This window comes from Lissotriton vulgaris, chromosome 2_1, assembly GCF_964263255.1.
Source record: "Lissotriton vulgaris chromosome 2_1, aLisVul1.2, whole genome shotgun sequence".
Classification (NCBI taxonomy): Eukaryota; Metazoa; Chordata; class Amphibia; order Caudata; family Salamandridae; genus Lissotriton; species Lissotriton vulgaris.
The window spans coordinates 1625339040-1625411128 of record NC_141687.1 but is presented as its reverse complement, the minus strand read 5'-3'; positions in this window follow the sequence as shown (position 1 = coordinate 1625411128).

Below are 72089 nucleotides of genomic sequence, written 5' to 3'. Positions count from 1 at the left end.
GTAGGAATGACGAGTAGCTCTAAAGGAAGATTTGCCTTGGTCACTGAATTCGACCACAGTAGTACATTTGCTATGACCTAAGTGTACTGAACCCTTCTTACTGACACATAATTCACCAGTGACTGGTAATACTGACATAGCAGGGAGAACTGGTGCAGCTTCGGATTCGACAGTAAGAATCATAAGGTTAATTGTATAATTACCTAATCCATATACTTCATTTTCTAGATCAGTTCCTATTCTAATGGGAAGTCCCTTCTTGTCAGGATAGCAGGCATTAAGCAGAACTAAGTTCAAGTTTCCCCAAACCCAGCTCCCTTTAAAAACAGCAATATCAGGATCTACGGAATTAATTATTCTAAACCAGGCACCACAGGAGCCATTGTGTGTGAACGGGTACGGAAAGAGGGGCAGAACTCCCTTGTATTTCTGGTAGGGAGGGAGTCGGCCACATATCCAGCAGTTTGTAGCGTTGTTAGTCTGATGGGAGTGATGTAACATACTAATGAATGTGTTGTTGCGCAGCGCAAGTCTGTAAGAAAGTTCATGGGGAGGTAATTCACTAAAGGAATGTTCGGCAGTGTCATTATAAGCAGATTGTTCACGCTTGAAAATAGGATAGTATATAGAAAGCAATATACTAGCAACAATAATCAGAAGGCTTAGAAAAAACATAATCAATAATGTCACTATACAGTGACTACGGAGTGATTTACAATATGTACGTTTCTTGAGTTGTCTCTCTCTCTCTCTATCTCGATCTAGGAGATACATGTCAGAAACTATTTAACCGATTCACCTAGGGGAGGACTTAAACAATTAAACTGTCTGACTTGCTAGATCGGAGTTTCAGTCTGTACTCCTCTTGGGGAGTTTTCTCTTGTTTCGGAACTTTAAAGTCACTAGGTTCGATACAGTCTTTGGAAGGGGTGAACGAGTCTTTTCCTGGCATTAGTTCATTGCATTTTTTTATATGGCTTGTATGGATCCACCCCTTTCTGCCTTCAATTTTGATAGCGGTCCTCGTTGTGAGAAGGACGGTCTTCGGCTCTTTCCAGCGGGGCTCCAGCGGGCTTTTCCTGTCGAAGTTCCTAATTAGGACCAGATCTCCGGGACGGACATCATGCGGCTTTACATCTGTGTTGTCAGGAAAGGCTGCGGCAACCTGTGAACGACATGATTGGAGTGCAGACATCAAGGAGGCAAGGTAATCTGTCAGCATATTACAATCAACATCGGTAATTTTCTTCGGTATGGGCGTCCCCCACATATTCGGTGGTCGTCCGAAGACCACTTCATACGGGGATAGCCCTGATCTCGAGTGGGCGACCATCCTCATGTAGAACAATGCAACTGGCAGGGCGACTATCCAGTCGACCCCTTTCTCTTTACAAACTTTAGCGAGACGGGTCTTTAATGTCTGGTTATGCCTCTCTACAAGGCCTGCGGCTTCGGGATGTCGGACGCAATGGAATCTCCACTGATATCCTAGCAGCAAGGAAACCTGTTTCATCAATTCGGATGAGAATGGCTGTCCGTTATCTGAGTACACGACACGAGGCAAGCCGTATCGTGGGAAGAATTCACGAACCAGCTGCCTGGCAGTGGTCGGAGCAGTGTAATCTGGGACTGGATATGCTTCGGTCCAACGGGAAAGTGCACAAACAATTACGAGGACGTATTTGAATCCTCGACAACGGTCCATCTGGATATAATCCATCTGGAGGACTTCAAAAGGGTGATCGGGAGGATGAAATCCACCTTGCTCTACGGGGACACTTTTACCTGGATTGAACTGACAACAGATCATGCAAGTACGCACTTTCTGTTTTGCTGCTGCTCGTAAGTGTTTGTTATACCAGAGATTCTGTAAACTGTCTAACATCGCTTTCTCTCCTAGATGTGCTGGACTATGTGCTGTATTGATTATAACTTGAACCATAGAGTCGGGGAGAAACCATGTAGATTTTCCCTTCGTCATCCATCCTTGATCTGTCTGGATCCCTCCTAGTTCGGTCCATTTCTTTATTTCATCTGCAGTAGCATGTGTCTGAATATCGATTACGTCTAGGGCGGGATCCCTAACTGTCATACAATGTGTCGGTACTATTGTCTTTGTCACGTTAGTTGTCTGAGTGTGAGTCAGTGCTGTATGTTTTGCTGTCTGGTCTGCCAGGTCGTTACCCTGGGAAACGGAATCTGTAACTTTGGTATGTGCTTTACACTTCATGACGGATATGCCTGAAGGCAGATGTATTGCTTCTAACAGTGCTTGAATGAGGGGACCGTGTTGGATCTTGGCACCGTGAGAGGTCAAGAAACCTCGTTCTTGCCACAACATTCCGAAGTCATGTACGACTCCGAACGCATAACGGGAATCCGTGTATATGTTAACATTTCTGTTTTTGGCTAGTATACAGGCTCGGGTCAGAGCAATAAGCTCTGCCGCTTGAGCAGACAGTGTATCAATACGATATGTTTCTTTAACTTCAGTTTCAGTGGTCACTGCATATGCGGCCACTAATTCTCCTGTACTTGTTCTCATACATGAACCATCCACATAAAGTGTCAGGTCTGGATTTGTCAATGGAACATCTGTTAAGTCCCGTCGGGGCTTTGTTACTGCATTAATGATCTCTATACAATCATGCGGAGCTGGATCTGTCATTATTGAAGGTAATAATGTAGCGGGGTTCAGAATGCTGCAGCGTCTGATTTCTATGTGTGGCTGGAATAGTGTTAATTCATAACCTGTCAGTCGTGCTATAGTCAAGTGTTGAGTCTGAGTTCTGTTTAAAAGAACCTCTACGGAATGTGGAACTTGTACTGTTAATTGATGTCCTAAAACAATTGAGTCGCTCTGTCTGATTGCTAGTGCTGTTGCTGCTACTGACTTTAAGCACGCAGGGAGCGCCTGGGCTACTGAATCCAATGTACTTGAAAAATAAGCGCAAGGCTTATGTGAACCTGCTTGATCTTGAGTGAGGACAGACAACGCTGTACCATCACGTTCTGTAACAAAAAGTGTAAAAGGTTTGCTGTAACATGGTGTCGCTAAAACTGGTGCTTGACATAAAGCTTTCTTTAATTCTTCAAAGGCTTGTGTATGTTCCTGAGTCCACGGAAGGGCAGTCGAAGTTGCTGCCTCCTGTGTTGTCAACTGAATGAGTGGTTTAGCTAGAAATGCATACTGAGGAATCCATTGTCTACAGTACGAGGTGAGGCCTATAAAGGCCCGCACTTCCTTTTGTGTCTGGGGTTGTGGCATATTTACGATTAACTGGATGCGATCAGGAGTGAGCTGTCTCCCCACTTTGGACAGCAAGTGACCCAAGTACACAACTTGCTGAACACAGAATTGTAGCTTCGAAGGAGACACCTTGTGTCCCTTGTCGGCCAGAAAGTGTAAAACTGTCAGTGATGCTTGTTCACATTCGGGTTCACTTCGTGCGGTGATCAACAGATCATCGACGTATTGCAGTAAGGCGGTGTTAACTGGCATTTGAATACAATCTAGTTGTCTTTTCAGTGCTTGACTATAGATGCTGGGGCTTTCTGTGAATCCTTGAGGTGCGCGTGAAAATTTGAAACTTCGTCCATTTAAACTGAATCCGAAAAGATATTGGCTCTCTGGATCAATAGGCACACTAAAGAAGGCGTTCTTGAGGTCAATTACAGTAAAGAACCTTGCTTCTGAATCAATAGCAGTCAATAGGGAAGAGATGTCGGGAACCACAGGGTACTGTGGAACGATGCATTTATTCAGTTCTCGTAAATCAATCACCAGCCGATATACTGGCGGTGCATTGGGATCAGTACGTTTAAGAATCGGAATGATAGGGGAATTACAGATATTGGAGTCGGTCTCTACGACCACTCCTTGGGCAATGAGCTCTTCAATGATTTCCAGTAAAGCCACTACAGCATCGGGCGGTAACTTGTATTGTCTGATTCTTGGTAAAACAACACCTGGTTTCAATGTAACACGGTATGGGGTAATGTGCATGCAGCCTACATCGGTTGGGCCTTGTGCCCACAAGTGATCTGGTACATTTTTCAATCTGATATCAAACTCTCGTAATACATAGTGACCCTTGAAATCTCGCAAAAAGAGTCTAACTCCTTCCGGAGAACAACATATCACTGCTCCTAGAGCCTTCAATGTCTTTATTCCTAACAGATTTTCTGGACATGATTTTGTAAGTAATAGGTCTGTAACACGTGATAATGGACCCACAGCCAGGGGGACTGGTTCTGATACCTCATTTACAATAGGTTGTCCTGAAAAACCAAGGGAAACATTCTGTGAGCCTGAGAGGGGTGCCCCTGGAACTTCATCATGGCTGATTGTGGTGCGGCTTGCCCCTGTGTCAATTAAAAACTTTCTGTCTTTTCCCAATACTTGACTGTGTACATAAGGACCCTCTTGATCTACAGGAATCTCAATAAGAGGCAAGCCAACCTCCCTCTCCAGGCTGCTTCATGTGTATCGTGGATAATCGGGGTAAGCAGATTGGGCATACTGGTACATCTGTTGTGAAACTTGCTGAGTCGCGGCAATGGGCTGTGGCTGTGGTACCGCTACCGTCTGTGCTGTATGAGATGAAACATGCGTAGGCTGTGTATTCTGTGAAGTCTGTTGCTGGACCTGGTCTTGTCTAGGTGGATGCGGTCTTTCCTTAGTTTTACCTGTTGCTATATTATGTTTCAGGACTGGGCATTCATGTACGTAGTGACCTGGCTGCTTGCAATAGTTGCATGTCCCTTTAACGGGAGCTGCGGCGTGACCTGTCTGGGTCGTACCCTTTCTCTGGCTGTCGGCTGGAACTGATTGGGCTACTAACATTTTCATTTTCGTGTCTTTCATGCGTTTCTGTTCATGATCCTGTTCTTCTCTGATTCTGTTCTGATGGTATTGTAACATTTGTAACATCTGTGATGGCGTATTTGCTTGCCATGTACTCTCAACCTTGTATACACGGTTTTTAACTGCTAACAGGGAATTCTCGACTAACTTTGATACAAAAAGATGCGGGTACGACTCGCTACTTGGTTTAAGACCACTATTAATAATGAAACATTTCTCGAATCTTGAATAAAAGTCACTAGTATCTTCATCTTGCTTCTGTTTACAGGCCGAAATTGCGTCCCAATCTTCCTTTCTAGTTGTCAGTAATCTTGGCAGAACCTGTACTATTAAACCTGGTAATGCTTTAGTTTTCTCCCCAAGGCCTAGCCCTGGGGTACGTTTTTCCTCCTCGTCTTCTATTTCTGCCCATACAATCTTTTTGTCTCCTACCTCCCATTCTTTTTCCTTGAGTTTCTCGTAGATGCCTGTGGGCAGCAGTACCTTTAACATTTTCATGATATCTTCATATGTGTAATCTCCCATCAGCAACATATCTTTAAGTTCTCTGTGAAAACCTGCAGGGTCTTTGTCATGACAGGGTACTAGTTTCTTCATTTCCAATAGTTCTAACTTGGTCAGAGGCGTGTGTACATACACACGTTTCAGGTTATTATCGGTACCCATAACTGGATGCACTTCTCGTAAGGGGTTCTGACTTTCAATTCCATGCAGACGCTCCATATGATACATTTTTCTTTCTGGGGGCGGAGCGGGAACATATTCCGTACTTAAGTAAGTGTTGTATCTATGTCGTTGTTCTAGAATTATTTGTATTAACTTGGTACTTAGACCTCTCCATCTGTCCATGAGTAATGCTTCTAATGTATCGTGTAAGGGACCTGGATCAGAATGTTGGTTTCTGTATAACGTGAGGAGGTGCTGAATCATGTATACACCTGCTAATTTCTGTTCGTCTGGGGAGAGGTTCAGAAATGTCTGCGCTACTGTGTCATCATTGTATATGCTCGGATTGTCAGCCCATAGTACTGCTGACCGGGCTAGTTCTTGTTCATCCATAGAATTGAGTACATGGTACCCCATTCGTTCTCGAAGCCTTTTATCAGTCTCTTGGAACTGATGTTCCGGAGAATTCGGTTTTGTTATGCCAGAGAGAAAAACTCTCTTGCTTTCCGGACGAATGCCTTTCCTAAGGTAAGTTCCCTTACCTACATACGCTATCGTGTCTGTAGTCTTTTCTTGTTCTTCAGGTTCTTCCTCCTCCTCGGAGGAAGCTTTTTCTTTCTCTTTTTCGTGTATTTCTATCACTGCTTTTCTTATTCTCTTGTACATACTGGCTATGCAACCCCCTTTATCATGTTTTCCTTCGGATATATTTTGACCCCACTTGTTGAGTGCCTCTATTTCATCTTGTTCTGTCTCGGGCCTGTCTCGTTCTCTTATTAGACAATTTATGAAAAAACGTAATATATATGCTTGAGTGTCAACTTTCTGATGTGCCATGGCCTCTTTAATACTTTCAGGGTCTTCCCCAGTCTGGACACAATGGTATATTCTATCTAAGTGCTCTTTCATTCCTGAGAATAATATTAGGTAATCTGTAGCTTGTCGCAATCGTAGTGATGCTATCAACATCCTATCGTCTTTACCGGGTACTGGATCGTATCTGCAAACTGGAAGCGGTTCTTTGAGCATGTCGAGACGGGGTGATTGGAACGTGAAAGGGTTCTGTATGTCCCTAAGGTGTAATCTGTGTGTTGCTGGTGGGGTCCGGTAACCCCCGGTCGCACCTCCTGAGGCGGAAGCTTGGACATTATCTCTCTGTGGAGTCTGTATGTGTACTTGAACTTGTCTTTTAGTAAGATCAGGTAGAAGCGGTTTTGATATATCAATCTTAGGTGCGGGAAGTGGTGGAGGTGCAGGAACGGAGGACTGTCGAACGGGGAAACCTGATTGCGGTATTGGTGGGATAGGGTCTGGAGGCGGGTTGCCACCTCCGTCACCGTCAGTAGGCGGGACGCGGACAGGCAGATTGGTGTAAGCGGGTACTCCATCCTCTAGATAGGAATTCAGGAATATGTCTTTAGTAGTCTTGTGATTTACTTTAGTTGGAACCAGTGGTGGCGGCAGATTTTTCGGTATTCCTGAAGTGGCCTCAGGCGAACCCTCGGCCACTAGATACATGCTATTTACGAGATTATTTCGTGCACGGTCTATTTGCTCGGATTTTACTCGGATCCCTTTAGTAACTAATTCGTTTTCTTGGGCCTTATCTGATTCTTTAAGTCTGTCTTCTCTACGGAGTGCTTTTTCAGCACGCTTATGTGATTCTTTACGCCAAAATTCTATGGCGTCCTTCTGAGATTGTCTGGCTTTCTTTTTCCATAGTGCTTCTTCTACTTTCATGATGCACTCGGCATCCCATGTTCCGGTAACAGGCCATCTATGTCTTTCGTCTAGATGCTTAGTATAATCGGCCCATAAATCTAGATACAATATGGCATCTAAGCCATGCTTGTGGTACATAAAATTTCCAGGAGTGTCCCTAGGGGGGATAGGAATTTCTTCCTCTAGTATCCCTTTCCTAGTTCCTATCTGCTTTAACTTGTTGAAAAACGGCATCTTGTTTACTTAATACTGAATGCTCAATCCTTGCTACTTAATACTGAATACAGCTAGTTACACAAGAACACAATAATGCACATTAAAAACAGTCACACTCATACCACGACATTAATCACATGGAAGACATTTGAGACATATATGACTACCCCCTCTATCGGATGTACTGCTAAACAGCACAGATACACTGCTAAGAACAGTGCAAAAACTTGAAATAACTGATATACTGCTAAACAGTACAGATACACTGTCTAAAACAGTGCAGACCGCGTTTGTGTACCCAAACCCGTCTTGATACGTCCCAGCAATGGTACTCACCGGGAAGCACGGAAACAGAAGGCCTCGGAAAACTCGACTGGACCGGACTGGACTCGACTCGACTCGACTCGACACGTGGATACTTCGGGAACTGGTGGGCCTCTTGACACCTCGGACCTTGCTTCTTTCGGCTAGGCTCTGGTCGGGATCCTCTGCACTCCTCACCGCCTCGTCTGGGTGCTGATCGCAGTCTTCGTCACCTCCGTGGGCCAGAGGGAGATACAGGAAATCCTGCCAGTACGCGTAGTTTCCGTCTAACTGATGGCAGGGGACAGAGCTTGCAACGCACCAACCGGCGCGTGGGGTGGGGGAGGGGTCCCTGTTCGGGCGCCAAAATAATGTGGTAAATATTTGATTTACCGTCCTAATTTCTATGCAGGTAAGTACTTAATCAATAATAACTCAATCGGAAAGAAAGAGGCAGAGTCCGTGGTGTTAGAGTTCTTAGGGGTTTTATTCCTTAAAAAGGAATGGTCAAGACCTGGGTATCATGTTCCTGCAACCACAGGGGTTCAGGAAGGGATAGAGCAATATTTTATTGACAATACATAGCTTATATACTTAAGTTGCATTATAGAAACCAATACAGTAGGCGTAACAGCTGAGAGAAACAAGATAACAGCATTCACGTGGTAGTGATACGTAATTAGAAGGTGTGTACTAGAAACGTCACAGATAGGTGTCACAGTGGGTGGCAACAAAGCAGAATTTTGTAATGTCAGCAGAAATCTGAGGCATGGATGCGCGCGCAGCTGCATGACGTATGATTGACGTGAAACAGACGGGTGCAGGGGACTTGACATTTATACTGGCGGAAAGAGACAGAAGTCTGGCATGTCAGATCAACTCGTACTTCTATCATATCTGATATCTGATGTTTGGGAACCATACTATCTAGAGGGAAAGGTCTCTGGGGCAGAAGCTATTCTATACTGACTGTGAGTGCGTGTATAAGCGCCTAAGTGTCTGCATGAGAATACGAGGGGCATGGGCCCTCCATGGTAACAGAGGCTATGGATTACTTGCACGGAGACAGTGAGGCCGGGCCCTTTGCTCTGCAGCTGAGGGGATGTTTACTTAAACTAGTAGGCAGGAATGCAGTTTCGAGGAGTTGAACAGATAATTCGAAGGTTGAATACAGTCTTGGCAGGCAGCAGGCTGAGCTAAGCGCCATGAGCCGCACAGGGAGTAAGACAGAGGTCACGAGTACAGAGACAGCCTGGGCTGAGGCTTTTCAGAGTCAGAAAGCAGAGGAAAAAAGGCTCGATGGCAGAATTCAGGGCCTAGTTTGCCAGAGCTGAAAAACGTGTAGAGTACACCATAAAAAGACGTTGGCAAGGCATACTTGGAAACGGAATATTCAACCCATTCAGGGTGGGTCTGAAAGAGGACATGTTAACGTTGGACGCAAATGTATTTGCGTCTTCATAGCTGGCACAGGAGGGAAGTTACATGCACTTTAAGCTGGTACATGGAGACGGTGGGGACACGCTAGGGAACATTACTTGACCATAAAATTTATATTTCCTCAATGTAACCCCGGATAAAAGAGAGAAGTTCTTTTGTCTTCTGGCCATTGTGTTTCAGTGAGGAGTCTATTAAAGGTAGTAACATATGTTAATAGGGGGCACATGTACCAAGATTCCGTTTTGCGAATTCTAAATAGCGATTTTTTTTGCGAATCGCTATTTAGAATTCGCAAAATGGAATGTATGTACAAAATCGCTATTTTTTAGCAATTCCTTATTATTCTTTATTTGCGAATTCGCATTTTGTGAATTCGCAAATAAAGAATAATTTCCAATGCATTCCTATCGGCCAGGAGGCCCATAGGAATGAGAATTATTTCAAGGGTGCAGGGGTGTCTCAAAGACACCCTGCTGCACCCCTGAAATTTACATGTGTGTGCAGGTGGCACACATACATGCCCTATGGGCATGTATGTGTGTCACATGCCACCCTCACAAATGCAAAATAGGGCATTTTTAAAAGAAATCGCAAATTACCACCAACTACAAGTTGGTGGTAATTTGCGATTTCTTAACACAAATTCGCAATTTCAAAATGTTACATACATATCATTTAAGGAATCGCAAAAATTGCGATTCCTTAAATGCTATGGCAAAATAAGGAATCGCAATTTTTTGCGATTCCTTAAATTGCGATTTTTTAATACATACCAAAAAATGCTAAAAGGCCGTTTGCGAGTCGCAAAGGCCAAAATTCTGCAAATTTCAGCCTTTGCGAGTCACAAAAGCCTTGATACATCTGGCCCTAAATCTTTATTTCCCTGTTTGTGATTTAATAATTTATTATCGCTAGCTTGCATAAAAACATGCTTAGCAAATAAACTGGTGATAGTGGTCTTGAAGGCTGGCAGGTTATAAAGGATTGAGTAATTTTTGGCTATGAGGGGTATAGACAAGTTTCCCGCCATTCCACTTAGGTATTATAGTACAAACGCAACCTTTGCCGAATCTGTGGGAAAAGACTGTGGTTTGCACATAAAGTGCAACCGGCATTGGCTAAGGAATATAGCAAACTTAGATCTATCCCCCAGGAAACGTTCAAGCTTGGCTAGGGGTACTGAAGTGGGCATAGTTACTGTTACCTGTACTGGTTTGGTAGGATCACCACTACCTCAAATAGGAAACATGTTTGCACAAGTGCTAAAATCAAAGGAGTCTTCCTCAATTTTAGGAAGCAGTCACCTAATGATTAACCATGGTAACATAAAGCATTACTAATACATTTTTAGAATAATTAGTACATGCCTAATATAATTTGTGTCTTCTTGAAGGTATGGATAGGCAATTGGAGAACCATGTTTCTCTGTTCAATATTTTGGTGAGCAATTTCTGCTGCTGGAAAACAAGAAGAGGTATTACACTCCACATGTATGCAAAAATACATGTGGCAGTTAGTTCATTGACAGTTTGCTCTTGTTTATGCTGACTCATGGCTAACACAAGTAACAGGAGAATCCATGAGAGTCAACGTGTGTCTTGGGAGCTGTTTATTCACTTGTAAAACGCATGTTCAGAGTTGACAGTTTCTGCACAATACAAGAGGTTAATATTGGATAAAAAAAAAGCAAAAAATTAAAGTTTACAAAAACAAAGTGTTCTTTTCCTCTTATATGTCTTATGATATATTCCAATCCACTCTGAATGTCAATTACTCAGGGCTGGGAGTACTGGAGAGCATAACACTGAGGGAGCATTGAGGCACTCTTGGCCCTTTTTCTAGGTGGTCCTCTTGCCTGCAACCGGGATGGATCAAACCAAGGTCAATAGGAGTTACACACAAGTGGGGCAGCATTTTTAGAGGGAATTATGGGGTGATACTGGGTGGTAGGACTTTTGTAGATTCCTCATGATGCCGAAAGTTTCAATCTCAGAAGTTTAATAAAAATGCCTGATTTTCTGCAAAGTTTGAGGGTTGCAGGGAATTGTGGGTAAAATATGCTTTGTGGGAACCACTCAAGACATTCCACCCAGAAATCTTCCAGATGTCTACTTATCAAAAATGCTTGTGGTTAACAGGTTTGATTGGATGGCAGCCGAGCCCGACCCAAAATTCCGCAGCTACCCATATCGCTAATCTCTCCATGTATAATTTTAGGTCATTTTCTGTTGCAATCTCTTGGGCCATGCACAAAAGTGGGTATTGTTGTTATCAGGAGATATGCGGGAATGCTCGGTGATAGCAAATTTGTTGTGGATCACCGTAGATTCTGGAATTCTCTGTCACAAAAATGTGGCGGAAATTTGAATTTTTAGACAGGGTGTGAGGTTTGCAGGGGCTCCTGGGTAGAAGAACTTGCTAAGACCTATGCACATCATGAAACCTTGGATCCCCCAGGTATCAAGTTTTCAAATGTGCATCTGTGGGAGGCTTCTCTAGATACCGTCTGATCTAGGGCCCAAAAATCACAGCTACCCAAATTACAAAAAAAATGTTGTTTTTCTGTGGACAAATTTGATGTGTCCATGTTGCATTTTGGGCCCTTTTCTGTTGCAGGTATTACACCCATCCACCAACACAAGTGAGGTGTAATTTTTATCGGGAGATATATGGGATAGCTGAGTAGTGGGAAAATTGGGGATCCCCTCAGATTCCAGAAAATTCCCTTACAGAAATGTGAGGAAAATGTGTGTTCTTACCAAAATGTTAAGGTTTGCACGGGCTTCTGAGTACAATGCCTTGCTTGACCCACACATATCACACCACCCTGATACTCCCTGGTGTCTAGTTTTCATAGAAGTCTGGATATGGTTGATTTCCCTGGGAGGCGGGTGAGCAATGGCTCAAAATCCCCAGCTAGCCTGCATTGCAAAAAAGTATGAATTCTGTTGGGTGAAATATGATGTTTCCAGGTCACGCTTTGGGGGGTTTATTGTCACAGGCACTAGGCTCAGTCACACAAGTGGTGTACCATTTGTATCAGGGAATATGTTGGAACACATAATACTTTTATTACCAATTTGATTTCCCTGCATTTGTGCCTTCCAAATGTAAGCCAGTGTGCAAGAAAGATGATATATTGCAAAAAGCTCTCTGAATCACAAACTAGTATGGGTACCCACAAAGTTACAGATGTACAAATAATTGCTGCTTGCGAACTCAGTACCTGGTGTACTATTCAGAAATACATAGGCTTCCTTCATTCTTATTTTTCAGTCTTTATATTTTATCATATGAATTGCGCTATACTCAATACAGAATGAAATACCACTGTTAGGTGCATAGCTAATGAACTCTCTAACCCAGATAGGGTCACGCCGAAGTTAGCCCCGTCACTCTCTTAATTTATATTTCACAGAGAAAATTGCAGCCATCAAAGCCAGCATCCCTTCTTCGACTCCTCCTACATCCGGTTCAAATACTTGCTAGAACCTAGCCCGGATGGATCAATTCCCCCGATCTCAAAGGAGTCCTACTGTAAAAGGTTGGCTCCGGCTCTCCCACTTATTGTTGTCCCCCTCATGTACTTCAAGAAGCTTTTTCTATCTGTCCTGGCCCCCTCTCTCATTTCTTAACAACTCACTCTACCTAGGCATTGTTCCTGATATATTCAAGAGTGCAGAAATTGTTCCTATCTTGAAGAAACTGAGTGCGGATCCGTCAGTCCTTAGTAATTATCGCCCCATCTCCCTGCTCCCCTACTTGGGCAAAGTCCTCGAGGCCTATATGGCCAACTGTTTGAGTTCATTTGTTGAACATTCCCAAGTCTTAGATTCCCACCAGGCAGGTTTTACACCTGCCCATTCTACAGAATCTGTCATTCTGACAGTCTTGGATGAACTTAGGAATGGAGCAGAATATTGTGATCCCAGGCCCTGGTCCCAGCTGCATTTGACATGGTCGATCATACTCTTCTGATCAACCGTGTCAGTAATGCAGGTTCCAGGGTCTGGCGCTGAAGTGGCTCTCTTCTTTTCTAAGCAATCGGTTTCAAGCAGTGCAGCTTGGTAACTTCTCTTCCAAAAAGAAGGAACTGACATGTGGGGTTCCCCAGGGCTCCTCTATCTCCCCCCTCCTTTTTAAATGTATATCTCTGTCCCCTAATTCGCTCCCTGAGGGAAAGAAAGATAGGAATGTATAACTATGCTGATGATCTGCAATTAGTGTTTGACATTAACTCCTCAGCATCCTCAGTATCTAACTTTCAAGCCACCATGATGACTTTCTTAAGTGACTGGATGAATAACAACCAACTTAAGTTACCCAGATGAAACTGAGCTAATTCTCACGGGTGGCGCTTCCAACCTGTGGCACTCCAACTTTTGGCCATCCTCTTTGGGTACCTCCCCTGCGCCAGGTAGTTCCGCCAAAATTTTGGGAATAGTGATTTCCAAAGACTTGTCCCTGAATGCCCAGATCGGCACAGTGGTTTCCGCTAGTTTCTTTCAACTGCGAAGAATGAGAAAGATCAGCAGATTCTTGTCCAGGGAAGCTTTGACCCTGGTTATCTTAGCCTTGGCTATTTCCCGATTGGACTATGCTAATTCATTGTGTGTTGGCATCCCAGCTTATCAACTGAGACACCTGCAGCTGGTTCAAAATCAAGCTGCAAGACTTATTTTTCATCTACCTAAGTGGCAGCATAAATTCTCATGAAGAATCTACATTGGCTACCTGTGGCCAAGAGGTGTGCTTTTAAGCTGGGATGCACTATCTTTAAAGGCCTTTATGGCAATAGTCCAACCTTCATTTCTTCCAAGATCCAACGCTACATCCCCTCTCAAGATTTGCGATCCTCCCACTTGAACCTGCTGCCACGGCCCTCTTTTAAAATCAAGAAGCACAGTGGCTCTAGATCCTCCATCTTGGCCCCTCAATTTTGGAACTCCATCCCTGTGGAGTTAAGATCAGTGACTTCCTATGCCCAGTTTAGAAAACTGCTTAAGACCTGGCTATTTATTCAAGCATTTTGTGATCTAATCTAGTTCCCTGCTGCGCTTCTCTCCTCTCCACTCTTAGCACCATGACACCATCTGGTGAACGTGTGCTTTATAAGTGTTTTTACCATAACATAACATAACAGCTCAGTAGTTTGGTTTAGGAGGGTACCACGTGCTCCTAGAGAACCTGCAAACCCTATATATCCCCACAACCCCTAGCGTCCAGCGGATGTAAATTCATATTTCTTTAGTAAAACAACCATTGTGACAAGAAGTTACAGATGAAAGCATTGTCACAAATGGCTGTTTCTTTACTTCTCATTTTCAATATTATTTTAATCCAACAGTTAGAGTGTTTGGGAAATCTTTGTGGGTTCTACACAAAGGAGTCTTTCTGAACTTGGAATTTGACATATTTTTTCATAAATTCATAGCTTTCTGGGATCACCCATGGGCTTCACTGCTGTTTTCATCAAAAACTGGAAGTAGATTGAAAACACAAAAATTTCAAGAAATGTGCTACCTCTTAGAAAAATGACAAAACAGTGGTAAAAAAATGTTTTTGCTGCAGCGGTGTTTGTTTCTGAAAGATGAGAAGTTGGCAATTTTAGTGCACCACACCATTTTTAATACAATTTTTAGAGAAAAAAGACCCTTTCTTGCACATTACCAAGAGCCTGAAGAACAAAGGACTTTTCTGGTCGCAAATGTACCAATTCGCAAAATTGGGCTGTTTGTGAGCAGAAAAGTGCTCTTTTGAATGTACAAAATGCAAAATGTGATTCGGTAACTTGTTCCTGAATCACAATTTATCTTTGCAATTCCGTATTTGGAAGGGGCTTGTTTAGGGTGCCCCTACTAAATACCGCATTGGTATGGTATGCATTACTGTTTTGCAATTAAATTCTGTCCACAAAATAGTAATACTTTACCATCATTTAAAAAATGGTGGTAACCCGTCCACAAAGGGGAAAAGGTTCCAAAAGATCCCTTACCCTTTAAAAATTTAAATACAAATATTTAAAGAGCAGGCAGTGCCGGCTCTTAAAAAATGTAACAGCAAAGTCAAATTTTTTCCTGTTTCAATGCAGCTGCGTTTTAAAAAGTAGATTGCTTAAACAAAAAGCAAGAACAGACATGGTGGTCTGCAGTGCTGACCTCCGCAAGTCACCATCCCAGTGACGGCTGCGATTCCTAATGTGTCGCAAATTGCAACCTACCCATTAATATGAGTAAGCTAACTAGGAATCGCTAATAAAACTGAAAAGAGTTTCATACATTAGGAATACTGATTTCCTAATTGAGAATTGGAGAGAATCGCAATTAGGACAGCAGTATTCTTAATTTTTTGTTTTTTTGTAAACAAATTTTATTCAGTAGCATCCAAGCATTCAGGATCAATACAATGGGATTCTAGAGCTTACATCGTACTTTCGACAGCAATTATCGACATCTATATCCAATGATCTCACAGCATCGGCTTCTGGTTCTCGCTAGGCGTGATCCTTGTGCAAAATGTCAACAGTACATTTAGGTCAAATCAGAGTCCTCATGCGAGCCAGATTCTATATCCCTGAAGAGGGTGGCCGACATCTTAACAGTCTGTTCCATTACGAACTCACAAGAATCACAACAAATAATAAAATAACAGAAAACCTCCCTCCCCTCCCCTTCCTCCCACTCAACTCCTACCCACACCCACCTCCCAGGCATGTCGCTCAATCATGCAGTTCTCTGTGGAGAATAATATGCAGTCATGCAAGGCATCGGCCACAATAATTCCAGTAGGAAGGGATCTAAAAAGGATAAGCCCCTATGTAATATATACTTTCAATCAGCCAGACTATGTGCACAGATAGGGCAGCTTTTCAACCCCCACATACAGTTCTACTAATTCAAGGGGTTGTTCGTTATCATTACTCTGTTGCTTGAGCAACTCTGTTAACGCCACCCACGCTCTCGCCGCGTCTAGTGTTTTGTCACCGCTAGTTCTTTGGGCCATATACAGTCTAAAAATCCCTTCACAATTTGCCCATTTTATAAACTCCCTCAGCCACCTCAAAATGCTAGGGGCACAATTCGCCTTCCAGTGACTAGTAATTTCCCGTTTAGCCAGAGCCAACCCCAGGTCTATGAATTTACTGGTCATTTTATTCCGGGCTGTGTGAGGAAACCAGTGTAGAAGGCAATACTCCGAGGTCAGTATTATGTTGTGTTGCGTTATGTCGACAAATCTAGTCGATACCTCCCTCCAGACCTCCTCTAGTAATGGACAATCCTAGAACATATGTACAAATTTGGCGTTTTGTAACTTACACCGCGATCAGGCTGATTGGGCCCCAAAATACTCATTAATCTTGTACGGGGTAAGCTATGCTCTGTGGAGGACAAAAAAAATTATTAGCTGGGAACGTGCATTTCTGGAACTTTTCCATGCTCTTTCTACCAGTACTTCCCACGGCTTCTTATCAATGGACATACCGAGGTCTGTCTCCCATTTGAGACGCAGGTTCTCCAAGGGGCATCCTATCTCCTAGGTGAGCCGCCGATAGAGGAAAGTGACTGCCTTGATTGTCAAAGCCCCCAATACTACATACTGGCAAGGTAAAGAGATCAGCAATTCTACCATCCCCTTCTTCCAATGTTTGCTGATGGCTGCTGTCAGGGTGTCATGTAAAAGAAAGTCCTTCCTGGGAAATTCGTAGCGCTCCAATAAATCAGGGGAAGCAAGGTTTTGTCCTTGTAGAGGTCTCCATAGTGCCTCTTCCCAAGCCCGAAGTCCCTGCCAATCTCCTCCATGGGGTAGGGCCTCGCAGACCAACAGCGGAATCTCAGGCGCACATGGTGGTCCCTGCTGGGCACTTGTACTAGCCCAGTTCCAGCAGTCGCACATCACCCATAAGTCCCCCTGGGCTTCTCTTTCACTTAAGGGAAGCCGCAGCAGCACGTGGGACAGCTGTCTCAAACCTGGATCTGTACTCCTATGGACCTCCTCATTGCGAAGCTGCGCCACCATTCACTTCGTGAACCACTGTAGTTGGGCTGTGTGATAATAGGCCTCAAAGTCTGGCACTGCAAAGCCCCCCTTCCTTCTAGGTCTCATCATGGTGGTGAGTGCTACCCTACATCTCTCAGAGCCCCATAAAAATCCTGTGATCATGGTGTTAAGTTGGGTAAAGAATTTTCGCGGGACCCAGAGTGTTAACGAGCCAAAACAATAGAGCAATAGGGGTAGTGTGACCATCTTTAGCAGTGCCACCCGTCCTGTCACTGATAGCGGGAGAGTCCCCCTGGAATTCAAAGTTACTCTTGGTGGCTCGTATCACTCGCCCAACATTATCTTCTAACAAATCAGCGGCTGCGTGATATATGCAAACGCCCAGATCAGTCAGCCATCTCCTTTCCCATACTACATCTAGCGTGTCCGGTGGGCCATTCCTTCCACTTAAAGCAGGAAAAAGGCACGTCTTGTTCCAGTTGACCTTGAGGCCTGCAACTCTTCTTAGCCTATTCAGTAGTTCCTTGGCTACCACAGGTCGTCCGCAGAGTTGTCGAGGAACATTAGAAGATCATCTGCTTATAATGCTATAAATTGGAGTTGACCCATCATGTCCAGTCTCCGATAATACCGCCCCAATTTCGCATGAACAGCCAGAGGTTCCACTGCTAGCACGAACAAGAGGGGAAACAGCGGACATCCCTGTCTCGTTCCCCTGCCTCCCTCGCAGGCCTCTGAGATCAAACCTCCTGTGCGAACTCTGGCAGTGGAGCTCTTATACAGTATTGCTGTCCATTTTACGAATCCCTTCCCTAGCCCAATGGCCCTTGCGACTATAAAAAAGATATGGCCATTCAAGACTGTCAAAGGCTTTCTTGATGTCAATCGATAAAATGCACGCTTCATCTTTGTCAAAGGTAGGCGCATCCAGCAGTCAAAGCAGTCGTCGTATATTCATGGCCTTGTTCCGGGACGGAATGAAACCCAACTGATCCATGCGCACAAGTGGAGAAGTGTGGCTCACTGGTTCGAGCAGCCAGACCCTGAAGCAGAGGTCAGACCCGGGACCAGGGTTCAACTCCCGACACGGCAGGGTCTTGAGCTCAAATGTCCATGGACTCGATTATTCTCGCTTCGGTGCCTGACCTAATCATGGGTTCACACTCTGCAACTCTGGGCATTAAGCTTGCTTAATCTCCACAACGGCCCCCGCGGCGGGATGCCTAGCTTTCACCTTGGGGATGCCCTGTAGGGGCTATCTCACAGGGAAAAGCCAGGACGGGTTCCCAAGGCAAGTGCTTAGAGACCCCTGGGTGATAAGCGCTATATAAATCCAATATACAATACAATACAATACAAGTGTAGTCATATGGATCATCAGGCGGCTAGCCAAGATGCGGCTTAATATCTTATAATCTAGGTTGAGCATAGCGAGGGGCCGATATGCAGTACGATCCCAAGCTAGCTTACCAGGTTTTAGGAGTGGGATCATTACCGCTTCCCTCATTGATACGGGCAAACACCCATTGCAATTCGATCTATTATAGAGGGCAATCAAGCAGGGAGCGAAGCGTCTACATATGTGGAGTAGAACTCAAACGGGAGTCCATCCGTACCAGGAGTTTTGCTTCTGGCCATGTGTTTTATTGCCCCTCTGACCTCACCAAGTTCACCGCAAAAACAACAGTTGATGGACAGAATGCAGAACAATGTCATACATTCACCTCAGTAAAGAGATTTGGGCCTAAATCCATCATTTTATTTGCACTCCACACCACCCCATTTCAGACATGGCCATATGCAAATCAGCCTTGACCCTGTGCCTCATGGGAACAGTCCAGCCCGAACTGCCAAGCCATGTCTTTCCTGGACCGGAATCAAGCATCCTAGGACCGGTTTCTGGCTTTCAGCCGTCTTCAGCCAGGATAGTTTGACTACAGTGGTGTGGAGAGTATGGGACTCACGTCTGAGCATACCCATCCCACTCGGGGTGACAAATGCAAAAAGAACAGTTGATGGACAAAATGCAGAACAATGTCATACAGTCAACTCAGTACAGAGATCTGGGTCGAAATCCATCGTTTGTTTGCACTCCACACCACCCCAGTTCAGACATGGCCATATGCAAATCAGCCTTGACCCTGTGCCTCATGGGAACAGTCCAGCCCGAACTGCCAAGCCATGTCTTTCCTGGACCAGAATCAAGCATCCTACGACCGGTTTCTGGCTATCAGCCGTCTTCAGCCAGGATAGCTTGACTCTAGTGGTGTGGAGAGCATGGGACTCACGTCTGAGCATGCCCATCCCACTCGGGGTGACGAATGCAAAAACAACAGTTGATGGACAGAATGCAGAGCAATGTCATACATTCACCTCAGTACAGAGATCTGGGCCTAAATCCATCGTTTTTTTTGCACTCCACACCACCCCAGTTCAGACATGGCCATATGCAAATCAGCCTTGACCCTGTGCCTCATGGGAACAGTCCAGCCCGAACTGCCAATCCATGCCTTTCCTGGACCGGAATTAAGCATCCTAGGACCGGTTTCTGGCTATCAGCCGTCTTCAGCCAGGATAGCTTGACTCCAGTGGTGTGGAGAGCATGGGACTCACATGTGAGCATACCCATCCCACTCGGGGTGACGAATGCAAAAACAACAGTTGATGGACAGAATGCAGAACAATGTCATACATTCACCCCAGTACAGAGATCTGGGCCTAAATCCATCATTTTTTTGCACTCCACACCACCCCAGTTCAGACATGGCCATATGCAAATTAGCCTTGACCCTGTGCCTCATTTGAACAGTCCAGCCCGAACTGCCAAGCCATGTCTTAAGATGCTTGATTCTGGTCCACCCCATTCCTCCCCCGTAATTCCAGGATCATCGTCCCTCTGCGCGCCGGATTGGCCAGCCAAGCCAGCAACGTGCCAGACTTGTGTCTCTCAGCATGGGCCCGAGCTTCATAAGCCCTGTAGTAAAAGCATCTCAACTGTTCCACCTGTACCGCCAGCATTTCCCTGGCCTTTAGTAGATCTGCTTGTCTGTCCGCTCTCTCTGGCCTATTCCTTTCTGCGTCTCGGAGCCATTTTTTCCGCTTTCTGCACGTCACCCAGGATGACCATCCGTACTCCCACTTCCTCACCAATACATCAACACCTAGTGAAAACTTTGAAAGCATCCCATTCAATGAGCGGGCTGGTAGCTGTGTTAGTGTTAGTCAGGAAATAATCCTCTATAGCAGTGCCTATCGTGGTTCGAAATACCTGGTCCTCTAACACCTCCGGTTGGAGTCGCCAGCTAGGAATTGTACGCCTACTCTGCTCCCAGTCCAAGGACACCAGCAGGGGATTGTGATCCGATACTGTCCTAGCTAAGTACTCACTCAAAGTGGTCCCTACATGTACGTCCGGGTAGCACAGAATGGAGTCTAAACGAACATGTAGCTTGTGTAGAGCTGAAAAATAAGAGTAGTCCCTCTCCATCGGTTGATGGGCTCTCCAAGTGTCTGTCAACCCCCAATGCCGTTGCCAATCCTGCCGAGCCTCTGCAACCCTGTGTGTAGGAGCGTCAGGGAGGGGTGGGTGGGAACAGTCCAGATTGACATCAACAATGCTATTGAAGTCCCCTCTCAAGAGTACCGATCCAGTCAGTACCTGCGCTAGTGTCTATGAAAGCTGAGTCAAGAATGCGGGTTGATCAACATCAGGAGCGTATATACTTCCTATGGTTATATCTCAACCATTCAGGTGACCCCAACACCACCACAAACCTGCCCTCTGGGTCTTTAATTTGTCTGACACATTGAAAGGGGACTCCCGCCCACACCCAGATTAGGGTCCCTCTAGCAAAAGCTGAATACGTAGTGTGAAACACCTGCCATCTCCAGCGGCGCTGCAATGCCGCCCCTTCCTTGTGCATTAGATGGGTTTCTTGTAATGATGCAATTTGCACACCTCTTCTGACTAGATAAGCATGGATTTTTATGCCTCCGGATCATGGTGGAATATGAAACACAACAAGGGCACCCAAACGAGTCAACATAGGACCTCGGGGAACTTATATGTGGAAACAACAGTGGTCCTATGTAGGGAATAATTATACACAAAGGATAAATATAGACACAATGGATGCTATATTCTCAGTTGACTTGCCCAGCCGGGCAGAGGTCTAATATTTTAATTCTCAACACAGTTTTTGTAAAATACCTTCAACAATTTCTTGGAGGAGGGCACAAGCCTGTACCCAAACGTTTACAGATTGTCATAGTTAGCAGAGTGGATAGAGAGTAGAGAAGAGTTTTTAGGCAAAAAGCTATTATATTTCTGTACATATAGCAATAACAGAATTCGCATTCACACCATTACTTAAGTTGTAGTGATTAGTACACAAAACAGTATATGGTGTAGCAATTGTCGACGGTGTTTCGATCCCACTACACAGTTACAGGGATCATCATCAGGACTGTATAAAGCCATAGGCTTTGGATAGAGAGTAGAGAAGAGTTTTTAGGCAAAAAGCTATTATATTTCTGTACATATAGCAATAACAGAATTCGCATTCACACCATTACTTAAGTTGTAGTGATTAGTACACAAAACAGTATATGGTGTAGCAATTGTCGATCATCATCAGGACTGTATAAAGCCATAGTACAATCTCCAGACTCTCTCGGTGTAACTCTCCTATAGCGACATGCCTGGTCCCAACCCACTTCCCTGCAACAAGAAAAACATCCCAACTCCCTTTCCCCAGGACAGGCTTGCACAAACAAGTCCCCATCCAAACTAAGGCACTCAAATAGTGAATCATGGAAGTGGCAAAACGTGTCCTGATTCCATTGGACCCAGATCCCCCCAGGACCCCCACCCCCACAGACCTAGAACACGCAGCAGGCCCCAATAGTACAGTTCTCAAACTGGACATCTGATATCAGGGCCAATGCTCATCAACAGGCAATCCCTTTCGAATACGACTTGTTGTGCGATCAGCCGATCACGCCATCTGCTGTTTGTGGTGTGACGTCCGGGAGTTCGGTATCTAAGGCCTCATGAATACTGCTTGATCTCGAACTCTCGGATCTGTATAGATCAAGGTCTGTGGTATTGCTGGACGGACTCACATTCCCATGACTAATCTATGCCACTCCCTGCACCGCCCTATCACGTTCATGCCGCCGTCCAGCAGGCGAAGGTGCCCTCCGAGGAGGCGAAAGTGGTTGACTTCTGTCTGGGCGAACCCAATGGTGGAGAGCGTGGTCCATTGCTGCATCGAGTCTCTAGCCAGTCCCAAGCTTCATTCGGGGTAAGAAAGAAATGCATCTCCGCATCCGCAGGCACTCGGGGGCGAGCTGGGAACAACATGGCATAGGGGAGCTGTAGTTGGAGCAATTTTCGCTTAACAACCATAAAGGAAGATCTCTGCCATTGCACCTCCCTAATGTAATCCGGGAAGATCATCACCCTGCTGTTTCCAATCTGTTGGGTCTGTTTCTCGTGGGCTCGCTGTAGAAGGAAAGCTCGATCCTGAAAATGAAGTAACCGCGGGCACCAGACTTAGGCGGCTGAGTCGGGACTCTGTGAGCATGCTCCAGGGCATAGAAGGGGGAGAGACTCTCCAGGGCCACCTCTTCTCTCAACCAAGAATCCAAGAACTGGACAGCATCCGCACCCTCTTCACGTTCCGGAACACCCACTATGGGCAGATTATTTCTTCATGAGCGCCCTTCACTGTCCTCAGCCCTCACTTCCAACCCTTTAATCCTGGTTTCCACCGCTTTCAGGAATGTTTTTCATGGTATTCTCGTTGGCAGTCACCCTTTCCTTAAGTTTGCGGTGGTTGTCCTTTAACAGGGTGAGATCAGTCCCTATGGCATCAATCTTTGTCTCCAGCACTTCTCTCGAATGAGATAATGGCCTGCATGATGTCTGCCAGGGTCCCTGTGTGTTCTATCTGCCCTCCCTCCAGACGCTCTGTCATCTTCGTCCGTGTATTGCTCCGGTTCATCCACCGGCTGGACCTCAAACCCCTTTCATCTGGACACTCTCCCCATCATGCGGCCTGCTGCAAGAAGTAGTGAAATGTCGCAGGATCCACGTAGGCCCGAAATCCCCGAGCCAGGATATAGTTAGGTGCCCTACAATGGATGAAATAACCTCTGCTCTCCGGCTCCCGTTGATGCCCCAAAGCAGGCGTAGTCGCACCACTGCACAGAGGTCGGAGAAGAAGCCCCTCTCACACAAACCGGAGGGATATCTTTAGTGTGTAGAGCCTATAGGCAGTTACCTCAGTTCTCGCAGGGGAACGCAGGATTCACATAGCAGTTCTGTGATGTTAGCCAGGTCTATATCGTAAGCCCAGCACCATCCAGGGGCTAACAGCAACCAGGCAACAGCTCAGCATTACCACTTGATCGCCTCCCTCCAATAGAGCCTCGACCCAGCGCTGCCTTTCTTTGTGTGAGTTCTGAGCGAGGGCCAGGGCACCCAGACCAACAATCCACAACCTCCGGTGTACTTCTCAAGTGGCGCCCCCTGGGAGCCCAATGCACCCCGCGGGCTCTCCTGACTGCATGGTGTCACTGTGACGCATTCAACCTCTTGCTCAAGCAGAGAGCCCCACGTCTCACCCAGGGCCTTCCAACTGCACAGGGAAGTTCTGGGCTCCATGTGTGTCACCACCCGCATCCCGCTGCAGGCCTGCGCTCTCACCGGCCTCTCTCTGTCACACTTGTTTGGGCTCCCAACCGGCTCCAATCTCCCGTCGTCTGTGAGGCAGCCCTAGTTTCAGGCTTTCTTGTGCAGTCACCAATTCATCGTTTCGAGGGTAGCGGGCATAGTGACAGGGTTAAAGGTAGTAGAATGGAGGTTGTTTCTCTTCCCCTGCTTCTACTGTGTCTATGAGGTAAGATCTTCTTTTGATGTTTATTGATAATTCATGGCTATCTTTCCTTTGTAATGAATGAATGAATTTCATTGTGTGAATACTTAAAACCATTACAATGTACGAAATTAAAATGCATATAGCGCAAAGTGTGAGTTGTTTTTTGGAATAAATCTTTTATTCGCCTTCAGAACATCATAACATCAAATATGCCCATGGAAAAGGACACAGCTATGAGCCTACAATCCGAGGGGCCGGCAATGATTTCCAAGATACCAGTAGCATGTGTACTAACTTTTATATCATTGAAGGGTAAACTACAACGTTTATGCTAAATCCTGTGGAACATGAAGGAAGAACAATAGGAGAGGAAAAGAATAACAAAAGCAAACAAGAAGAAGGGACCAAGAATACAATTATGAAATTAAATCGAGCAAACAAAAAAGAAAAACCCATCCCTATGCCCACCCCTCCCCCACCCTCATCTCCCCGCACCTAGAATCACTCCCATGTCCTACTGATAGTGTTTATCGTCATCTAGGACTGTTGTCTATCGCTTCCTCTCCCTGGGTGATGCAAGTGAGGTGTAGGATTCGCAGGAATGTGGGACACGTAACCTCCCTAAATTCATTGCTTAGTATTGTAATGAATGGAGCCCAAACATCTGTGTATGCATTTGCTTTGTTATCCGCCATGATAGATAAGCGCTTCATCGCTAGCACCATCAACAACCGCCTCATCCATGCTGTGTGATTGGGGACCACCGCTAAACCTCAGTGGGCAAGTAGTACTAGCCTTGCAGCATTAAGGGCTAAGGCTATCTGCCTCCCTCTAAGCGAACGCAAGGGGAAGGTTAGGGGATTGGCGAGACCTAGCAGGGTATAAGCCGGGAAGCGCAGGATATCAGTATTGAAGGCTGTCTTCATATCCTGAAGGATCAGGTCCCAAGATCGTACTAGTTTGGGACAGTTCCAGAGTATGTGCACCAGCGAGCCCATCTGTCCTCATCTGCGCCAGCAGGTGGTTGAACGGTCTCTATTCCAGCAGTTTAGTCGGGCTGGTGTTAAGTACCAATAGAACGCGACTTTGTATGCTGCTTCTGTGCCCGGGAGGTCATGTGCTGTATGATGGGTTCTGTAATTAATGTCCTGCCACTCTTTATCTGTGAGTGTTCTGCCTATTTCCTCCTCCCACCTCCGCTGCCAATTATATTTCATGTAAGTGTTCTCCGCTGATAGGAAAGCGTACAATTCTGATATGACATGTTTATCGGTTGTTTTTCTTAACTAGACACTTTTCAAATTTCGTCACGTGGCGGGAGGCTCCCACTCTCATCTCCGGGAAGGTTACCCAGTGACAGGCCTGGCTGTAAGTGAAGTGATCTGATGCCGGGAGTGCGTAATCTTGCTGAAGCCGGGCAAATGGGATGGTCCTATCCTGATCATAAAGCAAGCCTACCCTCTTGCATCCCTTATCACGCCAACGCTGGAACGATTCTGTTTTGCATCCCGGGGGGAAGTCGAGATTGTCCACCAGGGAGTCATCGGGGAGGGGAATGTACTTAAACCATGATGGGTCACTGTTGCGTCCCAGACATTTAAGGTAGTCCCCGTTATTGGGGAGCAGTAGAGCCCCCACGCCCTATGTTTATGTAGAAGCCAGAACTCCCTCCATATATGCACCCCTGCAGTAGATTGGTCCATGAATGTCCAGTGTTTCTCAGAAAGGGGGTGATTCCATTGCAGAATGAAGAATAGTTGGGATGCTTGAAAGTATCTTGATACCACTGGGACCCCCAAAACCCTTTCCCGATCTAGATTTTGTAATCTGGTGATGACTGAGTCATGGATGTTACCCGGTCTATATGAAGCAATTGATTACTCTTTGCAAGTTACGTAAGGTAGCTGAGGGTGAGGAGAGGGGAACCGTTTGAAAAATACACAATATACACGGCATAATCGTCATCTTTACTTTCTGCCCACGAGAGGCCCATCCGACCCAAGATGGCTAGAGTTTTAGTGGTTTGCTCCAGAAGTGGGCCATAGTTAGCTGTTAGCGTCCTCTCGGGGGTACGCCAAGAGGATGCCTAGAGCCCAAGTAAAAGGAAATTGTTTACTTAAGGCTGCTACTGTTTCAGGGGTGGTTGAAAGATTCAGTATTTGCGACTTGGAGCAGTTTACTTTCACCCCAGACACCCTGCTAAAACCTCCTAGGACCACGTTTTCACCATATATGCCTATTGTATGTACGTCTGCCCCCAGCTGAGTCCCTGATGTCAGTCGGCTCTCCCCGATTTTTTGTGCCATCGGCTCCATGTACAGAGCGACTAATAGTGGTGACAGGGGGCATACCTTTCTTGTTTCTCTATGTATAGGGAAGGATCCGGTCCGGAGGAGAATCCATTTACTATTATGGAAGCCCTGGGCTTTTTGTAAATGCATCTTATCCAAGCAAGAAATCTCTCCCCGAAACGAAAACCGTGGAGTATGTTCAATAAGAACGGCCAGTGGACCCTAACTGTTGGGTTTCAGGGGGGGCAGGCGCCTTCTGTCTAGTTCCCCGTCCTCCGGTTTCTTCCACGTACCAAGTGCATGCATGAATTCATGGACGCTCCCTTGGGCTCGCTTTAAATGGGCCTGCCTCTAGGAAACCGGTGCTTGGTTTCTATGATGGTCCCTTGCCTTGGGATTTCCTGTTCCTGTTTCCTTACCTTGTTCCTTCTTTAGTGAGGTCTATGGTTGTTGGCCTCTGGTGGGCTGTTTGCTGACACCCCCCCTTCCCTCTTTTATTTTTGTTTTCCTGGGCTTTTGGCTTTTCTGAACATTCAGTTGGGACCTTCTTTGATAACGGGTAACGCCAGGGGACAGGCGGCTGCGTGTTCCATCAAGAGCATGGCGTCTCGACTTCCTGGTCTTTTGCAGACCAACCGCCTTGTTGTGTACCTTTTGGGCGGTTTCACGAAGGGGCTGAATAACGGGCATTTTTTGTGCTACCTTCGTGTTTTTAGATTACAGGGGTTTTTTGGGTGTTTTCCTAGTTTTGTGGACACCTTTTTTCCCCTCCTTTATCCTATTTCTTTCTTTCGCTCGTTTATGCCACCCCCTTTGTTACTCTCTGTGTTTTCCGAGGGGGGCGTGGTTGGTCTGGGTTGCCAAGTGGAGCTACTGTTGCGAAAAACAGACGTTTGTTCCCTGGTTTGTTTGAGCAACTCCAGAGCAGTGACTGGGGTGAGCTGAGAAGTTGGTGGGTTCTTGTGTGTACTTGGTACGTATTGGGTGGGTCAGGTGTGTCTAATCTTTTTCCCCTTTTGTTTTCAAGGTCTCGGCTGGGGTCAAGTAGTCCTCTACCGGGGGATCCGAAGAGACACGCTGCATTTCCCAAGACCTTGTGTTTCCCTGTTTTTGTTTACCCACCCTCTCCCTGCGTCGTGGTTTCCATCACCTGGAGTAATACTTGTGGGTGTTGGGGAGCTACGGCGGGGGTAGGGGATTGGGATATTCTTCACTCCTACAATGATCGGCTGGTTAGCAGACTGAACACTAACAAAGGCCTTCTCTGCATCCACAGAGATATGGAGGGCCTCCATTCGAGAGTGGCAGATAAGGTTTGTGAGGTAGATGGGTCATTTGGTATTATCCCCACATGGTCTTCCAGGGATAAATCCGCCTTGATCTGGGTCAATCAGACCAGCAATGTACAGGTTAATGCGGGCAGCCAGTATACTCGTGAAAATTTTCACATCGACATTGAGTAATGAGATTGAGCGATAAGAGGCACAATCTAAGGGGTCTTTAGATAGTTTTAATATAACCAAAATAGAAGCTTCTGGGAGAGAGTCAGGTAAACACTCTGTCTCTATAAATGAGTTAAAAAACGGTGTCAACAAAGGGGCTAGAGAGACAATCTTTTTATAAAATAGTGGGGTAAATCTGTCAGGTCCCGGGAATCACTTCATCAATTTGAATGGGACGGTCAATATGAGATGCAATATCAGGGGGAAGCCTGGTCAGGTGTACATCATGGAGATATGCATAGATATCCCCCGCAGGAGCATCTACTCCTCCATAAAGCCTGCTGTAGAAAGCTCGTAAGGCATCTGCAATTTCTGAGTCTGAGTAACTATTGCCCGGGAGGGGGCTTTAACCACCGCTATTGTTCCTGGGACTTCCCTCTGGCGCAACCTGTGAGCTAACATGCGGCCAGATTTATCACCACTAACAAAGAATTTATGCCGTAGTCACAGTAGGACAAAAAGGGGGTGGTGATGGACGGAGCATCTGAACTAATCCAACACTCGCACCCAGTCAACAGATCTGGGTTTAATCCATCACCGTTCTTTAGCCCACTCTGCCACCCCAGTTCAGACATGGCCATATGCAAATCAGTCTGACCCTGTGCCTCATGGGAACAGTCCAGCCCGAACTGCCAAGCCATGCCTTCCCTGGACCGGAAACAAGCTTCCTAGGACCGGTTTCAGGCATTACAGCCGTATTCAGCCAGGCTTGCTTGAATCCAGTGGCAAAGTGAGCAAGGGACTCACGTCTGAGCATACCCTGCTAACTTATGGCGAACAAAGCGGTACAAAAAGGGGGCGGTGATGGACGGAGCATCTGAACCAATCAAACACTCACACCCAGTCAACAGATCTGGGTTTAATCCATCACCGTTCTTTAGCCCACTCTGCCACCCCAGTTCAAACATGGCCATTTGCAAATCAGTCTGACCCTGTGCCTCATGGGAACAGTCCAGCCTGAACTGCCAAGCCATGCCTTCCCTGGACTGGAAAGAAGCTTCCTAGGACCGGTGTCTGGCATTACAGCCGTCTTCAGCCAGGCTTGCTTGAATCCAGTGGCAAAGTGAGCAAGGGGCTCACGTCTGAGCATACCCTGCAAACTTATGGCCAACAAAGCGGTGCAAAAAGGAGGTGGTGATGGACGGAGCATCTGAACCAATCAAACACTCACACCCAGTCAACAGATCTGGGTTTAATCCATCACCGTTCTTTAGCCCACTCTGCCACCCCAGTTCAGACATGGCCATATGCAAATCAGTCTGACCCTGTGCCTCATGGGAACAGTCCAGCCCGAACTGCCAAGCCATGCCTTCCCTGGACCGGAAACAAGCTTCCTAGGGCCGGTTTCTGGCATTACAGCTGTCTTCAGCCAGGCTTGTTTGAATCCAGTGGCAAAGTGAGCAAGGGACTGCGGTATAAAAAAGGGGTGGTGATGGACGGAGCATCTGAACCAATCCAACACTCACATCCAGTCAACAGATCTAGGTTTAATCCTTTACCGTTCTTTAGCCCACAGATTAATGCGGGCAGCCAGTATACTCTGAAAATTTTCACATCGACATTGAGTAATGAGATTGGGCGATAAGAGGCACACTCTAAGGGGTCTTTAGATAGTTTTAATATAACCAAAATAGAAGCTTCTGAGAGAGAGTCAGGTAAACACTCCGTCTCTATAAATGAGTTAAAAAACTGTGTCAACAAAGGGGCTCGAGAGACAATCTTTTTATAAAATAGCGGGGTAAATCTGTCAGGTCCCGGGGACCACTTCATCAATTTGAATGGGACGGTCAATATGAGATGCAATATCAGGGGGAAGCCTGGTCAGGTGTACATCATGGAGATATGCATAGATAGCCCCCGCAGGAGCGTCTTCTCCTGCATAAAGCCTGCTGTAGAAAGCTCGTAAAGCATCTGCAATTTCTGAGTCTGAGTAACTATTGCCCAGGAGGGGGCTTTAACCACCGGTATTGTTCCTGGGACTTCCCTCTGGCGCAACCTGTGAGCTAACATGCGGCCAGATGTATCGCCACTAACAAAGAATTTATGCCGTAGTCACAGTAGTACAAAAAGGGGGTGGTGATGGACAGAGCATCTGAACTAATCAAACACTCACACCCAGTCAACAGATCTGGGTTTAATCCATCACTGTTCTTTAGCCCACTCTGCCACCCCAGTTCAGACATGGCCATATGCAAATCAGTCTGACCCTGTGCCTCATGGCAACAGTCCAGCCCGAACTGCCAAGCCATGCCTTCCCTGAACCGGAAACAAGCTTCCTAGGACAGGTTTCTGGCATTACAGCCGTCTTCAGCAAGGCTTGTTTGAATCCAGGGGCAAAGAGAGCAAGGGGCTCACCTCTGAGCATACCCTGCCAACTTATGGTGAACAAAGCGGTACAAAAAGGGGGTGGTGATGTACGGAGCATCTGAACCAATCAAACACTCACACCCAGTCAACAGATCTGGGTTTAATCCATCACCGTTTTCTAGCCCACTCTGCCACCCCTGTTCAGACAGGTCCATATGCAAATCAGTCTGACCCTGATCCTCATGGGAACAATCCAGCCTGAACTGCCAAGCCATGCCTTCCCTGGACCGGAAACAAGCTTCCTAGGACCAGTTTCAGGCATTACAGCCGTCTTCAGCCAGGCTTGCTTGAATCCAGTGGCAAAGTGAGCAAGGGACTCTCGTCTGAGCATACCCTGCCAACTTATGGCGAACAAAGAGGTACAAAAAGGGGGTGGTGACAGACGGAGCATCTGAACCAATCAAACACTCACACCCAGTCAACAGATCTGGGTTTAATCCATCACCGTTCTTTAGCCCACTCTGCCACCCCAGTTCAGACATGGCCATTTGCAAATCAGTCTGACTCTGTGCTTCATGGGAACAGTCCAGCCCGAACTGCCAAGCCATGCCTTCCCTGGACTGGAAACAAGCTTCCTAGGACCGGTTTCTGGCATTATAGCTGTCTTCAGCCAGGCTTGCTTGAATCCGGTGGCAAAGTGAGCAAGGGACTCACGTCTGAGCATAGCCTGCCAACTTATGGCCAACAAAGCGGTACAAAAAGGGGTTGGTGATGGACGGAGCATCTGAACCAATCAAACACTCACACCCAGTCAACAGATCTGGGTTTAATCCATCACCGTTCTTTAGCCCACTCTGCCATCCCAGTTCAGACATGGCCATATGCAAATCAGTCTGACCCTGTGCCTCATCGGAACAGTCCAGCCCGAACTGCCAAGCCATGCCTTCCCTGGCCCGGAAACAAGCTTCCTAAGACCGGTTTCTGGCATTACAGCCATCTTCAGCCAGGCTTGCTTGAATCCAGTGGCAAAGTGAGCAAGGGACTCACGTCTGAGCATTCCCTGCCAACTTATGGCGAACAAAGCGGTACAAAAAGGGGGTGGTGATGGACGGAGCATTTGAACCAATCAAACACTCACACCCAGTCAACAGATCTGGGTTTAATCCATCACCATTCTTTAGCCCACTCTGCCACCCCAGTTCAGGCATGGACATATGCAAATCAGTCTGACCCTGTGCCTCATGGGAACAGTCCAGCCCGAACTGCCAAGCCATGCCTTCCCTGGACCGGAAACAAGCTTCCTAGGACCGGTTTCTGGCACTACAGCCGTCTTCAGCCAGGCTTGCTTGAATCCAGTGGCAAAGTGAGCAAGGGACTGCGGTATAAAAAGGGGGTGGTGATGGACAGAGCATCTGAACCAATCAAACACTCACACCCAGTCAACAGATCTGGGTTTAATCCATCACCGTTCTTTAGCCCACAGGTTAATGCGGGCAGCCAATATACTCGTGAAAATTTTCACATCGACATTGAGTAATGAGATTGGGCAATAAGAGGCACACTCTAAGGGGTCTTTAGATAGTTTTAATATAACCAAAATAGAAGCTTCTGAGAGAGAGAGTCAGGTAAACACTCTGCCTCTATAAATGAGTTAAAAAACTGTCAACAAAGGGGCTCGAGAGGCAATCTTTTTATAAAATAGCGGGTTAAATCTGTCAGGTCCCGGGGACCACTTCATCAATTTGAATGGGACGGTCAATATGAGATGCAATATCAGGGAGAAGCCTGGTCAGGTGTACATCATGGAGATATGCATAGATATCCCCCGCAGGAGCATCTACTCCTGCATAAAGCCTGCTGTAGAAAGCTCGTAAGGCATCTGCAATTTCTGATTCTGATTAACTATTGCCCGGGAGGGGGCTTTAACCACCGGTATTGTTCCTGGGACTTTCCTCTGGCGCAACCTGTGAGCTAACATGCAGCCAGATTTATCGCCACTAACAAAGAATTTATGCAGTAGTCACAGTAGGGCATATTCTGCTCTGTCAAGGTCCAGGTGATGCAAAAATAGTCATTTCATTTTAAGCTCCCTCAATTTGCGAGCAGTGCCTGTACTTTTATGTATGGATTCAAGTTCTGCTACTGCCGCCTCTATCTGGTTTCTTTGCTCCTTTTAGAGCCTGAATGAAGGTTGAGGATTGTGCCCTCACAATTGTCAATAAAGGTTCATAAGAAAATTCAGGCGTTCATTGAAAGTTTAGCATGCTTACGTTTTATTTCATTTTTCACAGTATAGTAGGACAGCCAACATGTTTTTTGCCTAATTATTTGTTTTCACTAAAGCGCTTCCCGCACGTAGCAATAAAGATCGCCACCCTTCCTCTCTTCCCTGACTACACTCTCTCACCACGTCTTTATATTTAACTAGCAGCCCGCCCCAGCGTTGCCCGGGGCAGAAGGGGCTGGGGGCAGTATTTCAGGCTTGCGTGCACTCCCGCCCCGGCCCCCGCCCGCCATGACATTTTCTGTGTCCCGGACAATGTTGTGGCTGCCGGGGGCCGGGGCGGGAGTGCACGCAAACCTGAAATGCTTCCCCCAGACCCAGAGCTTTACCGCAGTTGTTCCGGGCCAACCTTCCGCACCGGATCCCTCCTGTCCCGTGTCCCAGAGCCTTACCTGAGCCGCCGCTCCTCCCCGAGCTCCTCACTTCACCGCCTCTCCTCCTCGTCATCACGTACGTTGCGGCCAGCGCTACGTCGTGGCCGTCAGCGTCGCGGCCGGCGCTACTTTCAGGGCACTACTTTTTTTTTAAAGTTATATTTTTAAATTTAATTTTTTTTTATTTTCTATAGCCTATGTCCATCTGCACACCCTGAGGATTACAACAATGTATTGGGTGTGTGGATTGGCGCTGTGGTTACCGAGTTTACCTTGCCAAAAGGTTTGTGTTCTCTCTTTATAATAGTAGTATAGATGAGACTCACTAATAATCGCTCCATACTTTTTCATCTTAGAGTTACGAATCTGACTGGCCATTTGTTTTTGGTAAGTCCCACGACTTCTATCCACATTGTTTTGAAGTGACTCGTGTCCAACTGTGTTTTAACGCTTTTCCGACTGCCACATTGTGTATGATTCAAAAATGTAGTACATATTTACAAACACAGCAGAATCAAAGAACTGTCTCAACGGTTATGCCACCCTTGGAATATTATGTTACATGTACTTTACAACCTAGTCCCAATAAGGCGCTCATACTATTTAGAGGATGCAAACTTTTCTCAATGTGGCAACCTTTGAACTTTAAGCTCAGTTTTTTGTCTTCTTTCAATTGCGCCAACAGTATTATTTTTGTGCATTTATGTTTGTTTGGGCCAATCCATTTAATCCAGATGATGTAATATTCAGTAATGTATTCAATACCAGTTGTAATTGTTGTGTATTACTGTGACATATGCTGATTATGCATTTCATGTTGGTGCACATCCCTATTCCAGTCCTAAAATTGGAATACTTTGTTTTCAATTGCGTGTTAATAGTTTACTCTTGTAAAGCATGTGTCCATTTTGACTAATCGCGAGCTTTTATTTTTGCTTCTACTTACACTATTTTACCTTTCTTTCTTTCTTCCTCCCTTTCCTCCAACTTTTCCCCACGCCATATTTCTCTCTTCTCTCTTGCATTTTCCCTTCTTTTCCTCCCAACTTCTCCTCACGCCTCTATCTTTTTACTTTCCCTGACGCTTTATTCAAATTCTCTCTCTTTGCTCTGCCACTCTATGTTCCCATTGATTCCACCCTTCCCACTATATCAAAAACTACTTAATTCTATTCTTTTCCTTTCCTACTTCTGAAATGGGTTCTTGTCTTTCTCATACACGTTTATCGTTCCCCTTGTTGACCCCATCAGCCTTGAAAAAGCCCATGGCCTAAACAGGCCCTTTGGGCGAAACACGTGTCGTCTGTCCTACTATACTGTGAAAAATGAAATAAAACTTAAGCACGCTAAACTTTCAATGAACGCCTGAATTTTCTTATGAACCTTAATTGACAATTGTGAGGGCACAATCCTCTACCTTCCTTCATACTTACCTCCATAATGGCTCTTGGGTGAAGCCTTTCGCAAGGAATGTGCCACAACATATTTGGGCCATAACAATTGTAGCACGAAAACCCAGAAACTTCCACCCAAACAATAATTCATAATCCTTTCAGAGCCTGTTTTTGTCGGCTGAGGTCGCTATAAATTCACCACGTATTACTAATTTTAAAGCTTCCCTTAGAGAAGCAAGGCGAAACTCCTTGCTGTTGTTAACAGTAAGATAGTCTGAAATCGCTTTATGAATTGCCTTTGTTATCTGGTGAGATTGAAGCATGGCGTCCCTAAGGCGCCATTGAAATGAGCTGAAAGGCGCCTAGATTCAGCGATAGCGTGATCAGGGCATGGTCTGAGAGAGAGTGAGTGAGGTTCAATTGTTCCTTCATTTACTCATCCCCTGAAGGCATCAGTGATCCAAAAATGGTCTATGCGTGGGTAAGACTTATGTGCGGCCGAAATGGAAGTATAATCTTTATTGGAGGAGGTGTGTTTGTCTCCATATATCGGTGAGGGAGCTGCTTGTAAGCCATTAATGGCCAGTCTGTGAAAGAGTCCCTGCTTGTGTAGTGCGTTGCCCAGAGCGGTCTAGTGCCAAGATTTAAATCACCAAGTGACAAGATTTAAATCACCATCTATCATCACTGTTTGGTCAGGAGTGGCTAGAATCTGTTTGAGGCAGTTAATCAGGAAACATTCCTGATGCTCGTCTGGTATATAAACCAATGCCACCGTGAACTGTGCCTGTCCCCATTTAAACCTGGGACCCAGTGCTCTGCCGCTAAGCTCAGCCACCGAACTAACAACCTTACCACTGAACTTCCGGGCCAGCAGTACAGCTACCCCTCTTTCTTTATTGCGTCAGAAGACCAGCACTGACTGGGGAATCTAGGGGTTTGTATGTGGTGGGTGTCCCTTGCTGATAGGTTGGTCTCTTTTAATAAGCAAATGTCCCCTTCTGAGTCTTCTAGATTGGATAGGATTTTTGCGATTCACAGGGCTATTGAGGCTGCGTACATTGAGGCTCACTATGCGAAGAGAATGAGCCATGTGTTCTCGAAGCGCCCTGTAGTTGCTGATTCGCTATCTCTCAGTCTCAGCAGAAGGGTAGTAAGAGGATGCTGTGCTGTGTAGTCCCTGGTGCGCTTGCGGCCTTCGTAGAGCCGTAGTTGGTGAGGGTGAGAGAGCAGAGAAAGAAGACAGACAGATACCCACGTCAAACAAAAAGGATATAACTGATAGAACATCAAAAGACCAAAGTCTGTCAGATCAAACATGTTGGGACAGATGTGTCCACCCAAAGGATCAATCAATCAATCATGGAATTGTAAGCATGCTACTCACCCAAGGCGCTGATGTGAGGGGGGTCTGCCGATCTGTATATCCGAAGACCCAGGTCTTGAGAGTCTTCCTGAAGGTGTTCAGGGAGGGGGCGCATCTGATGTCTGCTGGTCGCTCTTTCCAGGTCTTGGCTGCAATGTGAGGAAAGGATCATCCACCTGGTCTGGCTCTGTGGATGAACGGGGTTTCGGCCAGTGTGAGGTTGGATGATGGGAGGTTTCTTTTGGGTACGTGGAAATCGATTTTGTCGGTGAGGTATTTGGGTCCGTTGTTGTGTAGGTATTTGTAGGCGTGATTGAGGATTTTGAAAGTGACTCTTTTCTCCATGGGAAGCCAGTGGAGACTTCATAGGTGTTGACTGATGTGTTCGTGTCGGGGGATGCCGAGGACGAGTCTGGGGGCGGTGTTCTGTCTTGTCTGGAGTTTGCAGAGTAGGAACTTGTTGATGCCGGCGTAGAGTGCATTTCCATAGACCAGTCTGCTGGTGATGAGTGCGTGGGTGACTGTGTTCCTTGACTCAGGGGGGATCCACTTGAAGGTCTTGCAGTGGATGCAGAGGGTGTTGAAGCAGCTGGAGGTGACGGCATTGACCTGTTGGTTCATGGTGAGTGATGAGTTGAGTACACAGCTGAGGTTCTTGGTGTGGTCTGAGGGGGTAGGTGGGCTTCTGAGGGCACTTGGCCACCAGGTGCTGTCCCATGCACAAGGGGTGGTACCAAGGATGAGGACTTCTGTGTTCTCGGCATTGAGCTTCAGGCAACTGTTGGTTATCCAGACTGTGATGTTTTGCATTCCTTTCTGGAAGTTTAGTTTGCCAGTGGTAGGGTCTTTGGTGAGGGAGAGGATAAGCCGGGTGTCGTCGGCGTAGGATACGATGTTGAGGCTGTGTTGTCGGACAATGGCTGCGAGGGGGGCCATGTAGATGTTGAAGAGGGTGGGGGTCAGGGATGAACCCTGTGGGACTCCGCAGGTGATTTTCGTGGGGTTGGGGAGGAAGGGTGGGAGTGTGATCCTTTGGCTTCTTCTGGTGAGGAATGATCTGATCCAGTCCAGGACTGTTCCTTGGATGCCTGCGTTGTGTTATCTGGAGACTAGTGTGCAGTGGGAAATGGTGTCGAAGGCCACTGATAGGTTGAGTAGGATGAGAGCTGCAGAGTGGCTTTGGTCCAGGAGGGTGCGGATGTCATCTGTGGCGGCGAGTCGGGCGGTTCCTGTGCTGTGGTTGCTTCGGAATCCGGATTGGGACGGGTCGAGGATGGCGTTCTCTTCAATGAACCAAGTCAGTTTCCTGTTGACAGTTTTCTCTGCAACTTTGGCTGCGAAGGGGAGGAGCAAGATAGTCCGATAGTTCTTGAGGTTGGTGGTGTCAGTTGTGGGCTTCTTGAGCAGAGGTCTAACTTCTGGGTGCTTCCAGTCGTCTGGGAAGATGCCTGTTTTGAAGGTGGAGTTGATGGTGAGTTGAAGTTTGGGTGCAATGGTGGCCGCGGCTCTGTGGTAGATGTGAGGGAGGCAGGGGTTGGTGGGGGCCCTTGAGTGGATGCTTTTCATGGTCAAGGCGGTGTCTCCAGCTGTGATCAGTATCTAGTTGGAGATGGTGGGCTGGCTGGTGGATGGTCGAGGAAGTTGTCGTAGAGGTTTTTGATGTTGAGGTGGAAATATGTTCCAAGCTTGTCTCTGGCTTCACTGCGTGGGTTAGTGAATTCTTGAATGACACTGAAACGTTCCTTGGAGCTGGTGGAGTTGGCCAGGATTTTGTCGTGGATGAAGTTCTTCCTGGTGGCTCTGATCTGGTTGACAATGGATGACAATTCCAGCGAAGGGTCTCCTCGGAGACCATGGAGGTGTCCTTTAGGTGGATGGAGGGTGGAACGTTGTGAGTATCTTCATTCCTCTGGCCCCTCCACCGCCGCTGCTAAGTTCACACCAGTCCCTTTGTACTGCCCGGGGGGGTGTCGATATCAAATCATGATGCTGTTGAGAGGGTAGATTCTGCAAACAGAACTTGCAGGACTGCCTGTCTTTCTTTGGTAAGGGTAGCCAGGTCAGGATGAGACCTGTCGCGATTGTTTGTTACCTTCTGCCATGCTGGTTGCTGCTGTTTAGGGGAGTAGGCTGATCCTCTGCGTCCTCCAGTGCCTTAATGTGTAAGAGAATGCAAGCCTCCTTGGGAGATCTAATTTGGTGAAGTGCACCTTCATAACAAAAATGATACGGAACGAATGACCCCATGCATAGGGTATGTTGCCTTTCCGTAGAAACTCTACAACCGGATGACAGTCTTTACGTTTTTGCAAGGTAATCCTTGAGAGATCCTGAAAAAAAGTCGGGGAGTGGCCTTTGAACTGAACTTGATGTGAGGCTCTGCTTTCTTAAGGATGTCCTCCTTCCTCTGGAAGTCATGCACACATGCCAGGATGTCTGCAGTGGGCCCTTTCCGGGCCTCTCAGGCCCGACTCTGTGAACCTGATTTAGCTGTAGAGTAGAGTCCTCCGTGAGGCCTAAGACATGTCTGAAGAGTCCGTGACATATTCACGTATGCTGAGCCCTCTGCTTTAGATTGCACTCCTCTGATCTTGATGTTGTTCCTCCTGGATCTGTTCTCTAAGTCCTTGTTCGGCGCCTTAAGATCCAACTGTTGTTCTTGGAGCTTGAGGACTTCTTGTTGGAGCCAAGTGACCTCCTCCACCCTCTAGGATTCTCTGTCTTCCAACTCGGCCACTCTTTCTCCCACCTCATCTACATCTCGTCTCATCTCTCGAATTTCTGTTGTGATTTCTGTTTTCATCATCTGGAAGTCTGCACGTAGGGAGGAGAACAGCATTTCCAGAAAGGTCTTAGGTACTGGCCCTTCGCCATATTCAATGCCCAACCTGGTGTCCAGCCCTGTGTTCACGATTTTGTCCTCTACTTGGGTGCGTCCTGGCTTGGCAAACATGTTCTTTAGGGAGCGCTCTTTCTTCGCCCTGTTCCCGGCAATGTTGCAGGGTTCTAGAGTGGCAAATGCTCAGGTGCGGCTCCCTCATTTGAGCCCTGTATCACGGGCCAGGCCCAGTAGCCCCGAATCTGCCACTGGTCACCACACTTATGATCCTCCGATAGGAACACCAGTTGCTCAGTCCCCGCATGTTCCAATGCTGATGTCATACTGTGGGTATCCTGCCCAGTTGCAGCTTGGGGATTCTGCCCTATACATATTTCAGGGAGGAGGGCATAGCTATCTCACTTATCTTCTTCGGTGCCAGCCGGATCACTGGCTTTGCTCGGCCTAGTCTAATTGCATTCTAGTGTCTCGGGGCGAGGCCTCGGCTGATTCATTTCTGGCTTGTCCCCGTGTCCCTGCCTCTCCCACACCACAGTCGTGCATATAGCACTTTTCTCAGCAAACATTGAGTAGGGAAGGAGTGGGGAGGGGAGGGGAGGAGAGACTGCCTTCACAGGCCACCGCTTCCAAGAATGCCAACCGGAAACATTGGGTGGGTCCTATTTTCATCTCTGCGGGTCTCGAGTGCTGCAGCCACTGCCTGGCACAGTCACACCGGGCCGTCGAACCCTTCAGCAGTCCTCAGGAGTCCGCCTTCATGCCGGTAGGCACTGTGGTCCAGCAATTTGACCCCGAGCCTCACCACTTCTCGCTCCGGGTCGCTAGCTTCGTAGGCCAGGGGAAGCTCAGCAATGCCACACCACAGTCTCCCCGGGTCCTTAGACCCTCCTCTCCAGCCGGTCAACGATGCAGGAGGGGGTCCCTCTCCTCCATATGTCACAGCCTGCGCAGGTGTCTGGGACGAGAGCTCCGCCCTCCATTGCCGCCAAACCCCTTTCAGGCTCCGAAGGAAGGCCGCGGCCTGCAGGCCTCCGTCGCGCAATGCAGTCATCCATGCTGATCAGTTCACCAGGCTGTTGCACCCAGGGGTCCTACTTGCTTTGGTGGGGCTCTGTTTGTGCCCACCCTGCTCTGCTATCTGCAGACACTCCCGGGGACCAAGACAGGGTCCAGTGAGCTCGTTTCAGGTGCTATTGGTGGCGGTGGCTCGGAGCAACGAGAAAGCACGTCCTAGCCATCCGCCATCTTGGTCACACTCCGAAGGAGCCATTTTAAAGAAAAAAAAATGCTCCTATGTGCCCAGTGTTTGGAGCCAAGCCTGGCAAGTAGATATGTAAACAGCCAGTGCTGTCTTGGTAGTTTACATCAAAGAGTCCAAATTTAGGTGCGATGCTGCCTGTCGGTGGGATCGGCTATTCCGGAATGAAGTGAGCCTCAGGGAGGGGCTTCCTGATGTCGTGGGGCACGACAGGATGTCAGTTAATCTCTGCCTGTACTGACTTTTCTTTCAAATGTGTGCATGTACGGTGTACAAATTTGCCAAAGTTGGCCATGTTCTTCACAATGTCCAGAATGTAGAGCTGACAAACGCCTACTTTGTTGTACAAGTGCCCCGTTGGAGAAGTATAGGTCTGAGGAAGATTCAGTGGGCGTGCCGCAGGGCTGGGCAGCATAACAATATGTGTCCCTTTTATAGTTGCATAGGCGACACACTGTGATGTCAGACAGTGCTTTCCAAGATGGATATAATTCTTTTAAGGAAAGAGGATGTAGTCTAGAGGCTAAGATCCGGTTTAATGCTTGTCCCCCTACGGTCTGCGTCAGATGGGCTTGTAAGTTTGTAGAATTTGAGAGAGACAAAGTTTTATGAAAGTCTCTGGCTGCCAAGCTTTCCATAGCTAAGATGCGAGAGTGGGAGCGCAATTGCCTTTTTATTGATGATTTGTTGGTTGTGTAGTTAATTAAGCTCTGATCCAAGTTCTCAGTAGCTAATTGTAGCAGTTCTTTTGCTGTGGAAAGATTGGCAGACCAAGGATTGCTTGGTTTGTAAAATTCATGGAATTCTCAGGAGCCACAGTAGCCAGGTAAAAATATTTTGTCAAAGTGGCCAACCCTTATAATTTTTTTGGGATGAGGTTGAATTTAAGGCGGATCAACATGATTCTTGTGCAAGCGTAATATGTTTTTGTATGCTGTGCAATGTATTTTTTCCAGGTCCTGTGCGTGCATTCCCGGAAATGCCTGTTGTGCATATTTGAGTGACAATAGTAATTTAGCCCGCAATACCCACTGAATTGTCATGGTTGTTCGGCTGTCTGAGGTGGCATGTATTTTACAGAGGGCTGTGTGACCATCTTCGCTTTCAGACGCATTTTTTGTAGATGGAGCAATGGGCGGCCGGTCTCACTTAGCCAAGCACCAAGATAGTTGTAGCTCTGCACACAGACCAGGGTCAAGGGACCCAGGCGCCACTTGATGAGTTTATTCTTTGGGTGGCAGCCAAAGAACACAATTTTGGACTTGCTTGCATTAGCTACCAGCTCATTATTGATGTGATATTCAGACAAGGCAGTGAGGGCTTTTTGGAGGGCTGTTTTGGTGTGGTCCGAAAAAGCAAGGTCATTGACAGACTGCATCAGATGGATTTTTGTGTTGCCAATTTGTGGGGTATCCAGAGAGGCTCCATTCAGTGCTGTGCCCAAGTCGGTCTTTCCTTTGTAGTCTACAGATGAATACAGTGTGATTTTATGTTGACCGTGCATTTGACCGTGCATTGCCATTCTGTCTATGCTGTGCTTTTGAATGGGTGGGCGAGAGAGCGTAAGAATGTTTGTGTGTCCGCGCCTTTCTAACTGTGTTGTGTGTATGAATTGATGAGAGAGGGACAAAGAGCGTGTGTGCGTGTAATGGACGAAGTAGGCAGGGTTTGAGGGGCATGACGTGACCATACTTTTTTAATTGCAGAAAAAAAGTTCCCCTAATTTTTGTGAAAACAGAAGTATCCCAGGACGTTTAATTCCTCACTGGCTCACTGGTTAGAGGCGGCAGACCCGAGAGCAGAGGATGGCCCGGGACCAGGGTTCGATTCCCGGCGCGGCAGGTTTCTGGACCAGGGTCAGCGGACTCGATAATTCTCTCGCCTCGGTGCCCACTCTGATCAGCGTTCACACTCGGCAACTCTGGGCATTAGCTTGCCTCATCTTCACTAACGGCCCCACCAGACCGCTGGGGATGCCTGGTCTCACCCTGGAGATACCCATTAAGGGACCATCTCTCTGGGAAGCCAGGAAGGGTTTCGCAGCGGTCGAAGCGCCTTGGGACCCTCCGGGTAAGTAGTGCGCTATATAAATGCCTAGACATACATACATACATACATACAATATAAGGCAGGGAGTCTCCTGTGCTGTGACATCGAGGTAGGGCAGGCAGTTAACTAAGCCATTTCTCCAGGAAGCCTGCTGCTTGAAATACATGTAAATATGCAGAATTTGTTATCCTGCAAAGCCTGGAACGGAAGCCAGAATTGGCTTTAATTGATGGAATCACTTTAGGCTTCCTGATGACACACGTTTATTCTTTCTGAGAGATATTGTGAAGGTACTACTAGCTAAGCTGTGAAATGTGTGTTTCTAAAAGACAGTTATAAAAAACGTTTGCACTAACTACAGTCTGGGTATTACTAAAACCTATATTTTGGAAGCACTTCTTTATCTTAAACTTTTTTTGCACATTTTGTAGCAGCCTATATTTTACTGTGGGTAATGCAAGTTAAAAATATTGTCTTGCATATTCAGTGTGTTGTGTTACAAACTAGGACTTCATAGCACTAAACATACACAAGCCACTATTCTCCTCTGCACCAACCAGGATTCAATTCTATGGCTCTCTGGGGCAGTGCATTAAGTGACAGAGGATTCAAAATGTATGATAGCAGAGTTCCCACTGAATATCTCACTTGCATTTAATTCTCATTTAAGCTGTGTGTTATTTTATATGTAGTTACCTGAAGGTGAAAGACTGAAAAAAAGTTACTGAATGTTTTTAGCCACATCTTTTCTGCTTCCCGCGTCCCCCACAGCAGGACATCAGCAGGGCAGCCCCCTTAGTGCCCATTAGTCGGAGCCCCCCCCTCAGTCCTCGAAGAGGAGGAGGCTCGTGCAGCTCACTAGCCCCTCCCCTGGCCGGGTGCACCAGTGACGTGAATATGGGGGAGGGCATGTCTGGGGGCGGGCCGGGCATTTAGGCCTCTGCCGCCCTGAAAGCGACCTCTTTGTCGGTCGTTCTGCCCTGCTTGCCGCGCTGCAGTACCTTGCAGGCTGCTCGAACTCGGTGAGTCTGCGTGTGATACCCCCTCATGCCCGCTCCCCCCCTTCTGGGGGTCACAGCTGTGCCAGGCGGCCCGCTTAGCTGTGGGCCGCTGAGGTTGGGGGCAGGCATGCTTGATGTTGTTGCACCGCCGATAACCCCCCTTGTGCCCGCCCCCCCCCGTTCAGGGGGTTCGCAGTTGGGCCGGTGCGGCACGTTAAGCTTTGAGCAGCTGAGGCGGGCGGGCTGCTTGCGGTACGATTGCGGGCCCGCGACCCCATCCCACTCGTGCCCGTTCCTAGTGAGAGCCCGCGGTCATCCCCCCCATCGTGCCACTCACCCCCACTCGGGGGGGGCGCAGTTGGGCCGGGCGGCCCGATGGGCCGCTGGGGCTGGGTCGGGCGGGTGGGCTGCTTGCGGTCCGGTTGCGGGATAGGAAGCCATCTGCCGTCCCCCTCGTGCCATGTCCATGCCTGGCGTGGCTCGCCGTGTGGAGCAAGCCTGGTTTCCTTGTGGCCGTGGGGGTCTGGCCTGCTGCGGATGGTTGCGGTCGGGCCCGCGGGTGTTCTCCATCTGCCTGTTCCCCCAACCACCCCCCCGCCACCTGGGGGTCACATTTGGGTCGGGCGGCCTGCTTGGCTGTGGGCCGCTGGGGCTAGTTCAGTCGTGCAGGTTGCTTGCGGGCCGACCGCGGGCTCGTGGACTGGCCCCCTCGTGCCCGCCCCCCATCCCTGCGGTGGTCGCAGTTTGGTTGGGCGCCCGCTTAGCAGCGGACAGATGGGGCCAGGCCAGGCATGGGGTATAGTTGGGGGCCCATCGCGGAGCGCGCACTTTTACCTCGCTCGGTGCACGCCCCCCCCCTCTCCCCTCGTGCCCGCCCAGGTCCTCTTTCTAGGGAATATTGATCTCGGATAGGCAATGACTATGGCATCGTCTGGGCGCGGGTGGAAGTCCTTCTCCAGCGCCTCGAAAGTCTCCGGGCTGCGGAGCAGGGTCGGGTGCTGAATATCCTTGCGAGTGACCACCAATTCTTTGGGGGTCTTGGTTGTGGCCAGCCAACTCAAGCTATCGAAGCGCCGTTTCGGGTCACCTCCTTGGCTCTGCTGCTCGCCTCCCACTCTGATCACTGCTGTTACCGGTGCGCAAGCAGTAGGTACCTAATGCCAGACTGCGAGTTTCCTCTGGGACTCCCTGCCTCCTTGCCAGCCGCCAGCACCGTGCGTGCCTATCCCCTTAGGCCACTCCTCACAGCCCTCGTCACTCTGCTGAGTCACCTATTCATTTCCCAATAACGCCCACTTTCATTACGCAATTGTTTGCTGTCGGGTCTGAGGTTTGAGCATTTTTCTAGGGCGCAAACCTGCGCAAAGAGCACAGGAAATGTTTTTAACAGAACCAAACTAGGGGGCTCAGTGTTTTCAGTAGTAACTACACACATGTATTCTGTAGGGCCATTTTCCCGGTAACACCACAAAAGAGTCACGGAGGGCAGTTTTGCATAACATGTGCGAGGCGTGATGTACTTTGCATTGATAAAATGCCGGGTTGACAGGCGTGGATTAAAGGGGGTCCCTACCTTTTTACAAGGAGGATGGGCTGAGCCAAAGCCAGTCAAGGGGCCCAGCAGAAGGGAAGGAAAACGTTGTTAAAATTTTCGCTTTCTATTACAGGTCAGACACAACACTGCTGGTGGAAAACGGGGGCCGACTTGCCAGTTGAAAGGAAAATAGTTTGAGACAAGGGACCCGCAAGGGCAGAAGCCACCTGTCGAATGGACGGCCTGGGGACCCCGTTTCCGTTCTCCCAAGTGACCTGTGTGGACGAATCACAGCAGGGCACGCCGTGGGATGGGCTGTGGAAGGAATTCATGGCCTTAGCGAAGACCAAAGGACTGGCGTGGGCGCAAGGATTCATTGAGGCACGCAGACAGGAAGACTCGGGGGTAGTAGCCGTCACCCCACCAGAGACAACACAGCTGGTCCTTCGACCCGGGAGCCAAGGAGCTCCAACCAGAATCTCAAGTAAACCTGCAAGGACTTTCCGGCCGAGGCACCTCTGGCGAAAGGGAGGCCAGCCACCGCCACACGGGACCCCAAGCCAGTGAATGCACCAGTTGTAGTGCAGGACTCTGCCACAGGCCTGACTGACTTGGCTCAATTGGGTAAGGCGATGGACCAAATGTTGGGTCTTATGGCAGTCTTTCAAAAAACGTTTAGATGCTATATCGGCAACACCACAGGCGCTGTCAGCTGCACCGCCAGCGGCGGCGCCGGTGTCGGTGCTGCAAGTGTGGGCTGGTCAGACCTGGCCACAGACGTAACGGGCGGGCAAGGTAGTCAGGAGGCTGCAGCTGGGGCAGCCACCGGGCCGGCTAAACACGGGGCTGTTGTAACCTCCATGACAGCCACGCCAACCGCAGTACCCGCTGTCATCCAGCCTAGGGAGACCCCCCAAACCAGCACGGCGGTGGTCCCCAGCGGCCACACACAAGTCACGAGTGCAGGGACCGAAGCACTACAGCCCTGCCCGCTCTGTACTAGCCCCGGCCCAGGGGAAGGGCCCACCGGGGGTGTGGGGGGGGCACTGTGACCGCTAGTCACGCAGGCGCCCCTGGCTTCGGGCCGGTGTTCACTGGCATGGCAGGTACAACTGGCAGCGAAGGAAGGGATATGGAGGTGCGAATATATAGATATCCTGACACTGTTGATGCATGGGCCGGCAGGCGCAGATACAAGGAAGAGGGGGAAAGGAAGATGAGAAAAAAGTTTGACACCAGCGTTGGCTGGAAAAAACAGTAGAGAATTGGACTGAGGCATTCAACATTTTAGCGGCAGTAGTGGTGCAAAAGTTCCCTGAGCAAAGCGAGGCCTTGATGCAATATGCGAGCACCATCCAGGAAGAAGCAAAATTGTCAAGAGGGATGGGTTGATTTTATTATGACAAGGATTTTCGCAAAAGAAGCCATATGCCCGGAGTTGGGGTGGGATCAGAAAGAGATACAGCTCTGGGTGCAACACATGTGCAGGTTTACTCATGAAATGAAGGAGATGCCATACAGGGTGCAGAGTGAGGGAAAGGGCAAGAAAGGGGAGCAGCCCTATCGTGGGGGCCATGGGAGGGACCAGAGGGCAGGGCCCAAGCGATTCAATTCAGGAACATGCAGGCTTTTCAATGGGGGGGTTTGCAACTGGGGTAGAGCATGCAAATTCACGCATAACTGCAGCAAGTGCGGTGCCCAGCATTCGGCTGTCTCCTGCACGTCCAGCCAAGGTTTGCCCCCCGCCACCCAGTCTAGCAGATCAGACGCTCCCCGCTAGAGAGGGCAGCAATGCGAACCTGACCACAACGTTGACAGACAGTAGGCCCCCTTTTCCAACAGCCATCCGTGTGCAGCCATCTGGACATAGCAAGGGCCCCTCCCCCATCATTCTGTGGAACTTTCTTCCACTACTCAGGCTGTATCCCATGGACAAAGACAGGTTACTACTAGCAGAAGGCTTCCTCGATGGTTCCAGGATACCATACAAAGGCCCTTTGGGTTGCAGGGACGCTTTGAACCTAAAATCAGCCAGGGAACTGCCTGGAGTGGTCAGTGAAAAGATCAGAAAGGAAGTGGCCCTGGAGAGGGTGGCGGGCCCATTCCCCACCCCCCCACTCGATCATTTCTTGGTTTCACCACTGGGAGTCGTGCCAAAGAAGCAGCCAGGTGCTTTCCGCCTCATTACCATCTGTCCTACCCTGAGGGTAACTCAATGAACCATTGGCTGGAGAAAGGGGCGTGCTCTGTATCATACTGTTCGCTGGACATCGCCATTGATATGGTAAGAAGGATGGGGAAGGGGGCTTGGCTGGCCAAGGCAGATATCGAATCAGCCTTTCGCCTCCTGCCTGTTCACCCCGCCAGCCAGCACCTGCTAGGTTTTAAATGGGAAGGTGAGTTCTTCTTTGACCGCTGTATGCCGATGGGGTGCGCAGTATCGTGTGCCTACTTCGATGCTTTCAGTTCATTCCTACAATGGGCACTTTCTCTTACCCACGGCATAACGCAGGTAACCCATTACTTAGACGATTTTCTGTTCTTTGGACTGGCAGGAACGCAGGAGTGTGCAGAGGGTCTACGGGCCTTTGAGACAATGGTGGGGCACCTCGGGGTTCCCCTTGCGCCAGGTAAGACTGAGGGTCCGGCGCAGGTCCTGACCTTTTTGGGCATAGAGTTGAACAACATCAAGGGTGAATCCAGGCTCCCTGCGGAGAAGGTTCTGGATCTGCAGCAGGACATTCAGGTGCTGTTGGGCAAGGATAAAGCGACCTTGGGGGCGATCCAGAGCCTCTTGGGCAAGTTGAACTTTGCCGCTCGAGTCATACCGGCAGGCAGGGTATTTTCATGCAGGTTAGCAAAGGCCACGGCTAACATAGGCAAGAAGCATCATTTCGTCCGACTCGGTCCCGGGTTGAAGGCCGACCTTAAGATGTGGGCGGATTTCTTGAAGGAGTTTAATGGAACTGTCATTTGGAGGGCCCCTTGGGCGGGTAGCCAGGAACTCTGCCTTTTCTCTGATGTGTCCGGTAGGGAGGGCTTAGGTGTTATCTTAGGAGAGGAGTGGTGTGCGATGAGGTGGCCGAACGCTTGGCGGAAAAAGAAGATAACCTCAAACATCATAGTACTGGAGCTCTTCCCCATTATAGTCACACTCTATATATGGCCAGAAACATTGGGAAACAGGAAGGTGGTGTTTTGGTCGGACAATATGGCTGTAGTTCAGGCAATCAATGGGCTAACAGCCACATGTCCCCTGGTTTTGAGTTTACTGAGAGAATTAGTCAGGGTGGGTTTGCGCAGCAACCTTGAATTTAGGGCGCGACACATTGAAGGTGTGAAGAATGTGGAAGCTGACGCTCTCTCTCGCTTTTAGTGGCTCCGTTTCCGAGAGGCCTGGCCCCGGGCGAGGGTGGAGATGACACCATTCCCGGTCTCCCTATGGCGACTGCTACGGTGGGGGAGCGAGTGAAGAGGATGGGTTAGCGGTCACTGGCCCCGGCAACATGGAAGAAATATGGGGCACAGTTGCGAACATTCAGAACAGTCATAGAGTCGGTGAAAGCAGAGGCAATGTTACTGGAGGAGCACGTTGAGGTCTTTGTGGTTTGGGCTAAGGAAACCGGCAGGAGTCATTCATGGGTGTGCGGCCACCTCGCCGCTCTGAGGCATGACACTAGGCTCAACGGGGGTCACGACCCCACCAGCTCATTCAAGGTCAGGGCGGCGCTGAAGGGGGGGTCTAGGGAGGAGGTTAGGATCCCGGACACCAGGGCATGGATAGATTTCCCATCCCTGCAGGGCATGATAGAAGTGTTGCCACAGGTCACTCACTCCCCCTTCGAGGCCAGGCTTTTCACGACAGCATTCTGACTGGCATTTTTCGGGGCTCTCAGGGTGAGTGAGCTCATTGCCAAATCCAAGACTGACACAGCAGGGGCGGCCTTGGCCATACAGGATGTTAGTGTGACTGACCACCTGGTACTTCGCATCCGGAGATCCAAGGCAGATCAGGTGGGGCGGGGCGCAACAATAGTATTGCAAGCTTTGGGGGACCCCAGGTACTGCCCTGTCACCACAGTAAGGGAATACTTGAGAATAAGGCAGGCGAACCCGGGGCTCCTCCTTATACATGCAGGTGGGGCACCCTTGACCAGGTTCCAGCTGGACCGCATCATGGCCGCCGCCTTGTCCCAGGCCGGTCTCGTAAATTCAGGTAGAAAATTTTCAAGCCACTCTTTCAGAATCAGCGCAGCCACGGCGGCATTCAAGGCAGGTATGGGGCCAGAAGGCGTCAAGGGCGTGGGGTGTTGGCAATCGAATTGTTTCCAGCGTTACATCCGTCCCTAAATGTGCAAAGTTAAAGAAGTGTAAAGATGAGTGTCTTGAACAAATTGTGTAATCAATGTGTGCAGTGTTTTCAAACAAATTAAACAAGTGTGACAAGATGGCGTCCTCCCCCCTTTTATTTCATCAGGTTGTCGGGTCTGGCTGCTGGGACACTCCTATGTTGCCAGGTTGGCACAGTGGGCAGCACACAAGAATTGGACCCAGGGGTTCGCACAGACGCAGTTTGTTTGGATGGATATCCCCGGGATGAGATGGAGCAGCGCGAGAAACAGCCTAGAGCAACGCCTTGCATTAGGGGGACCCCCGCCCAATGTTCTTATTATCCATTTGGGTGGCAATGACCTGGTCAACAAGGGGAGGAGGGCACTCATACAGACCATGCAAACTGACACCGGGGCTATCAGCAACAGACTGGGGTCATGCGAGATTTGGTGGTCGGAGATTGTTCCACGTAGGGAGTGGCGGGGGCCAGATCCATAGCTGCAGTAGAACATTCACGCAAGAAGGTCAACATGGCCAGTCAGAAGTTCATGGAAAGAAGAGGCTTTGGGTTCATAAGGCATGCACTGATACAGGCAAAAGTGGAAGGTTATTATGAGAAAGATGGGGTGCACTTGTCCATGGCTGGGATGGATATGTTTCTCCTGGATGTGCAAGATGCACTTGAAGCGATAGGATGCAAGTAAGGTACGCGGAGGAATGGGGGGCTCTGTCATCAACGATAGCCTCCTCCAGAGCTGTGGCGGAGTTACAGGGCGATATGGAGGCAGACTGGTACAGTAAGGGTACCTCTGCGGCAGACTGGTACAGTAAGGGTACCTCTGCCTGGCACAGTAAGGGTGCCTGAGCCAAAGACCTGGAGCCGCAGGGAGGTTCCGGGGAAAACACGACGGCACCCGTTAGTCCTTCGGGCGGTTGGGGGGCCTGACCAACCGGGGGTGTGCCAGACCACGCTCCGCCCTGAAAGGGGCGGGAGTATAATGCATGATCACGTGATCCAGAAGGGGATCTACAAAGGTGCTGCACTGTCCGGGCTTCGACCCACCGTGCCGGCTGGCTCATGAGGCGGGCGGGGCAGCGAGGGGCTGCCTGCCCTGGATCGCCCGTAAGATAACCCACAGAAAACGGCATACTTTTGTTGTATGAAAATAAAACCTGCAGCAGTTCTTCACCCATAAACAATGTGTCCTGTGTAGTCATTATATGGGCAGGTGTATAAAGTGCATGGGGGAGCGGATGACGGTGTGGGCACTATGCCTCTGCCCGCGTTCCCCACAGGCGGACATCAGCAGGGAAGCCCCCTTAGTGCCCATTAGTCGGAGCCCCCCCTCAGTTCTCGAAGGAGGAGGCTCGGGCAGCTCACTAGCCCCTCCCCCGGCAGGGTGCACCAGTGACCTGCATCTGGAGGGGCATGTCTGGGGGCAGGCCGGGTATTTAGGCCTCTGCCGCCCTGAAAGCGACCTCTTTGTCGGTCGTACTGCCCTGCTTGCCGCGCTGCACCCTCCCTGTCCTCGTACCCAGCAGCGTGGCAGGCGGTATACATCTTGAAAGTTTTAATGTTTCTTTTGTGTTGCAGGCGGAGTTACAGGGCGATCTGGAGGCAGACTGGTACAGTAAGGGTACCTCTGCGGCAGACTGGTACAGTAAGGGTACCTCTGCCTGGCACAGTAAGGGTGCCTGAGCCAAAGACCTGGAGCCGCAGGGAGGTTCCGGGGAAAACACGACGGCGCCCCGTTAGTCCTTCGGGCGGTTGGGGGGCCTGACCAACCGGGGGTGTGCCAGACCATGCCCCGCCCTGAAAGGGGCGGGAGTATAATGCAAGATCACGTGATCCAGAAGGGGATCTACAAAGGTGCTGCACTGTCCGGGCGTCAGCCCACCGTGCCGGCTGGCTCATGAGGCGGGCGGGGTAGCGAGGGGCTGCCTACCCTGGTTTGCCCGTAAGATAACCCACAGAAAATGGCATACTTTTGTTGTATGAAAATAAAACCTGCAGCAGTTCTTCACCCATAAACAATGTGTCCTGTGCAGTCATTATATGGGCAGGTGTATAAAATGCATGGGGGAGCGGATGACGGTGTGGGCACTATGTTATGTTATGTTATGTTATTTATTCTTTTGTATAGCGCAACGGTTACTCAAAAAGAGTGTCCCGGCGCTTTAGGTAAGGAGAACTGATTCGCAATAACATAACACAATAAAAAGAGAGTACAGAACAAACAGGTAAAAAAGGGACTGCTGGGAGGTCTACTGGGTGAACAACCAGGTTTTAAGACCTCTTCTAAAGTCAAGAAGACTAGTAACCCCCCGAAGTGGGAGCGGAAGCGAATTCCACATCTGTGAAGCCAGCAGGCTGAAGGAACGGCCGCCCAGGCGCGCTCTCTTAACTCGAGGGACAACCGCCAGGAGCAAAGATTCTGACCTCAGAGAGCGAGCCGGATTGTAAAAGGCCAGTCTCTTTTGGAGATGCTTTGCTCCCACAGCGTGGAGAGCCTTTTAGGCCAAAGTCATAGCCTTAAAGGCGATCCGTTTGCAGACGGGTAGCCAGTGCAGCGTCAACAATAGACCCGAGACGCTGACACGTCTGTTTAGACCAAAAATGGCCCTGGCCGCCGCATTCTGCGCAACTTGAAGCCGCTGCAACAGGTACTCTGGTAGGCCCAGGTAGAGAATGTTGGCATAATCCAACCTGGAGCCTATCAGAGCCTGCACAGTCAGCCTCCTGTGCTCCTCCGACAAAAGAGGCAAAAACCTCCGCAGCATCTTTAATAGAACGAAACAGGTGCCGGTCACCCCAAGGATCTGGGCTTTCATCGTCAGCCCCTTGTCCATCTTAACCCCCAAGTTTTTAGCCATAGGGGAAGAACCGGACGGAGGGAACATATCGATGGGCCACCAGGCCTGCCAGCTAGGCTCCGTATCGCACCCGAAAAAGAGTACCTCGGACTTATCGGAATTGCACTTGAGGCTGTTCAGTTGGAACCATGTGAACACAGCCCCAAGGCAATTCCGGATACTCTCCCCGTCAAAGTCTGCCCCTCTCTCGCAAGAAAAGAGGAGCTGGGTGTCGTCGGCATACGACACGATCCGGGCACCAAACGACTCCGCCACCGCCGCCAAAGGGGTCATAAAGATGTTAAAGAGGGTCGGGCTCAATATAGAGCCCTGAGGGACCCCGACTCCCAAAGGCGGCATCACGGCGGTGTCAGGCGATGTCCAGACCGTTTGCCGGCGGCCAGCTAGAAAGGACGAAAACCAGCTGAGCACCGTCCCCCGAAGGCCAATCTCATAGAGTCTTGCGAGAAGGCCATCATGGGGGACGGTGTCAAAAGCCGCCGACAAGTCCAACAACACCAACATGACTTTGCCCCCGGTGTCCAACACCCCTTTGATAGTTTCAGAAACCTCAAGGAGCGCGGTCTCGGTGCTACGATTTGAACGGAAGCCAGACTGGGAGTCATGTAAGATCTCATGGGTCTCCAAAAAGTTGGAGAGCACCGACTGAACGTGTTTCTCCAAAATTTTAACGAGAGCCGGCAACAAAGAAATCGGCCTATAGTTGGCTGGGACCTTCGGGTCAAGACCCGGTTTTTTAAGCAGCGGGATGACCATTGCCTGCTTCCAGACTGGCGGAACCACTCCCTGCCTCAACGAGAGGTTCAGAAGAGGGTTCGCCAGTGGATTGATCACTTCCGCCAACTTACCCAAAAGCTTGGCTGGGCAAGGGTCAAGTGGAGACCCAGATTTCAAATTGCCCATAAGCGCTAAGGAGGCTGGGGCTGGCAACGATGGAAACTCAGCCAATATGACGCCCTGCGAGGCCGGAGGGAACATATCGGCCTCGGATGTAAACGGCCTAACAGGTGCTCCCGATGGAAAAGAGTCCTGTATGAGTTTTATCTTGCTTGTGAAAAAACAAGCAAGGTCCGCCGCCCAGGATTCTAAGGGCACCTCGTCCGATGTAATGGTCCGAGGAGAAATAAATTCTCTGACTATGGTAAAGATCTCCTTGCTGGAGTTAGAGGCCGCTTCAATTCTCCCCGCAAGATAGGCTTTTTTTTCAAGGCGGATATCCCGGTGGTAAGCCTTAACCACAGCCTTGTAGGCCAACCTGTCCATACTATCATAGCGTGCCCGCCAGGCCCTTTCGGCTACCTTACACTGCTGCCGCTTAGCCCACAGTGCAGTGGTAAACCAAGGGGCCGAGACCCGCTTAGATGTCAAGCGGGGGGGCAACACCGGGGCCAGGTCGTTAAGCCTATCGAAAAGCCATGCTTGCAGGGACTCCAAATCTCTCTCCAGCTCACCGGAGAGAAGATTTGGACTATGACCAAGCCACCACGCTCACTCACCCCGCACCCACTCTAGCAGCATCACTTTTGTTAATGCACTTCCACTACTTTGTGTGCATGTGGGTGCGTGTGTGTGCAAAGCTTTCATTGCTCTTGACTCAAATAGTAGCTGTTCTCTGTGTAGCTTTGCACTGCTGCCACACAGTTTTCCTTTGATGCGCTTGTGTGGAGTAGCGCTTCTACTACTGTCGTCGTCGTTGTGTGTGTTCCTTGGTGCATGTGTGAATGAAGCTTGCAGGTCGAGCAGTACCCACTCGATGAGTAACGAAAGCTTGCACCATTGCTTATTTTGCTTCACCTGTCTCCCTATAAGAAAAGATTGTGGTGATGCTGTCTGTGCTGCACTTGTTCTGTGGACATGCAGCAGCCGGACTCTCCTGTGTTATCAGTCAAACATCTTCATTAGCAGAATACCACTATAAAAAGAGTGAAATTAAGTACAGCTTTGCTGCCCATCACCTGACAATAAGCCTTTAATTATCGAGAGACATTGCAGATAATAGATGCTGCAGGAGCTGTGTTCCATAGACCTGTAAAGGTGTGGGAAGGCGCTTTACGATTGGACTCTTGAAGATTATCGTCAGTTCTGTGGCATAAAAGACCCATTCATCCCTTCCAAAAATCCCTTTTGATTTGCTGCAGAGGAAACGCACACTGTTATTTTATAAACCCACATCTTCCGGAATTTGACAAAACAAACGACCGAGCCAGCATCGTTAATGATGATCCACGTCGCTTCCGCACCGCGCGCCAGCTAATTTCGCCGCTTCTTATTTCTCTTTTAAAAGAGAATCATAAAAACAAGATTTAAATCACAGCACAATGCTCAGCAGCAGGAAAAAGAGAACATTGAAAAGCTGAAGTGGGAGATTTGTGACTGCAGCATCTGGTTTGGCGGTATTGTACAGTGCTAAGCTGAGGAGGGGGGAGTGGCGCAAACTGGGGAGGGAGGCCAAACATGGGAATGTTATTTCTTGTTTTTTTCTTTTCTTTCATCCTTTTTTCTACCCAAAGACCTTAAAGGAGCAAGACAGAACTAAAAAGGCACTGCTCAGACCAGCTCCAACATCATGTGTAATAGCAGACAATCAAAAATGCCCTAACTGGACAGTCTTAACAAGTTCTCTTTCCTTGGCTGTTGTAGATGCTTAATTAAAGATAAATAGGTGAAGGAAATGGACAGGATGGAAAAGAGCTCTCAAAACCAGAATAACATCCAAATGTGCTGTGTGACACAGCCTGTGTCTATCTCCTGCCAATTAATACTGGCATGGTGGTAACCGCTCTCCCTGAGCAGGAAGTGGCAACAAAGAAGAACAAGCATTGAAAATGAAAAACGTCTCGCTTTTGATTAAGTTAAAGCCATTTGTTTTGCTAATGGTACTGTATTCTAGCTTTGCATTATGTAGTGTATATTCGGGATATGTTGTAGTTGTATGTAGTTAGAATTGTTTTGTTAGCTGTGTAGTAGTGTAAAGCATAGCGTTAGTAGGAAAAGAGCAGTGTTTCAGATTTGGTAGGTGAATGAATAGAAGAATAGTATGTGTGTTAATTTAGTATAGTGAGGATTACAATAGCAAAGGCACACAAAAGGGGTGAGGGAAGAGCAAATATATGCACATATCACAAATATACACTAAATAATGCAAAGCTACAATTCAATACCATTAGCAAAGTAAATGGCTTTAACTTAATCAAAGGCGAGATCTATTGCATTTTCAATGCCTGTTTAGTTTACTTTACCCCTGTGCTTAATTAGCATATCCTTCTGTAGCTCCTTCTCATTTATTTGTAGTGACCACACTGAGTATTTTGGTTTTGAATACCTTACTAGCAAACTCTGCTGCTTAGCTTTAAAAATATAAAATAAATATATTTAACTTGACCCCACGGCCTTCCTTCTCACCACCCTTATGAAGTAATCAAATCATTTCTAACCCTGCTTTGTGTGATGTGTGTTTTTGTTTCTTGCTGCTCTGAGTGAACTTCAGTGGAGGCGCTGTTTGCTGTTCTTTTCCCTTGATGGTTAATTCAAGAAACCCCATTTGCATCTTCTCTTAAATGCGTATTTGCATGTAGGGTGGCAACTGCTTGGAGTTCAAATTGAAGAGAAACCTGTCTGTCACTGATCAAGCAGAAATTAATGGACTATCGAAGATGTTTTTCTTTGTAGTTCTTAAAATGCCCAAAGGGTGATAAGGCCGTACAAGTCAATAGGTCGCTATAAAAATGCATCTGTTTCACGACTCTTCTGAAACATCTATAGCTAAGGTACTGGGAAGGCAGGTAGGGATGTTAAGGATCGTGGTCGTGTGGGGTGGGAGGGCGAACTGCAACCTGACCCTTGTCCAGACTACACTTGTAAATACGGAAGGCAAGGGGGCTGCCAGCATCCTTGATAATTCCAATGAAGTGAGGGGAGGGAACTGGGCGACTCCCCCTCCAAATGCACTGACTTGAAATACACATTAAGTGAAGTGCAGACAGCAGCCTGTAAGGCTGTGCAGGCCCCAGCCAGTGATAGAGGGGATGTGCAGAGTGAGTACACCGCAGCAGCTTCTCCCCTGGAATCAGTGCGCAGTCACCAACATCACCACCTTATTTTTATAGCTGTATGCCGATGTCAAGTATTTCCTGTCCATCGCAACCTACTGCAGTGCCTCTGGATAGTATTGTGAGGGGGGTGGTGAGGGGACTGAACTCACTACTTGGCTCACCCTATGTTGGCGGAAGCTCTCGACCTTCTAAAAATGAAGGGCTGAATAGGCCCTGGTTTGGTATGCCCCACGGACTAGTAGTGTACTACAATACACCTAGAGACTTTTCCCCATCGATCCCGCCCCCCCTCCTGGGCGCAATGCCCACCCACCGGCTATAAGATCACGCACCTACACGCGTAACGCGGGACGCGCGCAGACGGGCGCCGGGCTAGGCCCGGGCAAAGGGTGGGCCGTTTGAGGCCATTAGAGAACGTTAGAGACCGGACCGGGCCACCTCCCTAACATTTCGCTTTCCAGGACCGCCTGGCTACCCAGAAGTTCGGCCCAAAATGGCAATGAGGGAAACAAGAAGCAAGGCAGCCACCATGGTCACAGGTACTTTGGACAATTTTCTTACTAAGGCAAATACCGTGGTAAACAAGGGGCTCACAGTTTTAGAAAAGCAAATAGCCGAAGGGATTGAAAGCTCGTACCTGGCTTCACCGGGGTCATCTTCCAACGTTAGATCGTCACTACTGCTAGATGCTACACACTTATCACTTATGGATAGCATTGATCAAACTATAGAGTCTGTCCTACAGCAGCTAAGGACACCTTCTAACTCACACAGGGATAGAGACTCAGTACACATTACTGATGAGGTGGCACCCTCCCCCACTGCAGAGTTAGTCCTACCGAGGGATTTGGGGAACGGTTCTACTGTAACGGAATATATGGGTCACAGAGAGGACGCTGTCCCGAAAAAGAAAAGATCGAGGAAATCCAAAGGTGCTAAAAGGGCAAAAGTAGACCCCACAACAAACATCGCTGAAGACAGCACGGACGCCCCCGGAACCTCCTCCATGGGGAGCGTCACTGAAACGGCGAGTCCTGTACCCCTCGCCCCCAACCCTATACCCACGCACACCGGTCCATTCATCTTTGGAGGGGAACTTTCTAACACCTCAAAGCATATCATCTGCTCACTTACTGGCATCATCAAAAGTCTTTTGGACACTCTCTCCCTCAAATTAGACTGCATTGAGGCTAGACTTCTAGCTCTAGAAAGATTAGGTGGTAGCGGTGGCGATCAGCAAGGGTCACGACTAAGTACATATGGACCTAACGGGGCTAATGCTGGGATTCCTCTCTCCCCTACTGCTTTAATTACCGTGGCTCCCATTCTGCCAACAGCTCCTACCCGGGAGAACGCCACCACAATCCCCCCACCACAACCTGCCCCTGTACCCCTCCCTAGGCAACTGCCTCCGGTGCCAACTGTCAGGAGGTCGAAGCTACCCACTTCGGCTAGCTCATCTGGACAGGAGAGACCACCTAATGAAACAGCTAACTGCCCAAACCGGTTAGTTAACACCCTCAACTGGTGAAAAGCAGTTAACTTGCCCCCTGAGGCGGCGGCCTACACTGTGATTCTGATGGGGGTACCGGAGCTTTCCAGCAACGTGGTGGCATCCTATGATTCCCTACGTAACAAAGTTATCAGCTGGCTAAATGTCCAAAGGCCCCTACCACCAAACCTAAGAGGAGAAGTACTTATGGTCAGAAGGGTCCCATGGGTTGGGTACACTGTCAAGAAAAATGTGGGAGATTGCATAATTGTAAGCTTTAAGAGTCCACAGGTTGCTACGTACATTTGTAATTGGCTTGGGAGTCCAGGAAACACATCCATAGAACTGGTCCCTCTGTCGTTCTTCTATCCTAATGTATGAGATGTGACTACGAGGAGGGACGATGGTTGGACAAGGGTGGGATTTGCTGTTGATGGGTCAAGGTATAGGCCCACTCGCTATGATATCCCTGTTCATGGCAACTATGTACACCCCAACAGATTCAGTTGCCTCGATCAGGTTGACTGACTCCAGAAGGGCGCATCTTCTGGGTACACTCAAAGTATCGTTGGCAAAACTGTAGGGCAGGGGAAAGGGAGAGACACAACTGATACCACCACCCGAGACCCTGACGCATCTCCCCGGGAGAGCTTAATTTCTATGAGCTCCCGATAACTTACTTCCGAGTCCACCTGGCCCTAATTTAGCACCCGAAGCCCCGCTCCTGAGTTGACCAGGGAGTTGGTATCAAAGACTCCAGCAGGAATCATGAAGGTCCTCTCCTGGAATGTGGCAGGTATTGCCAACAAATTAGATACAAATGACTGGGCTTCCCTAGTAGGCAGCAGTGACATCTGTCTCTTCCAGGAGACTTGGGCCAGGGAGCCCCTCTGTAGAGCAGGTTACGCAATCTTCTGCATTAATGCCAAGTGGAATGGTAAAGGGAGGCCTTCAGGTGGTCAGGTGGTCTGGCGGTCTGGGTGGCCAGTCATATTGGGTGTAATGCGGAGATTGTACCTACTTTTTTGGAGGACATACAATGTGTTCTACTTAAATGGCCCAATGCCTTCAATCTGGCAATCATTAATGTGTACTCTCGCCCAGTTAGCGCGTCCATGGAATCACCTACTTTGGACGATCTTTCATCATTCTTGGGTCAACTCCCCAGCGACTGTAAGATAGTGATGGGCGGAGACTTTAACTGTCACTTCGAACCCCTGGAAGGTTTGAAGGAGGGCGCCCTAACTGCTGAAGACGATTACTGGGGGGTCCCGCAATGCCAATCCCCTCATCCTAAATCATGGCCCCCTCTTGCAGTGCAAATCATGTCCCTGACTCTGAACTTTGCGCTAAGGGCTTGTAACGGGCGCACTCCATCTGACACTCCTTCATCGTGTACCTTCAATAGGAAGGACCACGAATCGCGCCTGGACTATATCTTTGTAGACACAGGCCTATGGTCTAAGGTTCAGGATTTTAGGGTCATTGAAAGAACCGACAGTGACCACAACCCCCTTTGGTTAGACATGGTGCACCCCGCTCCTGCTGTTGGGTCAATATCCACCGATCCCAGTGAAGACCCAGGGAGTCTGGTTCTTAGTTCCAACAGACGTTGGGTAAGATGGGAGAAATTGGTAAACTCAAAAGAGAGTATAAGTAAAATCTATGAACTAGCACTCCCTAAGCTAGATGAAATGGACAGATTGATCAACCAACCTAGACCTCCAGATTTTATTGAGAAATTAGCCCAAATCCATATAGATTTAGTGGGAACCCTAGGAGAGGTTTTCTACCCGGTGGTGGTGCCAAGGAAGAAAAAGACTCGAACCTCAGCTTGGTATAATTCCTCCTGTAAAAAGATCAAGACAGAGCTGATTGCCACAATAAAATTAGGCACTAATAAGGACAAGGTAGCTGAGCTTAGGCGGAAATACAGGGAAGCCATGGCACAAGCAAAGTCTGAATGGGACTGGAATAGATGGCAGGACCTCTCCCTAGCACTAGAAGCAAACGATTCTAGAAAATGTTGGTCTCTGGTTAACACCGGCTCAGGAGAACCAAAAACTGCAGTGGAGCCAAACATAGCAGCCTCTGTCTGGGAAGCCCATTTTAGCAAACTGTACCAAGATATTCTTGAATTTGCTAATGATGTGGCCACTGACACCTTATCTGACCCTGTAGTCGGACTAGAATTTACACTGGGCGAGGTAGTTAGCGCAATAGGGAGACTGGCGTTGGGGAAGGCCCCGGGACTAGACAGATTGCCTGGCGATCTCTTTAGATATCATCCAGAGATCTGGGGCCTGTACCTCCTAATCCTTTTTAATTCCATCACGGGAGGTATGGAGATCCCCTGTACTTGGCTGGGGGCAAAGATAGTACCAATCTTAAAAAGGGCTCTCCACTGCTCCCAGCCAACTACAGGCCGATCAGCCTTATAGATGTCCCCCAAAAATTATTCTCTCGCCTTCTCCTGGACCACCTTCTAGACTGGATGGAGGAAAATGCGATCCTTAGTCCTCTCCAGGCGGGCTTCAGGAAAAACACGTCCACCATGGATCAGATTTTCCGCCTTGTTCTCCTCTATTGGAAAACTGTGAGGATCGAGGGGGGGAGGCTGTACATGGTGTTCGTGGACCTGAGGTCCGCCTTTGATCTGGTTCCACGTAAGAAATTATGGGAGGTCTTAAAGGAGCTGGGTGTTCCTACCCAACTACTACATGCCATAATCAGGCTCCATGAAAGCAACTTTGCTCAGGTTAGGTGTGGGAGGGATGGAGCGCTGTCATCTAGGTTCCCAGTTCTCAGAGGGGTAAGACAGGGTTGCGTTCTTGCGCCTACCCTGTTTTGCCTCTTCGTTAACAGTGTCATATCCCATCTTGACAATGTCAGGGAAAATGACGCCCTCCTGTTGTCAGGCAGGAGGGTGCCGGCTATCATGTTTGCCGACGACACCTTCCTGCTTTCCAAATCCCCGATGGGGATCCAACGGATATTAGACGGGTTTGGTGTTTTCTGTAGGCAACATGGTTTGGAGATCAATACAGAGAAAACCAAATTCATGATATTCAACCGCTTCCCTAAAACCAGACCTAATCCTACACTGGGCTCAGCAAGACTGGAAAGGGTAAAATTGTTCCAGTATCTGGGGGTAACACTACATGAGAACTTATCTTGGGACCCTCGGATAGCCAGATCCCGGTTAAAGCTGTCCCAATTGTTGGGGGCAATTTTGAAGGTTGCCAACACATCTACCTTTAAACCCATTAGCCCGGCAGTAGAGATGTATAAACCCCAGGCTAAAGCGGCCACATCCTATGGTAGTGAATTATGGGGGTACAAAGCTGGGACAAAACTTGTCAGAGTAGAAAATAACTTCCTCAGACATCTCTTGGCCCTCCCCCGAGGCACACCCTTGCTTCCCCTAAGACTAGATGTGGGTCTCCCCTCGATAGGCGAGGATTTGGAACTAAAACCGTTTATGTTCTGGCACAGGCTCTGGACCACCGGCGAGCTTGCACACTATAGACAAGACCTTATCCATGTAATGAACCTCAACCAGCATGACAGAATCCCGTGGTTGGCCTTTATAAAGAGAGAACTGTACCATCTGGGACTCCCCGAGCTATGGGAGTTTCCTGAACAAGGTTATCAAAGGGTCCCTCGCAAAAGACTGGTTGAAATATTCAAGGAGAAAAGTCTAGTTTCCCTTATGTGTGCACCCAATAATGGCACCCTGACTGAACAATTCCTGGATTCAAAAGATTCTTATTGTTTTGAAGGTTTTATGGACATCATATTTCCTATTTTAGCAAGGAAATTGTTTATTCAATGGAGGTTAGGCACCCTGCCCCTCAAACCTTTTACCTGTAAATGGACAATGAGAGATGATAAAATCTGTCCAGGGTGCAGTAATCATGATGAGGAAGAAATTCACGTTCTGTTTTTTTGCCCGGCCTACAATAGACCAAGGAAATACTGGCTAGCGCCACTGTGCAGGAACTTGGGCATAAGGAACTATTTACATTCGTACAGAATACTGAAGACAAGTACCCTGCCCCACATAGTCTTTGCAGTTGCCAAGTTTATAATGGCTATGTGGCAGATAAGGGGAAAACTAGCAAAAGACTGAATACTGTTGTGAATTGTATTGTTAATTCCTACTCATGTCCAGACTCTCCAAGGAAATTAACTCCTATGAAATGTACCTTGTCATGTTTTTATTGTACGTGGATGTCTTTTAAATGTTGAATGTTATTATTGAATATTTTATGGTCTGAATGGCCGAAATAAAGAATTTTTGGATTGGACAATACATCGCCCACATACTTGCTCCGGACCACTACTACTTCACTCTGTGAGGATGGCCAGACTGCGAAAGTACTCGACCTTATAAAAATGAAGGGCAAAGTAGGCCCTGTTTTGGGACACCCCAAGGACTAGTAGTATTCTATAATACACCACCCACGTACTGGCTCTGGACCACTACTGCTAATTAATAGAGTAACAATTATTGGGCAGAGTAGGCCCTATTTTGGGACGCATCAGGGACCAGTAGTATAGTATAATACACCACCCACGTCCTAGCTCTGGACCACTACTACTGCAGTTTGTGAGAATGCCCAGACTGTGAAAGCGCTTCGAATTGTAGAAAGTGCTATGTGGTAAAAACATATGTTAAAATACGCCAAAAGCCTACGGTGCTCTGTTCTCCCTGTGTGCCAGCGAAAAACATTTAGTACAGTAGTCGCAAATCTGAAACACAATAGCACACCATTAAGGCACCACGCACTGCACTTTAATGGTATGGGTCCGGAAAACTCCCCGGCTAAGAAGAAATAACTGTGTAATAAAAAATTCATATGTACATAATGTAGAACATTAACTTACACTTTTCGGTGTGTGATGCTTTTGAATGGTGGTAGGCTGCATAAAAAACACACAACAGATTCTCCGGTTCCTAATATAAAAACACAATTTGTATGTGTCCCTGGAACATATAAACGACTAGAGAACTAAATAAGGTAACATATTTTACAAAAGCCTCGGCCGAAAATATGGACTAGAAATTACTACCCTTGTTTGCTCAAGCTCAGTGCGTAATTATTGCCCACTATAATACAAATTCTGTCATTTTTGTTTTTAGTTGTATGCCGATGTCAATTATTTGCTGTCCATTGTAACTGACTGCAGCGTCTCTGGATAGTATTGTGAGGGGTGGTAGTGAGGGGACTGAACTTAGCACTGTGCTCTTCCTATTTTGCATAGCTCAAGGCTCTACGAGCCAGCAGACACAATTGAGCCAACACTCCGGGTAGCAGCCTCCTTGGATGCCCAGACTGCGGAAGCGCTTGGAGTTGTAGAAAGTACTACTTCCCAAAGCCGATAACATAACATTAAACAACATGACAATGTTATGAGCCTGCAGATACTGGAGCCCGAGGATGGGCCCCGGAATAGAGCAGTGCACTGTGAAGCGACAAAGGCATAGGAGTGTGTTTACCAAGGACAGCGCTACAATTAAACAGAGCGATTTCCAAAGAGTTTTTCTCTGTTCGACCTTCGTAATGAGACCTCTGAGGTCTAAGGGGGTGAAATACTTCATAGCAAACCAAGATGGCTTCGGCATATCCACTGGGGCCGTCCTAAAAGTGGACAAGGCGGTAAACTGAAATACCAGTTTTCAATCACGCATCAGCGTTTAACATAAACGATGACGCGCGCCAATTGAAAACAAGGGAGTGCCTTTAAGTGAGTTTTGAAACTGTATCGATAGCAAAAGGCACTCTAATGGCGAGAGCAGCGCATGCGCGCTGCTAACGCCAGGCGAGACCTAAAAAAATATATGACCACCTATTGTAGAGGTCTAATGCCACTTCCTCTTTTCTTGCTACCTGAGTTATTTGCATGTTCTGTTTGTGCACAATTGCTGCATCCATTTAACTGTTAAGGCACTTTGAATAACCATTCAGTCTATCCTTCACTCCTTGATGTTTCATCAAACTGTTAAACCTGCCAGCAGCACCTTCTAGGTCTCAGGGACTGAGGATGTGGGTGTACCTGGACAACATTATATTTCGAGACCAGGAGAAAGTACTTTTTTGTTGAAGTAGGTACAGTCAGCACTAGAATTGATTTAACAAATAGGTTTCATTGAAAATACTGAGAAGCCAGATTTGATTCTCTCAAAAAAGACAGAGTTTTTATGGTTTCTGATGCAGAGAGATAAGTTCGGCTGGACTTGAAATTATATGTAATCAGGAAAGAGTTGATGATGACCATGGCCCAACAGAAGATTACTCTCTGGCACTTAGGGAGGTTTCTCTCATCTTCCACTCAAGCAATGTTTCTGGGACCCCTTTAATATAGGGCTCTCTAGTGACGAAAGTCAAGACTTTTACAAAGAGGCTTGGAAATACTCAGAGCTAGAGGCAAGCAAAGAGAAAAACGTATTTTATGTCACATAGACACCTGGAGCAACTGGGTCACCTTTACAACATTCCCAGATCTGGCACTATAATCAGATGCCAGTCTTTGGGTCTGGGGTGCCAAATGTTGCTCTTCCTGACTGGAAAAAGATGGTCCAAAAAGGAAGTAGTCAAAGCACATAGTTTAGAGCTTCTTGAAGGCTCTTTCATAGTTCAAAGCTTTGTGAAGAACAAGGTTAGAAGTTGTTATTCTACGTAAGAGCAATCTAACAGCAGTCATTTTTATAAACTGGTTAGGTGGAATAAGATCAAAGCTCCTGGTGGAGTTGGCCAGGCCACTGTGGGAGTTTTGCCTCTGATAGAAGATATCTGTGGCAGGAGAATGTCAGCCAGCATCATACAAATGGAGGCAGACTGGTACTCAAGGAGTCTTTACGACAGCAGTCCTTGATGCCTAAACTTTCACATTTTCAAAGCTTTGAGCAAAGTTAGGGGACCACTCGAGATAGACCTGCTTGCTTCCTGTTTGATAACTCAGTTACAGGGTTACTTCAGCTGGAGACCAGACGCCAGAAACAGAAGCATTAGCAGCAGATGTTTTTCTTCAAAATTCATCTTGTAGAAATTATCATGCTTTTCTTCCTTTCACGATGGTTCCTGGGTGTTTGGCACAGATTTGAAGAGAATCAGCAGCGGTAATCTTGATAACACCAGTTTAGAAGGTGTAACCTTGGTACCCCTCCCATCTGGAGTTATAGATGAGCTGTCGAATTCTTCTGTCCATCTTACACAAAATCACAACTTTTTCTGACCCTGGTGGCATGGAACCTTTCATGTTATTTCCAGCAATCCAAGTAAGTTTGGAGTCAGCTTCCCAAGGCTTCTGGGCATAGGGTACAATTAGAGCCCATAAGTCGGCTAGGATGTTAGGAGTGGCTTGTGTGTGGAATAAGGTATTGATCTAGTTTTATCAGATGTTACAGGGGTTTTAGAATCCTTGGCTGCTGGTCTGAAATCCTATAGGACAATTAATGGTTAGAGGTTAGCAGTATCGGCTGCGCACCAAAAGAAGATTGGAAGGAAACCAGATGCACAACTCCCATTGGTATGTAAACTATTAAAGGAAATCATATATGTAAATCACCCTAAACCAAGATACTTTGAGTTATGAGATGTTTCAATCATGGGAGTATAATGACAAATTCCATTTAAATTATCTGCCAAATTGGTTATTTTGTTATGTTGTGATGTTTAGTACCTTTTACCGAGTGTCAGATGTTAGATGTTCAGATATCTCTTCAATTCAGTTTTCCCATTAGGAGTTTACTTTACAGTTACATGGCAATGCATCCACTGCTAGAGAGTTTCCAGAATTTCCTTTACATTGAGTACCTTCAACTAGTTTGAGCAGATGGGTCGAAGGAGTAACAGCATTGGCAGGGGTGGTATGGATTGTTTTGGGGCTCATTCTGCCTGGGGACCAATGGCTTTGAAAGTCTTTTGGGCCAGGGCCAGGCTGGAAGACATTCTTAAGTCAGCAGTTTGGTCTTGGGTTTCCATATTCAGGACCTTTTTTTCTGTAAGCCAATCCAACATGAGCCAATATCAGTAGTAGATATGCTTTGAGATTGCATAACAGAGCCTACTGTCTAGTAATAAAATTGAAGATTGTCCTAGCCTATTGGTAAACAAGGTCCTAATTTTATTACAGAAAAAGGAGGTGAATATTATTCAGCCACTGATATCTTTGCCCACCCTTGTAAAGTGGATAACTGATTATTTTGGTGAATTTGATTCCAATGGCAATTACCCAGACTACAGTCTGATGCTACAAGCCGTGGACATCTTGTAAGGAAACTTTCCTCTCAGATGGATGGCGCATTCCTTATGGGTGATGACCGAGGGAAAGATGAGGTTGTATGCTTGCTTATAGTCCCCCCCCCCTATATATAGTTGTTTGGTTACTTTGTGGACTATGAACACTAATCATAATTAGGACTCTCCTTTACCAATTGGCTAGGAGAAGTGGCAATTTAGCCCTAGCCCAAACAAGGGCAAGATTCAACCACAAGAATTCAAAGCTCATCTTGCATGAAACACAGTACCACAAATTCCATACTTACTGAATTAGTCTTCGTTCTCCCGAAAATATAAGAATAAATGCAAATAAAAAAAGCCTAGAAGGAATGTACAGAGCATGGACGCCAGAGAAAATATTGACAGCAATCAGACAAAATAACATATTTATCTTGGCCAATAGTATGTTAATGGAAAGGATATCTCTTTCGTGTAAAACAGAAAAGAAAATAAGGAACATTGATTAGACTATTTATGAATGGGGGAATCAGATAAATTGATCTTTGAATGCTGTACACAAGCGGGTGATCGGTTTGTTCCTAATCCGTTTATGCTTGTCGGAGTTAACCAAACAATAGTGGGTAACATTTAAATATAATTTATTCTGTGCTACCAGGCTCTAAGAACACTCATCAAAAGTGATATTGACTGACATGCTCATGTCACACCAGGTGGCTCAAGCAGAATTCTGAACTTTGATGGTTCATCAAAATATGTAATCAGGATGGTCTCCATGCTTTACCATAATGCTTGGGAGTCTTTATTTCATAAATTCCAAAGCTTGGTAAAGGGAAAAACGAAGACATTTGACCTAAGGTTTCTAGAGGCACTGAGGGGGCAATGGAAAACGGATTGAAAGTGCTACAAACAGCTTACAAAGCACCAGAAACCAGACCAGTGTGCACCAGTGAGGCTTGATAATCACTAGAAAAGCCCCCTGTCTGCATACATGAGCCATGTATGCGGATATTGTTACAAAATGAGGTGTTGTGAAGTGCACTTCACTACTCAAATCCTGCAAAATTGCCAATGGTCATAGCTCGCAATCGCAGACTAATTGAAGTAGAGAAGATGAGAATTAAAATAAGAAGAAAAACGACCTACCAAAAATAACTACAAAGATTTCTCAATCAAACAGTAATGAAAACAGATGCATGCGATGTTGACCAGAAAATTCCATGGGATGACAGTCTGCCAATGTACTGAATAGAAAATGTATGAAAAAAGACACACCTTACAGAAACTCTTTACTTGTTTAGCTATAGCTAGAAAGTGTTCTTTCAGACAATTAGATTAATTTAGCATATTCAAGTTAATTTGTTCAACGTGAGAATTATAGAACAATGGGGCATATTACCAAGCAATAGCAATAATTATCGCTATTGCTTGGTTAGGGACAAAAATTTACTGCTGAGCTGCGGCGATTTTTACCGCAAATAAACCTTGGTATTACCAAGGTTTATCGCAAATGCGATAAAAATCGCCGCAATGCATGAATATCGCTGAAAAGTCAGCGATATTTATGCATTACCGAGCTAATGCTCTTAGCCATGTTATCCACCTCCCATTGGATAACATGGCTAAGAACTGCTCAGGGCAGGTGTTAGCTTTTGGAGATATTCGCGCTTAGCGCAAATATCTCCAAAAGTTGGTAATAGGAGATAGCGATGTTAGCGACTGTTTCAAGTCGCTAACATCTTGGCACGCCCACTTTGCATGTCATTAATGATAAATATCACTGACATGCAAAGTGGGGCCCAAGATGGTCGCTATCTCCTACTAGCTGTCGCTAACTGGTGTTAGCGACAGCTAGGTAATAGGGAGATAATTTTATCTCCGCTTTCTTGGCTTTTAAAGCCAAAAAAGCGGAGATAAACCCCCTTGATAATATGCCCCAATGTGCTTTGCGGTTAGTGAAGTTCCTGAAAGCAAATTTATCTACAAGCAGTGCTAAACAATTGATGTATCAAGTGGAGTCCTCCAGACCCAACAGCTGAGACATGCCCACATCTTGTGGCTTATACAGACATTCTTGCATCTGATTATAGGACTAGATTTGGGAAGATGACTCTGTCATATCTACCATCCAGATGATCAATGGCATTATCATGCCAAGTGTGCCAGTGGGCCCAAAAGTTGCAAATCTGCTTAGGATACCCACTTCAAAGATGACAGATTTTTAGGCGTATTGGGTACCTATAAACTAGAGGCTCCTGGAAGACTGCCTGGTTGTAAGAGACAAACTATCCTTGTCCAGTCCAGAAGCTGAAGAATCAAAGGGTATTTGACTGCTAGGAACAGGACAACCCCCAATGGTCTGAAAGGTGTCAAAGCCGGATTCTCCCTCATGGTGTCAAACCTCAAGTTATACAGCAGGGAGACTGATGAAAGGAGTCTGGAGTATTAGGGCCTCGAATCGTTAGTAGCATGTCATTAAAAACTACACAATGAGCCTTGAGGGAAATGCATTTAGGAGTTCAACAATGCACCAAGGTCCAAATAAAAGCTGACTGAACATATCGTATGTGAGTTGAAAGAGCCAACCGACTCATTGCAATTGTGGAAACTTTCTCTGTTCTGGGCAGATTAGAATTGAAAAGAAGGACATTTGGAGAGCTTACGTTGCCATCCTTTCTCCTAGAAGTAGAGAGCCCCATAAGCTTACTGTAGTTCAAAATATTGAAACAGGACAGATTGAAGTCCCTCTGGAAAAAATGGTGCATAAAAATAACTGAAATAATTTGATACTGCTTAAGGAAAAAGAGACGTGTTTGCATTTGAGAAATGTGGCAAATGTGAAAAAAATTAACAAAGCTCCCACGCAATACTCGGGGTCCTTACAAATTATCTCCTGTTGGTAGAAGATGGTCAGTCTCACACTTGTTGCAGCCTTACCTTGAGACATGAGCAGCTTTGCCTTGGCCTCTGCTGCAGTAGGTATGGATATCTCTTCTCTTTGTGGTGTAAATCTGTATCTGTGGTCCTGATGATTAAAGTCAATGCTTTGGTTGAACACATGGCAAATGAAACTGTGTTAGAAGTAGTTGGAATAGTGAATCTCTACCAGTCATGGCAAAAAAAGTGGAGCTAATATGCATTTCCCAAACGCCAGTGTTTTGGCTGGCAGTGGGAGAACCGGCACTTAATGTTCTGCTTTTTTTTCTTTTGTAACTTAAGTTGTATTGCTTTTCAGTCACAGTTAAGATTACACAATTTGGTTAAAGCATATAAGCAGCCCTACCATTTATTAACAAACCTGAGAATAAAACTAAATGGAATTACATCTAATAAATCTCCATCTGTACCCATAGAGAATATTTGCTCCCAAATCACCTCAAAATAGGTATTTCTCTGTAGATAGCATGAGGGTCCTCTGTGGCCAAAATCGTTCCGTCCCCTCCATTCATTGCTACTCTCGAAGAGGGAAACGTCTGTGACACTTTGGGTCAGATTTACAAACATTTGCTCTGGGTTTGCATCACAAAAGTGATGCAAACCTATATAAAATGTTTTTTATTTCCCTTTCAGTGCAAAACTCGTTAGGCGCTGGAAAGCTGCCTGAACATAACATAAATCACAGCTTTGCATTACTCTGCACCAAGTAGGAGTTCTATAGGTGCATATATAGGCATTTCCATGCAACCACTCACGGTTTTCTATGCAAAACCCTACCTACTAATAACAGCTGATTGGGTTTTACACCCAAAAATAATGGGGCACATGCATCATTGAGACATTTTGCACTTCTTAATTTGCGAAAAATACCGAATTGCAAATTAAGAATTGCAAAATGCTATGCATCATTATTTTCGGTATTTATTTGTTATTCGGTAAAAATCGCAATTTTTACCGAATCCCAAATAAATACCGAATTCTTAAGTGCATTTTCGCAATTCCCATTGATTCCTATGGGCCAAAAGGCCCATAGGAGTCAATGGGAAGGCTTTTACAAATTCGCAATTTGTTGATGCATTCCAAGGGTGCGGGGGGGTCCAAAGGACCCCCCCTGCACCCCTGAAATGCATTTGAAAGTGCATGTTTCACACACACATGTCCTAAGGACATGTGTGTCTGTAACATGACAGTTTAAAAAATGATTTTTTTTGCTTTTTGACAGATTTTCGCAAATTACCACGAGGGTCAACCTCGTGGTAATTTGCACTTCCAATTTCAAAATTCGCATTTTTTTTTTAATTGATGCATTGCATTTAAGGAATCGCACAAATGCGATTCCTTAAATGCATTTGCATTTTTAAGAAATGCAAAAAAATACGAATTTTGAAAAAGAGTTTGATGCATCCCAAAAACGTATTTAGGAAGTGCAAACGGCCGAATTTACAGATTCGCACCGTTTGCACTTCCTAAATAGGTTGATGCATGTGCCCCAATACCACTTGAAAGCAGGGGGGTTATAGAGTAAAAATAATTGTATTTCTCCTAACTTTTCTAATGTGCGTGTGTGCTGCACTATAGAGTACACATCTAATGTGGGAAAACTTTTAAAGTTCGTCTAGACATGGGGCAGATTTATGTCGGACTTGCGCCACGTTTACGCCGCCGTTGCGTCTCGCAACGGCGCGGAACCGTGGCGCATCCCTGCGACCTATTTACAACGTGACGCATCTAGGCAGATGCGTCACGTTGTAAAGCCCTGCGTCACATGAAACCTGCGTCAGGTTTCATGTGGGCGTTCTGTCGCAGGCTGGGCGTTCCCTCGTTGGAAAGCCCCGTAAAAATGACGCAGTGAAATCTACAAGATTTCACTGAGTCAGTTTTACGACGCTCCTGGGTCAAATCCTTACGCCTGCTTCAAGCAGGCGTAAGGAGTGACGCACCACGTTATGTATGGGTGGCCTCTGTACATTGCAGGAGTTGCGTCGCACTTGCGACGCTACTCCAGCAATGCGCCGCCCGTACACCACAAGATGCGTCACGCATCTGCCCTTCCTTGCACCATGGTGCGCCGCAAGGAGGGAATTGCGTGACCCATCAGTTCTGGGGCATCCCTGCTGATTTGCAGAAATGCGCCAGAACTCATAAATCTGCCTCTAAGGCTTTTGGCCTTAGCAGCATTTTCAATTACTCATTTAATAATCCATACAATCCTAGTAATTATGTAGTGAGCCCATGCTTCTCTGGAGACTGTGAGTTTTGCTAGTGTTATGAGGAATAGATTAACAGTAACACCATGCCATTTGGCACTTTAATAGTACCATCTAAGATATCGGTAAGTAGGCAATATGTGGAAAAAAGTATCAAGCAGCAGAAATATCAAGTTTTAAATATCATAAATAGGGAAGAGACTCCTGGTTGAGCTGATCAAAATTTACCAAGCCAAATGTGTCAGCACAGCCATTTATGGGGCTGCTATATGGGGGTACTGTAATGTCACTGAAATACAGAAGGTTGAGAAAGCTTTTTTAAGATATGTTTTGGCTGTTTCCCGATCAACATCAACCTATATTTGCCATACTGAGCTGGGCCTCCCATATATTACAGATACAATAAAGGTACATCCAGTTTTATTGTGGCATCGGGTGTGGACCTCCCCAAAACTACATTTAATCAACACGTTCTTTGTGATAGCCTAAAGTTAGATCATCCCTTGGAGATTAGGTGGCTGGAATACATCAAGGAATGTATGACCGATCTGGGCAATCCTGAATATTATTCTAATCCTACTGTTCCACAATTCCAAGAAGGGTTTTAAAAAAAAATGCATGTCCCACATGGAGGAAAATAGATTTGCCAATGAGGCCTCCAGACCATCTGTTCAAAGGAACCAGCTGATGTGCTCCACCTCCGCCATTCAACCATATTTAACATACACAATAAGAGGATATGATAGATTCGTCCTTACATGCCTCAGACTTGATGTATTTCATTGCTTGGTGAGTCTTCCGACAATAAATGATTGATCGAAGACCTTACCAAATTGTCCTTGCGATGGAGTATCATTACACTCAACTATACATGTAGTCCTGTTCTGTAAATATTATTCAGAGCAGCAGAGAAGGTGAATTAGACCCATCTTAAAAATATGGGGCTTGAGGCAATGCCGACCAGCTTACCTTGCTTTGCAATTTCTTGATAATATATGCATTGCAAGAAGTTTAGCCACTTTCTTAAAATGTATGTTTAGAAAGAGGAAACATCTTGAACTGTGTTTTTCTTGATAACATGATTTTAGTCTTAAACTTCTTATCTGTGAATGAGTCTTCTAAATATCTTTTGCAAGGTTGTTTTTATGCAAAACTTTTTAACTGTTTTTATAATATATGTAATATGAAATATAACATTTTATAATAATTGTACCATGAAATGTTAAAATTGTGATTTTATGTTTTTTTCTTGTTTCAAATTGAAAACAGAATAAAGCAAATTTTTGATTTTGAATGTGAATATCATAATGCACAAATATGTGCAAAAATATTGTTGACAAGAATATATATTTTAATGTAAGTAATATCAATGATGAAAATATCTGTTGTTAATATCATTTACAACAATATTGTTGTTAACTATGTTTATGTATTTCAGTATATATTTTAATTGTATATATAATAAATTGTTTGTCTAATTGTTGCTAATGTTTTTTATTATAGTTTGTACATTTTTTGTTGTTTCTGAATCAAATTCAATCGTTTATTTGCATTTTAGTGCCATTACGGATTGTGGGATTTATAGGGGTACAGAGTGGGAAGTAAATTAATTATAATTGATAATTAATTATTATTATAAATGATGTAATTGACAATT